At 37.1% G+C, this 53,853-nt stretch overlaps 2 protein-coding genes across 4 annotated transcripts; one reads left to right on the forward strand and one right to left on the reverse strand.

Annotated features, from left to right (window-relative positions):
• Positions 1–2,442: 2,442 nt before the first annotated feature.
• lta (lymphotoxin alpha (TNF superfamily, member 1)) lies at positions 2,443–7,979 on the reverse strand. Of its 2 annotated transcripts, none has more exons than XM_059515079.1 (6): positions 7,626–7,979; positions 5,286–5,410; positions 5,065–5,095; positions 4,939–4,968; positions 4,679–4,726; positions 2,443–3,352 (listed from the first exon to the last, which is right to left on the reverse strand). In XM_059515079.1, the coding sequence occupies exons 2-6, from the start codon at positions 5,400–5,402 to the stop codon at positions 2,997–2,999; spliced, it is 582 nt and encodes a 193-aa protein (XP_059371062.1). In that variant the 5' UTR covers positions 5,403–5,410; positions 7,626–7,979; the 3' UTR covers positions 2,443–2,996. The 2 variants fall into 2 exon arrangements, with proteins under 2 accessions (XP_059371062.1, XP_059371063.1); XM_059515080.1 differs by lacking the exon at positions 7,626–7,979 and adding an exon at positions 6,565–6,672.
• A 5,950-nt stretch (positions 7,980–13,929) lies between these two features.
• On the forward strand, positions 13,930–44,243 carry bag6 (BCL2 associated athanogene 6). 2 transcript variants are annotated; one of them, XM_059514058.1, is made up of 25 exons: positions 13,930–14,137; positions 14,633–14,731; positions 14,946–15,063; positions 15,287–15,531; positions 15,612–15,683; positions 19,598–19,696; positions 19,826–20,007; positions 24,191–24,320; positions 25,715–25,918; positions 26,137–26,356; positions 26,974–27,033; positions 27,138–27,457; positions 27,641–27,725; positions 27,973–28,280; positions 28,546–28,825; positions 28,926–29,095; positions 36,797–36,850; positions 37,617–37,719; positions 37,914–38,038; positions 38,425–38,559; positions 39,441–39,494; positions 39,644–39,808; positions 40,032–40,139; positions 40,273–40,419; positions 43,563–44,243. In XM_059514058.1, the coding sequence occupies exons 2-25, from the start codon at positions 14,648–14,650 to the stop codon at positions 43,656–43,658; spliced, it is 3,564 nt and encodes a 1,187-aa protein (XP_059370041.1). In that variant the 5' UTR covers positions 13,930–14,137; positions 14,633–14,647; the 3' UTR covers positions 43,659–44,243. The 2 variants fall into 2 exon arrangements, with proteins under 2 accessions (XP_059370041.1, XP_059370040.1); XM_059514057.1 differs by having other exon boundaries at positions 13,931–14,137; positions 19,574–19,696.
• Positions 44,244–53,853: the final 9,610 nt, after the last annotated feature.

The following is a 53,853-nucleotide window of genomic DNA, read 5'->3' on the forward strand; positions in this document are numbered from 1 at the left end:
TCCTCTCTGCATCTGGGTTAACACTTCTACCACAAAGAAGAAGAAAAAAAGCACCCTTTCTTTTTTCATACATCAGAGGAAGATGCACAGAGGAGCAGGAGTTTCTAACCAGTGATTCTCTGTGCCACCTCATGCAGTTATCACCTAGCACCTTGTTTGTGTTGCCATGTGAGGCATAAGTTTGAAGGACATGCTTGGGAGGAAATTTTGCCAATGTGTGTTATGAGTCCACCAGCTCATTATTTATGTCTCAGTAACAGTGAGGTTTTGAGTCAAAAGTCCGATCACACACACTTGTTTTCAACCAGTGGTTTTACCTGATAGTAAAATTCCAAAAATATAATTATGGGGCAAGTTGTCACATTTTTTAATGCTACAAATGTATTAATGCCACACTGATTTACAAATCAAAACAAATATGTAATATTTTTACGCTACCTTTTAAAAGAATAGTTCTCCCAAAAGTGAACATTTGCTGAAAATGTACTTGTTTAGGCCATCTAAGATGTAGATGAGTTTGTTTCTTCAGAACAGATGAGCATTACATAACTTACAATAGGTGCCGTCAGAATGAAAGACTGATAAAAACATTACAATAATCCACATGACTTCAGCCCATCAGTTAAAGTTATAGTATCTTGTGAAGTGAAAAACAACGTGTTTGTAAGAAATAAATGCATAATTAAGGTATTTTCACTTTAAATGTCACTTCTGGACAAAATATGATTCCATAATCCATAACAATACTTCCTCCAGTGACCATCCCCTTTTGTCCTCTCTCTTCAAAATCCACTATAATATTTGCTTTGGACAAGATTTCAACTGATGGACTGGAGTCGAGTGGATTGATTGTGAAGTGTTGTGATGGTTTTATCAACTTTGAATTCTCATTCTTCCGGCACCTATCCACTGGTGAGCAAGTGATACTAAATTTTGGCACATTTTATTGTCACAAAATATCAACATGCATTTGATGAGCTGTATCTCTGTTTTTTTTTTTTTAAGGTGAGACTTCAAAAATGATCACAGTCAAAATATTCACTAGAGTGAAATGTGTGAAATGAATATATACACCTGTATATAGCTGTATGCATGAGTCTATGCATGAGTGCAAAAAACCACAAGCTAAAAGGAAATGGTTGATGGTGCACAAACAGACATTCACAAACAAAGGTTAAGTTCAGTTGCTTTGCATATGGTCACCAAATTCTGCTGACAAACAGTTCTTCTAGTTCTTCATGCTAAAGCAAGTTTTTGCTTAAAGGTAAAGGTTGGATTTCAATTTTTTTCTATTTATTTTGAAGTCAGACTGAACACAAAGACGTTAAATAGTCTTACGTCCATAAACATGCAGTTTTTTTGCAAGGGGCTGGTTCATCTCAGGACACAAGCTAAGTGTTGTTTACGAAAGCAAGGATATGAAAAAAAATCGCACTGTGCTTTCAATGATACTGATGACACTGGAGGTCTGTGTCATGAAAGAAGAACAGAAAAAGCTACCCGAACATATTATGTTTGCTTAAAAAAGGCATGATTTGCTTCCTCAAATGATTTTCCGCACCGTTCAGCAACTGATAGAAAGAGAGGAAATAAATGAACCAAGCCTCAAATGGTCAGTAGACTTGATGAATATTAACAAAATCTCTCTCAAATGCTGCAGTTGCTTTATTAATAGCAAAACTATTTGATGGAAGAATTTAAAGGCTTAAAAAAAATGCATTTTTGGTCAATTTGCATGAATTGTTTGTGCAATTTGCTTTTTCACTCACTGTTGTCACATGCTCTGTGTACATTGTGCAACTCATCCCATCCCTACACTGTAATTTGTCAACCACATTATAACATGATTTAAGTGGCGGAGGTGAGATGACTTTTCAGTGTGGGCTAGAGGAATAAACTAAAAAAGAGGATTTATAAATGCGGGGAATTTCAGAATTGTGAGTCATAGGACATAAATTAGCTGTAGTGCCTGTTGCGGTTACAGTTTGTTGGCGAGGGTAGGTTTTTGGAAATAAATTCAACTTTGTACAGTATACCCCCAATAAGGACTCGATATTTCAAAAGTCAACATTGTTTCAGTATACTAAATAAAACTAGCCTGTGTACTATATATTGACCTTTGACATATTGTTCATTATCTCTCTGACCTTAAAATTTTATTGGTTAGTTCTGGAATGGAAGGAAGCTTCCTCCTGCCTTTGGCCTCTTAGATTTTGATGCGTGTTCACGCAATCGAAACACAATGTTTGTATCTGTGGCTAAAGAGGGTTTAAGTTTCTGTGGTTTGCTTTTCAAGGGCCACCAGGAAGACCATGTTTAGCACGTGTTCTTGTGATGACTGGCTCCCTCATGTGGCTGCCTGAAGTAAATATAAACTGGGTCACATGAAAAATGAGTCAGGGGTTGAGTTAGATTCAAAAATACAAGGTGAATTGTGGCAAATGACTTTTATTATCATATAGCTTACAGAGAAGTTTACAAATAAATTATTTAGAAAAAATGAATTCATTTCAAATGATTGTGTCGACAACTGTTCATCATGATTTTTGCATTAAATTAAGAAATTCTTGAACATTAACAGCACAAAAAAAAGAAATTAAATAAAATTCAGATAATATACACAAATAACCCATAACCCGTTTAAAATGGAATGTCTTTAAAAATATTTTAATATAATAAATCTCAAAAAAATTCTCTAAAACGTCATATAATATAGAATTAGATTTATAAATGTTTCAACACATAAAAATATGAAAAGATTCCTTTTAAAAACCATAATGGACTTGAGAACTGACCATACAAACGTCTTTCACCATTTACTTTGGTAAATATAAATATAGACAGACACCAAATCTTTCAGGAGAATCACTTGACTTAAAATGAGGTGACAAACACTGAAATATGAGTGTTGTGATTCTTTAAGGAAGACCGAACTGTTCCTTTAAACACTAAATCAAGGTTTGCACTTTAGATCGCCATCAAAGAATTTGAAAGATTTAGACTTGTTTGTTATTTGTTGTTAAAAACATTATTTCCCAGTAAGTATCGGAATGTTCTCTTGATATGCCATTGATAGGATCTATCTCCAGGCTGATGCTGTCTCTCTCTTGCAGCTCGACCAGACGCATCATTGTAACTGTTCCTGCTCCAGAGTGCTTGACCTTACTCAGGATTCTTTCTTTTTTATAGTCACTTCCGTTCTTGCGCAATGCAACAGTACATTTCTGATTGCTTTGAAAGGTGACCTGGGCGTAGATATTGTATAGACCACTGACTGTAATTTCAACACTGCCGTTCTTTAGGGAAAGGGTGCTGCTTGTACACGGGTGGCATATCCAGATTTCTTTGTCGTCTGAGGAAGAGAATGGAAATATTAACGTGCATTCAGACAATCTCCCAACATTTCCCAAATTTGAACACTTTATTTGGTATGTTTAGCAGGAACACTCCGCCTTAATTCATATAAATAAAGTTAGTGATGATTCAGAACCCTAAGAAAGTTTTCTCACCTGTGTTGACGTGTTTCCTATTAGAAAAGGAAGTTGAAGTGGGGCATGTCATAGGGATCGTCTGGAAATACCATACTACTCTTACCAAATAGTATGCTATTCCAAATTTAGCCTTAGTTTACATTACATTTTGGCGATTTGCTGCTTTTGATATATATATATATATATATATATATATATATATATATATATATATATATATATATAAATAATCAATGCTGGAAGCAGTTTCCAGGTGCCTTTAAAAAATAAAAAGTCAGAAAGAACAGTATTTTTTGTAACATCCTAAGTTTCTTTTTGCCGAATTTTCTATCAGTTTAATGTGAGTAACTATATAAATACTCAAATATTCTCTTTCTATCCTGTTACACAATCAAAATGAAATTCTGCTATTAAAATGTAAACTAAAAGAGTAGCAATGGAGTTCATTCAATTCAAAAATACATTTAAGAAGTGCAGAATTATTCTTGTATAAGCCTGTAATCGCTCTTTTTATTTTCATTCACAATTGTTCCACGTGTGGGGGGTCCGAGCTGCCGTTCATTTCACATATACAGAATATGAAACACACTTCATACAGGATGTGAAGTGAGGTCAGGGAAGGAGAGACTTTTAAAGGAACATTTCCACCTTCTTCCTCACATACGAGCCGTGCACATTAAGACAAGTTATATTTCCACTGAATCATAACGCCTCTGCAATAAACATTCAGTGTCACATCAGAAGTGTCATTGTGGTCACTGAATCTGGTTCATCTCTTGAGCGAGGGCAGGCAACTATGACACTAATGAGACGTAAGTGCTTTGAAAAATGTTACATCTCCTACTTAAATGGAGTAAAGGTGAGCCACCGGATAACCTCATGTTACCTCACAGAAAACGACTAGCCTGCGCTTATTTACACTCAATGTCTATGTTTCAATGTGGTAAACTAACTCAAGAGACTTTTAAGCCACAAAAGATTCTTTAAAAGCAGAGAACCACATGTCAGACTTCCTTAATGCAGCAGAGAAACCAAGCAACACAGTGACAAAACCAAAAGTCCCGCTATGTATTGTTTTCATGATGTACAGGGAAGTGAGAGACAAAGAAGAAAAAGTGTGAAAGGGAAAGTGCAAAAGAGGATGAGGAAATGTGAGAGATGTCCACAGGGAGAAAATTACCGCTCACCTCTGATGAGATGGATATAGTCGTTGCTAGATGGACCAGGGGAAAGACCTGAAAGTGCAACCAACTTATTTTCACTTTTCAAATAAAAGCTATTGTTTTAAAGAGATACAAATTTCCCTGAATAGGCATGTTTCCCAGAGTGGGAGATGAACACTTGTTAAAGAAATGAATTTGGCTTATGGACAGAAATGGTACTTAAAAAAAATGTATTTATTATTTACATTCTGGGGGATAAAAAATAAATAAATAAAAATTCTCACCTATTTGTTGGTAAGTATTGCCATAGATTGCTGTAAAATAGTATTTATTGTTACTGTCATAACAAAGGAACACAATTTTCTATTATATTTTACTTAAGATGGGGGGGGGGGTGTTAAAAAGCAAACCTGTTGAATTTCCAGTCGTGCTTTCTCCAGACTAAAGAAGAAATAAATACATTAAAAATCATATTTATGAAGTGTGCAATGTTGAAAATACTTCTATCCCAACTATTATTATACCTTTATAGTTAGATTTCCCTTGAGAAGTGTAAAAAGTATGGCTTTAAGTCATTGCATTGTTTATTCAACAAAAGCAATATGGTTGGATGCAATCGCAAGTCACATACCCTTTCACTGGATTCTGTCCTTATAAAAATATATACGGTTATCATCAGGAGAGCTGAGCTCATCAGGCAGCACCAGCCAATCAGGAGGCGGAACCTGGGGTGACTTCCGCTGGTCATATCCGTGACTAGCAGCGACCAAGAAAAAGGAAACAAATGCATTGTGAAACCAAAGATATATGCTTACAGTGAAGCATGTGGATGAAACCCCCATAACAGCCTACTGACCTAAATGCATGTACTTGATCTAGATGCACAGCATTAAAAAGTACAATATAACGCATATACAACCACAAACAGTGAATGAAGAAAAAGATAGGTGAGCAAATCTTTTTATATCATGAATGAAACCTGCAGAGATTTCATTGAAATATTTGCATACAAACCTCTATATGTTTTTACTTCCAGGCCCCAGACCTGTCTACTCTCTCTCCACATCGGTTTCTAGTTATGAATGTGTGTATGGCTAAAAAAAGCAGGGGTATATTTGCCTCTCACCTAAGTGAGGTGAATTCCCCGCAAAGAAACCCTGTTCTCACATGCAGGTGGGTAGAATGTAACTAACTGAGTGTTCAGTACTTAGAAGCTGGACATTTTTCTCTAAACTGATAACACCGTATCTTCTAAATGAAGGACATGTGTTTATTTATTGTACCGCATATCTGACATTTTGATTAGGTGAAGAAATCGATTAGTTCTTGTAAAGAGCTTCACTGTGTGTTTGCTGCATGTCAATAAAAAAAGCATGTGTGGATTTCTAAAGAGTTTTCCAAAGAGTTTCCCATTATTATTCCCCTCAGCTTTTTGAGAACCAAACAGCAACACAAAAATAAACCTGCCAGAATGAGCAGATTACCAATTAATTAATCAGTTTAAAGTAAAAAAACCAAAATAGTGTCATACTACAAAATTAATCTAGTCTAAATAGAACACTCCTTGAAGCCTAGTTGGCAAATGTGATAATATATTGCCACATATTTAGGATTGGGTGTTCTAAAGTGAAATTTTCAGAATTGGTTATTCAAAATTGCATATTGATCAACATCTAATCTGAATATTCCATATTTCCCCATGATGGTTCTTGTCCTGAATGTGTACATGTGCAAGAACACTTGTCACAGATCTCTGGCTAAGTGGAAATCACCATCTGAATTATGAATTAAATCATTAAATTAATTGTTCAATTAAAATCTTCTATAAGGAATATAAAGAATGAAAATTTAATATGACCTGATCTTATTAATATTGAGTACTAGATTATGAGAGAGATTGCTTTACTCACCTTAGTGTGTGCTGTAGTGTGAAATCTGTCTGTGGGAATGAATGAGAATCTCGACATGTTCTTTCCCCTTTTCAATCTCTCATTTTCTAGCCCTGGACCTTTTCTCTCTCTCTCTCTCTCTCTCTCTTTCTCTTTCTCTCTCTCTCTCTCTCTCTCTCTCTTTCTGTGTGTGTGTGTGTGTGTGTGTGTGTGTGTGTGTATGTGTTTCTCTCTGTCTTCTGCTGTTTCTTTCGCTGGTGGTGGCTGTGGTTGGAAACATAAGGTAGATGGTCAGAACATCACCTTATGTGACAGAAACAACATCAGAAGTTTCTGAAAGTGATTGGACTTATACTTTCAGTGAGTAAGTATATAGAAGAATACCCTTCTGCCTATTTATTGTAACACAGAATTTCTGCAGCAAACCAAGAAAGTTGAATGATAATGAAGATAAAAGGTCATTGGTATGTGGCTTCGGTATAAGCACATTAGTCAGTCCTAATGCAGCCACTTTCTCTTCAGCTCTAGGTGATATTCAGGTTATGATGTGTTTACGTGATCTGGTTTTTCATCAAGGAGAGGAGGTAGTAGGTGCGTGTTTATACTGATAAGCAGGCACTTGTTTTTTTCACACTGATCCACAGCATTTCTTCTCTTGGATGTGTTAAACCCTTTGGGACATCCCCAATTCAGTCGCTTGTACTTTCCTATGAAGACATGCATAGCACATACTCCTACACAAAAGCCCACACAAAAACAAACACTCTTGTACTGTCCCTGACTCTTGAGTGACTGGTGAAGTGAATAACCATATCAACATAAAAACAAAACATATTCCTAGAATATATATATGGAGGAACACCACTGCCTATTATAATAGTATTTTTAGGATGTTTATGGTGTTAAGGGTCGTTCACACTGAGGACGTTAAGTATAACTATATAGTTTTAATAATCACTCAGCTATAACAACATTGGTGTCAACAGGCTTTTTGTGTTATACTTGTGTGGACTTCACCATTCCTGTAGACTTTAAAGGGTTAGTTCAGCCAAAAATAAAAAATTAAGCCATAAATTACTCACCCTGTAGTCATCCTAGGTGTATATGACTTTCTTCTTTCAGACGATTTCGGTTGGATTTATTACAAAAAATTGTCTTTGATCTTTCGAGCCATTAGATGCAACCAAAGACTATAGAATACCCAAGACATGTCACTCGTATAGTTTTGAATAGGGAAAAATGCAATGCTCAATATGGCCACTCAAATGCAGGAAGCCCCGCCTTCTGAATGAAAGAGCCAATTGCTAATCAGTAAAGTCAGCGCATCACTGCAGCTGCCGTTAGATGTCCCGGTTGTTATAGAAAAAGTCAGCGATCTGAGACGTGTGTTTGGGACTGCGCATGTACACCGGCTGATCTAACCTGAAAAAAATACGTTTTTAATAACGCTATTTGAGCAAAAGTAACAACATTTAGGACAGTTGTTGTCAGATTTGTTTTTTTGTGTGTGATTTTAAATATGAAATTGAATCGCTTCTTGAACAGTTTTTGAGTATTTGATGCTTCCCCATTCAAAGAGATAGGAGTTGCACTTGCAGGCCCGAGAGGCGTTTCAAAGATGGCCGTCAAGTGACATGACTTGTCGTAAAAGGACTTTGATGCAACTAAGCGGGTGCTGCACTCCATCTGTCCATGAGAAGTTTAATATAAAGCGCATCCATCAAAAAAAGTGTCACACAGCTCCGTGGGTGAACAAAGGCCTTCTGTAGTGAATCGATGCATTTTTGTAATATTCAATTTTGTAATATTCCATATTCAAAACATAATAATCACTTTAATCTAGCTTGCACTCACAGTTGTAAACGAAGCAGTTCCGGGGGAATTTTTTGTTCACCCCCAAAGCCGTGTGAGACACTTTTTTTAAATGGATGTGCTTTATATTAAACTTCTCATGAACCGATGCAGTGCAATGCCCGCTGAGTTGCATTAAACGCCTTGAGAGATCAAAGACAATTTTTTAAATAACTCCAACCGAATTCGTCTGAAAGAAGAAAGTCATATAAACCTAGGATGACATCAGGGTGAGTCATTTTTGGTTGAACTAACCCGTTAAGTAATTGTTAAAACTTTATAGATATATGGCACTGTGTACAACGATTGTTAGCCCTTTGATGTATCACTTTGTTCCTTTTTTGTTAGTGAATTTCTGCAAAAGCATCTGCTAAATGCATAAATGTAAATCAGTATTGTTATATTTATCATCTAGCAGTTTACAATAATGAATACTTTAACATATTATGTTAAAATGAACTAATTATGATTTAAGGTGTGTACTAATCAAGAACTAATTTAAACTACAACATTCATGTGTGTAAATTTACCCAAAGTGTTAACTAACAAATATGATCTAACATGCAGTCATTATTCACCCATGAATTAATTATGGTCTATGTCATTGTTAAAGGAACACACCACATTTTTTGAAAATAGGCTCATTTTTAAGCAAGATGCTTAAGGTCTAATCAGATTCAATGATCTATGCTAAGCTAAGCTAAAAGTGCTACCACCAAAACCAGAGATCAGCTGAATGGATTTGAAAATAGTAAAACTCAACTGTTTAACCTTAGTTAAAGTTGGAAAATGAGCCTATTTTCAAAAAAGGTGGAGTGTTCCTTTAAGGTTAGTTCTTGAGTAGTGCATGTATTAGCTTATCATTACTCGATATTAAAGTACATTCAATTTAGGTATTAGTGCATGATTATTCAGTACTAATTAGCGTTACCTATAGTCCTTAGTGTGAATGAGTTTTTAAGTCGTTGTATGTTGTGACAGATGTTGTGATGGTTGAGGCCAGAAAACAAATGAAAAAGAAAGAAAAAGAAAAACGTTTGAGCCTGTAAGTTTATCCAATAAGATTTGTAAACTAAATCATACATGAATGTCTACAAAACAAAGGGTTTTCCTTCCTGCTGCCCATTAGATTAGATTAGATTAGATTAGATTCAATTTTATTGTCATTATGCAGAGTACAGGTACAGAGCCAATGAAATGCAGTTAGCATCTAACCAGAAGTGCAAGAATATAGTGTTTTATATACATATAAGTGCAGAGTAAGTGAAGCTATGATTTACAGAATGTAGAGTGGAGTTGCTATATACAGTACTGAGCAGAGTATATACAGAATATAAATAGGAATGCAATGTAGGGATTGTATGTACATTATGAACAGAGCAATGTAGGATTATATATACATTATAACAAGCAGCAGCATAAGAACAGTGGTAAAAAATACAGTTGGATGAGTGTGCAAAAGTATTGTTAAACAATATATTCTATGCAAAATAACAGTAGTGCAATGATATTTTTATAGAAATAATTTACTGTGCTTTGTACAGTAACAACGTTAGACAGATTACAGTGTAATAGTTTGAACAATGTGCTGTCTGTGCAAAATATGAGTAGAGCAATACATGTATGTAAAGTACTGTGACCAGTGCATTAAGAGAGCAGGTGCAGGTTAGATTGGTGGTGTGGAGTTCAGAAGTATCACAGCCTCGGGGAAGAAGCTCTTCCGGAGCCAATGTGAGAGCGTAGGCTCCTATAACACCTGTCGGATGGAAGGAGGGTGAAAAGTCCATGGTTAGGGTGAGAGGCATCCTTGATGATGTTCCTTGCCCTGCCCAGGCAGCCCATAGAATGTAGATTACATCTGTATGAATGGCCAGGAAGTTCTGGACATATTAGGTGTACACTTGGCCAAAGATACCTTTTCTCAACTGAACTATATAGTTCGGTCAGTCTAAACTCAGTAACCTTCAGGCTTATAGTCCCTGTCCTGGTCTGATCATCTGAACTCATAAGGAAATATACATGTGTGTGCATGTGTGTATACCCTGAGATGGAGAGAGAGAGCACAGAAGGGAGGAGGGAGAGAGACAGAAGAAAAGGAGTGAGAAGAGAGGAGGGATTGCAGAACTCACAGAAACATCTGATAGAAATAATGATATAATCTAACAAGAACCAACACTTAGTGCTACCTCCAGACCCATGTATTAGCTTATCATTAGTCTATATTAAAGTAAATTCAGTTTAGGTATTAGTAATAAGTTTTATGTCAGGGACTATCAAAGCTAAATTACAAGAAAGGCAACCATCTAAATATCACTCATCTCATTATGGCCAAGTGAGACAGTGCTCTTTTGAAATGAGTGATTTGGTAATGATTACCATATTCATTTACCATGGTATTTATCGTTTATTTTAATTGTATATTATTTGTACATACAAGAGCCATAGCACATTTTGTTAGCATTAGTAGCATTTAATTCACTGAACTGAAAGCGTAGCACAATACCAACTAAACATAGTGTAAACATACTGTATTTAGCACATATACAAAAGAGAACGCTAACCAGGATTTCTTTTTTCTAATTAATGAGGGTGGGGACGTTCTTCTTAATGAGAGTGAAACTCAAGCCGATGTTTGCTTGTGATAAGATCAGACGTGGAGATATGAATAGAAGGTCAGTTACGAATTGCAGGTGGAGATTCTTCAGTGGGAAACTCTCATAGTTGCTTCTGGTACTTTTTTCAGGTCAGTCTTTCTAGCATGATTTGTCAGTCTCTCTGTTTTCATTTGCTGGGGAGGGGGGAAAGACTGATGTGCGTTGAGATGCATGCGTTTACAACAGGTGAAGGAGTCAGCAAGAAAGAGAAAAGATGAATAAAGCCAGATTGATATCCAAATTTGGGAGCATCGTATTCTCTTCAGTATTCCATCTGTGGAAGAAACGGTGAGGTGACATTATGTATGAGGTTAGCCACAATGATTATGAAATTCCCTGTGTTTTCCCCACCATTGTTGTGTACCTGGTACAAACAAGATCTAATCCAAGTTAAAACTGTGGATATGAAAGTAAAACAGTCTAGTTTACATTAGTAGATTGCAGTTGCCTACTACATAGGCTGCAATAGAACCACAAAAGTGACTGATTTGTTGCTATCCATATGCATTTTTAAACATAAAAGTTCTTTATTGGCATATGTGGTTATACAGTATGAAGAACCCTTAACATCCATGGGACCTTTCCACTGCACAAAAAAGGTTCCTTAGATTATATAAAATGTTTTACACCCTTAGAGGTTCATAAGGGAACTCATAATGTTTTTTCTATGGCATCACTAAAACCCCCAACTGGGATCTTTATTTTTAAGAGTGTAGACTCACAATGCAATGTAAATTATACAGTGTAAATCAGGAGGCCACATAATTAAGATCCTTTTGGAACAGTCTTTTGATGCCTTAATATTAGTAACCATAACTAATATCATCAGATTTCGGAGCAAAGCATGTGATAAGATAAGACTCCTACCAGGAACTTCTCTAAAAGTGTGAAACTTGCATAGCATGGAATAACAAGTCATGGAAAGCCTATAAATATAAAGGAATTTTACAATGTCCCAAGCATGGAAAAGGATTTCCTTAGACAGGTGTTCTAAAAAAATCCCAAAAGTCATGGAAAATAGTTTATATGTTTGTATGTTAACATACATTAGTTTATTCTTGTCTGCAAGCCTTAATGATGCCTGATTTGTAAGTAAATCATTCTTTTTGATAAATCATTCAAACAAACACAAAAACCATGTGATTGTTTCATAAGCAAACCAATATGAAAATGTTTTTAAAGTATCATATACAATAAGCAAAAATATCTGGAAAGGTCAAAAGGTGTGGGAACATACTGGAATTATTTGCATACTGTTATTGGACTCAAAGGCACATATGTTTGTTTGTAGACTAACTCTTTTAGGGTAAATGCTTCTAACAGTTTATTTATTTCCAGCATCCTTCCTCCACTCAAGCTGACATGGATCCTAGTGTGACTATATAATTAATTCAGAATTTATTTTATTCTATAACATAAAATATTTTTTAAATGGAGTCTGCCCCATGATAACTTAAGATCAATGTGCTACAAGCAGAAGTCACACTGCAGTATGACTGACATTGATCTGGACTGTGGAGATTTCGGCACTCTGTTGGTGACCTGTGGGAGTGAGAAACTGATTCATAACTGTCATCTCACTGTAATTTTTGCTATAAAAAGAAAGCTGCAATGTTTCCATGTACAGCATATCTGCATGTAAGCAGTTTAATTGATTTGCCAAATAAATTTTTAAGAAAATTGAGATTGATTTACTCATTTTAAGTAATATTGTATTTTAATATTTTTTTTTATTTGAACTGCACAGCACTTGTGGACTCATTAACCACAATATGCAAGGTCAGAGTTTTTTTTTTCTGCACATCATACATTGATATACATCAAGCTTGAACGGATCTTCTCATCAGTTGACGCCTCTGCATGTTCCACAGAGCCACTTCCCCTTCTCATGCTCCCAATATGGCCCACCTTCGTTCATCTTTTTCCATTTTCCATTGCCCCCTCACTATTTATGTGTCAATAATTAATATGCTGCGTCACTGTTTTTTTTTTTGCACAGCATAATCAGTCAGTGCTATTTATCACAACTACAGAAATGCATCAATATTTAGTGCAAGTTATCCTGACTTTTAATTGCTAAGTCAGTTTGCAAACAGCTGTTTAATTTAAAGCCCAAAAAATCGACCTGTAATCTAAGCTATCAGGAGTGTTTTGTGTATTATTTTCACAAAATAATTATTAAAGAAAAAAAAATTGTATTTGCTGCCTTTGCTCTATCATCTGTGTTGATTTTAGTGCTGACATTACAATGCCGATTGTCCAAACTATAACCACATATGTGCAGATTTTGTTATATGGGTATAAGCGAACTAAGGACTACTGAGAGCAGAAACATTATGCATTACTGTCTGTTTCCAACCATGAAATAAATACATAACATAAATGGAAACTGTGGTCTTTGACTGTTCCACAGACCACTGCTGAAGGGGAAATCAGGCGTATCAGTAAATGGCACCCACATATTTACTGTATCTACCCTGTTGAAAAAAACAGCATATGCTGGTTAGGTTTGTTTTGAAGCATGGCTTCTGATTTAAGCTGGTACTTAGCTGGTTTAAACTGGTAATGTGCTGTTGCTAAGCTGGTCCTGAGCAGGAGCTATAGGCCTATGCTTAGGACCAGCTCATGAGCAGCTTAAACCAATTCAAACCAGCAGCCATGCTTCAAAACATACCTAACCTGACTTTTGTGTTTCAAAGTCTAGCGTTGGTAGGTCTGTTTGTGTAAACAATGAGTGTACAAATTATATTTTAGATTTTTCCATTAATATGTATTATTATTACTTTTAATATTGAACTAATTAATAGCTCACATGCCAAACTGACAATTTATTTATTTTAAACGTGCAGTTCTTTACACTGGAGTTTATGAGAACGCCGTGACGTCATCGTATACTTCCTTGAGCTTGTCGCGCAACACCGGCTAGCATGATAGCACGATAGTGTTAGCTTCGCTACATTTATGTATTAACTAACGTTAGTCGGTTTTATACAAACAAGCACAAATTACAGCCATACTGTTAGTAAACTCAGAAAGTATAGTGTATATGCAAAACAACGAATTGCAACCAGGAATTACCGCGTCTCGAGGTAGGACAAACATAGGAGAGCTAACGTTCGCACAGCTCGAGCGCACTTTAACTTGTATGTTTATTTCTATTTGTTGTTTAGTTTATCGACGACAATCAGTCAAAATGGGTGAAGACGTCATGTATTTTTTATAAATGGACATATGTTATCGTAAAAACGTTATACAAACGCCTGTTTGATAGACATTTAGCAGCAAGTGACTTAGCAGGTTATTGATAGCGGGTGTTTTAGAATGTTTCAGTAGGCTGTGTTTACAGTTAAACAGCTTTTTATGTCTAAAAGCATACGTTTCTACAATATGCTTCTAGTAAATCAAGAAATTTCTGGAAAGGTGGGGTGTGTGTGTCTGCTGGGTATCAGTTGTGGCCTGTGTGTAATATAACACTTTTCCTTCACCGTGACGTAGTTTGTTGTAGGATTTTACATATTCAGACTTCAGAGGTATACATTAGGTTCTTTTTTTCAACTTTATGCCTGGTTATTATTGTTTTCTAGAATAATATAGACAGCATGGAAGAACATTCATACAATAACATAGAGGTGACTGTGAAAACTCTGGACTCCCAGAGCAGGAGCTACACAGTTCAGGCACAGGTAAGCTGGATTTTTTCCTATTACTCTCGTTGTTACATGTTTTTTTAAATAATAATAATTATTATTATTATTATTTTTTTATAATGATGACATGGCATTCTGCGTTTGACCACAATTTAAGGTGAATTACAAGTCATGTGACAGCGGATAAAGACACAAGTCCACTGTCTGCCAGTTGTCTTTTGAATTGACAGCTTCTCGTTATGCTTCTTAGATGACTGTGAAAGAGTTCAAGGAGCACATATCACCCTCTGTTGGAATTCCTGTTGACAAACAAAGACTCATTTATCAGGGCAGAGTACTTCAGGATGAGAAAACCCTAGCAGAATACAGTGAGTTGATTTGCATAAAAACAGCAGTTTCCAAATCCTTTGAGGGAACTCCATTGTTGACATTTTGTGTATACGATTCCATATAAAGCCAATACTGTCGAATTGCAAAGTGAAAATACACCTTTTTTTTTTTTGGTCAACTCAGCATGTGCTTTTGAATAATATTCCCTTTGCAGTCTTGTGACTCTTCTGTACTTGTCCCTATTCATCCATCTCTGTCTAGACGTGGACGGAAAAGTAATTCACCTGGTAGAGCGGGCCCCACCGCAGACCACCCAACAGGGCTCTGACTTGGGTGGCGTACCAGGGTCCTCTGGGGCGACACAGGGAGGAAATCAAAATCCAAACTCATCCAGTGGCTCTCAAGGAACCCCTGTTGGGCCTACGCATGACCGCAATGCCAACAGCTATGTTATGCTGGGTACTTTTAATGTTCCGGTCAACATTATGGACCCTCAGCAAATTCAGGTAGAATCTTTTCTCATACTCCGTATCACTTGTATTATTTGATTTTCATTTTTTTTGCTTAATGTATTCTGATTCCTCAGATGTCCATTCAGCAGATGATGACAGGCCTGGGAGACAGTGCTAGAAATCCACGTGTCAGTACCAGCACAGGGGTGAGGACCATTGTAAACTAAAGAGAGGCCTTTTGCTGTGGTGGAAATTGCATTCAAAAATTAATAAATTCATACTTTTATTCAACAAGGATGCATTAAGTTGATCAAAAATAAGGGTAAAACATTTATAATGCAAAAAAAAAATTATAGAGAATGTTGTTTTTGTGAATTTTGTGTTCATCATATATTCCTGAAAATATAAATGCATCACAGTTTCTACAAAACGATTAAGCAGCAGAGCTGAAAATAAGAAATGTTTCTTTAACAAAAAAATTATCCTATTAGAATTATTTCTGAAAGATCATGTGACACTGAAGGCTGGAGTACTTCAGCTTTGCTATTTCCTATCCAAGAAATAAAATACATTAAAAAAATATTGAAATATAATTATTTTTAATTGTAATAATATTTATTAATTATTAATATATTTCATATTATGTTAAATATATATATATATATATATATATATACAGTACAGACCAAAAGTTTGGACACACCTTCTCATTCAAAGAGTTTTCTTTATTTTCATGACTATGAAAATTGTAGAGTCACACTGAAGGCTTCAAAACTATGAATTAACACATGTGGAATTATATATGGAATTACATACATAACAAAAAAGTGTGAAACAACTGAAAATGTGTCATATTCTAGGTTCTTCAAAGTAGCCACCTTTTGCTTTGATTACTGCTTTGCACACTCTTGACATTCTCTTGATGAGCTTCAAGAGGTAGTCACCTGAAATGGTCTTCCAACAGTCTTGAAGGATTTCCCCGAGAGATGCTTAGCACTTGTTGGCCCTTTTGCCTTCTGTCTGCGGTCCAGCTCAACCCTAAACCATCTCGATTGGGTTCAGGTCCGGTGACTGTGGAGGCCAGGTCATCTGGTGCAGCACCCCATCACTCTCCTTCTTTGTCAAATAGCCCTTGATGCCTTCAGTGTGACTCTACAATTTTCATAGTCATGAAAATAAAGAAAACTCTTTGAATGAGAAGGTGTGTCCAAACTTTTGGTCTGTACTGTGTATATATATATATATATATATATATATATATATATATATATATATATATATATATATATATATATTGTAATAATAAAAACTCCATAATCATCGGGAAGAAGGAGGCAGGAACCGGCGGACAATCAAAATGAAACTTTAATAATCAAAATAAACACAAAACAGCGCATCAGCCCCTCACGGACGACTGATGCACACAAAATAAAACCAAAACATAAAATAAAGCCCAGGTCTGGTCCTATCTCGTCCTTCACTTTCGTCGCTCCAGTTTTATATCCTTCCAGCTCCTCTGTGGGACTTGAGACCGGTGGTGGGTCGCAGTTGTCGCTGACTTCCCAATCACTCCATCGGCCTCGCTCGTGTTCCCACATCCCTCGGCCCCGCCCCACTCGTCACATATACAGTTGTGTTCAAAATTATTCAACCCCCTAGAGACTGCAGTACTTTACAAATACAAGCTTTTCTGAAGATCCAGGATATAATAAAACTTGCATATATAACAATTCACTGGCATATTAAGTGATATTGTCAATTTAAAATGTAATATATTTGAGTTATAAGATTTTTTAATAATACTGCTATGTCATAATTATTCAACCCCTATTCAACATTGCTGTTTTTAAATCATTTATTTGTGGGGAATAAAACAGTCTCAAAACACAATTAAGCCTTTAGAAACTCTATTAAAAACACAATTAGCTTGAGCTGTTACACATACAGTTTGGCCCATGCATGTATTGAACTTGAGTAGCAAAATGTCAACAGAGATCTCACAAAAGCAAAAGAGAAGAAATGTTGTATTACTTTAAAAAGGCTAAGGCTATATGATGATTTCCAAGACATAGAAAGTTCCTAGAGACACAGCTCTCAGCCTTATTCCTTAGCTTAAAGTGTGTTTTACCAGAAAATCTTTGAGGCTGTGGAAGAAAAAGCACAATATCATAAAATGTTTAATCGGAGCAACTGAGAAAAAACCTGCAATGTACAGCCAAAGACTTGCAAGATGACCCGATGAAAGGAGGAAAACCATTTCAATGCAGTGTGTAAGAAGAACACTGGACAAGTACGGCCTTCATGTTGAGACATCTTGATAAATACCACTCTTGATCAAGAAGAACAAAAAGCCAACTTGAACTTGATAAAATTCATTTGTGTGGACCTGTGGAGCTCTGGAGGAATGTTTTATGGAGTGATGTGACCAAACTGGAACTTTTTGGACCCATAGATCAGCGGTATGTCTGCTGCAAAAAAGGCAAAGCTCATAAGCAGAAGAACACCATCTCCATCATCAAACTTGGAGGTGGATCAGTCCTGTTATGGGGTTTCTTTACTGTAGAAGGAAGTGGAAATCATGACTGTATGAAGGACATCATGGATTCTTTAAAGTGTCAGGCCATTTTGACAAGAATTGTGATGCCTTAGGTGCATAAACTGAAGCTGATGATCAATGGACTTTCCTGCAGGCCAGTCATACCAAAGTACACATCCAAATCTACTACTGCTTGGTTCAGGGATCAGTCATAGAATGTACTTGAGTGACCTGTTCAGTCTCCAGGCTTAATTCTCATTTCAAATATCTGGTTGAATTTGAAGAAAGCAGTGGCACTGTGAAAACCAAAGATTATCAGTGATCTGAAAGCTTTTTCAGGTGTGGAATGGGCCAAAACTGTAGTAGAGAGGTGACAGAAGCTTCTAAACACATACAGACAGCGTTTATTGGTGATTTTAAAGAATAAAAGATTCTGGACAAAGGGGGTTGAATAATTTTGAACATGAATGTTTAGAGTCAATTTGAATTTTATCATGATTCATCAATGTTCCATTCTCAGAATCACTCAAAAGTGTATTAACAAACTTTCTCTAATACTTTACTGATGCCTTTGTTAAATTGATTTCATAAAATGTTATCCTCCACAGCAAATTGTCTTGCAAGTCAAGGGGGTTGAATAATTTTGAACACAACTGTATATATACATACATATATATATATATATAAAAACAGCCAGCCAGCCAGCTTTGGCTAACATAAGCATATATAGGCATGTGTGTTTGTTAGACAACCTTTTGGTTGTTTTAAAATGTGCCCTATAAACAAATAATGTATATATACAGGGGTGCACATAATTTTTTCAGCCTGGTTCTCATAAGATAATCTGGATATTTGGGATTGGTTCTCACACTGCATATGGCGTGAACCATTACATATAACTATAAAAAATGAATTAATAAATGTTATATAATATTATTGCACTTTATTTATTTAGTGTTTTTTTTCAATAAAATAATAGTAAATAAACTAAATAATAGTGTGATATTAAAAATAAAAGGCAGTCCTAGTATTAAATACAAATACATTTACTTTATAGTAAACTTAAAAATAAAATGCTAATATTTACTACTACTTTCTTTGTTTGCCTCTTTAAGAAGAAACACATTATGTATTCCCCAATTTTAAGTCGCTTTGGATAAAAGCGTCTAAAAATAATTAAAAGCGTTTTCATCATATTCAAACTTAAAATCAGCCTTTGCTTTGAAAACGGCATGGCATAGCCTAGATTTATACTTTCAGGTTGAAAATAAAACTTATATAGTACAGTTTGTGATCTAAAATTGTAATTGTGCGTTAACAGCTGTCAACCATGTCGGTACGCAAATGCGCTCAGAACATATTTATATAACACACTTTTTTTTTCATTTTATATATATGTGTGTATATATATATATATATATATATATATATATATATATATATATATATATATATATATATACATACACACAAACAAACACACACACACACACACACACACACACACACACACATCTAATTTACTGAAATACATTAATGCCATATAATTCTTTCTTCCAGACTAATGGCTCTGTGAATGTTCAGATAGATTTGGACCAGTCATTGCAAAGTGAGCCCAGACTGCGGCTGTTATTGGCTGAGAACCTGCTGAGAGACACCAATGCTGTGATCCAGAGACTGGAGGTAAGCTATATTCCTGAGAATGACTTTGCTGGGCTTATTGGATACTGTGGTATCAGGAAGAAATAAATGTGCATGTGCATAGCTTATTGATTGTTTGATTTTTTCACTCATCTCTTCCGCCTTTTGTAGGGCCAGCCTGAGGATGGCTCAGCATCTCAGGAGGACTCTGCACCTCCATCCACCTCCTCCACATCCACTACATCTCCTACTGTACAGCCCATGGACACCTCTCCTCCTCTGTCCAGTACCCCACCATCCTCTTCCTCCTCCACCCAGACTGAGGGTACTCCACCCCCTCCAGCTGGCCTCAGGTAGGACCAGTTCAGTCATAATTTTAATTGAATTATTAGTTTAGTAATATAATAAATCCTGATTTATAAATATATACATTTTTTTCAGTTTTTCCAATGTAGTTTCAGGGAATAATTAATCTAAAAATAAACACAAAATGAGAAATTGAGTATTCAGTTCTGTTTTCTGTTTCTATTGTTTTATAGTTGAACAGTAGTGTTCAAAAAAAGCTGCATAATTATTCTTTAAAAATTCTCTTTTTGTGTTCAATGGAGGGGAGGGGAAGACACCACATGGGTTTTGGAATGGCATGGGTATTTGATGAAATATTAATTTTCGGGTTAACTGTTCCTTCAATGTTTTGTTTGGCTAAGGATTTTTTACTCCTATCGAAACATGCTTTTAATTAAATTAAAGTTAATGAAAGTTATGAGTCAAAAATTTAAGTCATGCAGTTAAAGGACTTAACCACCTTGCATACAGCAATTATAATATCACTCTGTCACTATTTTAGTCATCATTTATTCTTGTTAATAAGTTAGGTTAAACACAGTGGGACATTTTTTTGTGTGTGTGTGTGTGGGGAGGGGGGTGTTTTCTAGCAAGTCAATAATTGACCACTTGAACATTTTATTGTTGATTTACTCATTGTTACTCAAACTTCTTCCTCTTACCCTGTTAAGGCTTTGGTATTGTGAGAAGAGAATTTGGTGGTTTTTAAAATATGGTTTTGGGAGAATTACAGCCTGGTAATTTTACATGTGACAATATTTATCTGGTTTTACCTCTTTGATAATTCAATAAGAAAATCCACATGAAAAAAAGGAAATGTACAATTATATTTTTGGTTAAATCTTTAAAGTTTCTTATACTATGACTGCTTAACAAATTTGCTGAATCCATTTGAATCACTAGTAAATTGCCACATGAAAGATAGATTCTGTTTCTTTCTGAAGAATGACTAACAAATTTCAAAATAATTGTGAGTTTCTGTCTTAAGTTTCATAAACACCTGACAACAATGTTCCTTTGTTCTAATTTTGTCTTTTGGTTTGGCCCATTATGAAATTTGTGGGAAATGTACAGACAGTTTAAAACCCACCACCTACAAAGTGAGGTGAAACAAAGGGAGTTCTTAAACCTAGGAAATTGAGGTTTGCTATTGAAGGAGTAGGTATGAATCATAGACTGTAAAAAATATGGACAAAGCGTCTGTGACGTCACCCATAGACTTCACTCAGCTCGCTCTGCAAATTCGGTTATCTCTGTGTATATTTTAGGCAACGAAATATGTTATAAAACACCATACTAACTATTTTCGTTTTCATTAAAAGAAATCTTAAACATTATAGCCACACAAATGTGGTTCAGGCAACGCATATTGATTATATTCAACTACACATAACGTTTGCCTATTTATGAAAAAACAAAATATAAAACACAAACCTGCCTCTTTTCATTTTAAATATAATATAAAAATATTAAACATTTTATGGTCCAGGCAATATGTGCATTTGTACTAAACAACAGATTTTGCAGTAAACAACATTACAGATCATCTTCGTTGTATTAAAATTTAAAATGACAAAACTCAACCCAGTCTCTTTTTGTTAAATTTCAGTTTTATCAATATTAGCCATTATAAAAGTATAAGTAAAAGGTATAAGAAGCTATACAAATAAAGCAAACAATTCAGTTAAACATACAAAGTCAGCGCTCTAGTCTAACCATACATCGGTAAAGTTAAATAGCTTATAAAGTTATGAAACTTCCCCTCAGCCAAAACGATTGCCCAGGGAAAAAATTATAGATTTACGAGACCAAAAATCGCCCATTAGATATACACAAGATTAATTATATCTCATGTTTAACCACTACAGAGACACCAGAGTCCGCGGCATTGGCGGCAAACTTTAGAAGGTCTAGCCGAGGAAAGACTGCTTCAGGCGGGGTACATGAACGCCGAGCGCCCGGTCATCGCTGGATCAACTGGATAAAATTTTCATAAATCTTTAAATAAGCCACAGATTTGAGCTTTAAACAACTACATTCTCGCCTGAAAACCTCTTAAAACTACATTTCATGATACAGAAACAGTAGTATTGTATGTCAACTGTATTAACAAATTGGCGCTTCTTGTTGTCATTCTCCATGGCGCTGCCTTTTCAGCTGTCAATCAAGCTGTCACTCAAAGTTAACCACACCCTTATTGTCATATATTTTATATCTAAATACGATCTAAACTAACGAGTTAGAAAAAAAATCACCCCCCTCACAGTTGTCAGGCACTCAGAAGCTATCGAAAAATACAATAAAAGTCCATGGGACCAACTTATAAAAACATGAATTTATGCTGTGAAAACTGACATTTTAACATGGGGGCTATGGACATTTGCTCCCTTTTGGGACCTTCCCCTGGCGGATTTTCGATGTATTGCAGTTTTTCGCACTTCCGGGTAGGCTTCATTTTTCAGATCAGAATGTTGCCGCTTGGTATGAATTCAATTTAGTCTACATTAGACATTGTTGACATTTGACATCAGGTCAGGAAATGTAGGTTTGCCACCTTGATTAACCTAAGTTAGGAAACCAACACCTCACTTTCAGATCTTTCAGAAATCATTCTAATTAGGGATGCACCTATAAGATTCATTTGGCAAATACAATACCAATTTTAACAAACCGCTATTGGCCAATACTGATATTGGTCATTTCAGGGGTAAAAATGGAAGAAAAAAAATGTATTGGTTCATTCTGAGCAGAATTGGTATTTGAACATTTCTATGCCTGCGTTCCTCTGTATTATTACAATTCTGAAACTGGTTTGAGTAGAAAAAATACTGTTTAATAATGTCATTTTTAAAACTTTTTCCTTGCCTTTAATAATAATAAAGTACAGCATTTTCTTAACTCAAAAAAAAACAAAAAAAACATGATGAGTCATAGCCAATAGTGGTCGACCGATATTGTTTTTTTTGACAGCCGATGCCGATATCTTGGAAAGCAGGGGGCCGATAGCTGAAATAAAGCCAGTGTGTGTGTATATATGATTAATGATTTAAGTTAAATAATTTCATGTATAGGCCTATATATTCGTTTTTATGTAGACTATATAGTTTTATTCCATTTTCTCTGTTCACAGAAGCGCTGCAGGTGCATGATGTGAATTTGTGTGAATCCGTGTTTTACACAATCCTTTCATTTTCACTTAAATGTAGGCCTAATGCTTAATTGGTGGTTCATGACATATCCTCAGATAAACTAACCTGCTCGAACAATATCCTCGAATAAGTCTTTTTAAGAAACATAAAATTCCATGAAAGTCTCTGTTCAAGTTTCCTCCCTTAGTAAAACAATGATTTTATTGTCCATTTGAGACATTGACTCCAAAGCATGTGATCAGTATGGTTTGATGGAAAAACCAGAGTAGATGATACAGTGCTTGAAATTAAATTGCTGTGTATCCAAAAAAAAGGGGACAGCCCTGCGTGATTGAAACATTTGTTGTAGATTTTAAATGCATTGAGCACTTTAGTTTGCACATTTTTTTGCGCTTTGTAACAATAAAAGAATATTGCTAGCATCTCGCCATGTAATCCTTTATTTGTATACAAAGCAAATGAATTACAAGTATTGAGGGTTTTTTTTTTACTCTTTTTGCAAGAATTTATGACCTGAAATCATGTGGATTAAAAATTTTTTTTTTATTGTTGATAATAAACCAATAGATACAATAACACTCCACACAGATGATGAGTCACATTTTCTTGGTTTCATATGCAGTTAATCAGCGCAGATGCTAACCATCAGTGGGAGTTTAGCTATTATAGGATGTGTCTGCTTAGCCACTGAAAGCGAAGCTCCCACTACTGTATCCTACTCAGTTTTTAAAAGTCAGACAAACCACCATTCTAACCACTAGCGAATTGCTTTTGAAGTGCCAAACTAAAGGTTATGTTTAGTGTAAGTTGTCTTGTTTTGTTGACTAAGCAGAGTCTTTTTTGTTTGATTTATTCACTATATATTAACCATACTATACTTCTCTTGCTCTTACACAGTAATCTATAAACTGAGTAGCAGTTTGTGTAAGCCTCTGTTTTCCTCCACTATAAGTGTATTAAAGTGATGCTCTGATGATCAATGTTTAATGCAAATTGCACGTTGAAAAATTAATTTATGATCATGTTTCTGCCTTTCCATCAGCCATCCAAGCCCAGCTGAGATGGTGGAGATGTTAACAGAGCTGAGGAGAGTCGAGGAGAGACTCCAGCCCTTCATTCAGAGAGCTCACCTCATTCTAGAGGCGGCCACAACTGCAGACTACAACAACAATGTAAGAAGCCCACTCATCATAAATGTTTTCCTCTATGTAGAGCTCAGGCACCGTAATTATTTTGATGTGAATGAAAATCAATTTTGAAAGTGATGCCATGATAAGTCATTCAGCCAGCATAATATAAAAATGTCTTTTCACATTTTCAGTTGGCAATGAAAAAGGAGACGTAAAAACCTAATTAGTGATGCAGTCATATAATAATATTTAGTGATTTGTTGTTTCTAGGGCCGTAAGAAAATATTGATACTTGTATCGCGATATTTGTTTGGGATACTTTATCGATTCTCTAAAACGTAATATCGATATATAAAAAAAAGATTCATGGCAGTTGTTTCGTTTTGAGTTTGTTTCCCGACCGCTAGATGGCAGTGTTCATCTCTGAACAAATCCTGATTGACAGCAAATACAAGCATTAGAGCATGCCACTAATGTTAGCGTTAATGTAGTTTGCTGCTAGTAATGGAAGGTGAAACAATTGTCCCAGTTCATGTTAAGGTGTACAAAGCTGAAGTGTGCCGTCATTTGGGCTTTTGTGATAACGTCCACTGAGGGACTGTGGCGCTGGCACTGCCTCGGTTCCGCCGCTTGCCACGTCCTGTGTGAAGAGGCTTGCGCAAGGCGCAGACAAAGGTGGGAGGGTTGCCCCGCGGTGGTCTTTTTGAGCAGTTGGTGCGGTGCTCGTGTCGCGGTTTCGGCGATTCCACACGGAAGATAAATACAAACTGAAAAACGTGTGAATCCAAGTGGAAAGGTTCAACAACTGTATTTATTTTATTGTTTTACAATTTTGTTTTCCTTAAGTATCCTGTTAGCACTTTATTTTTCATTGAACCTTTAAATCAGGGTCTAAAAATATATATGGTCTTTTTATAAAATACATTTAATATGTATTATACATTTAACTGAAGGATCCTGCAAGCATTAAAATGTTTTCCCCTTTACTCATACTGCACAGAAAGTGGTTCAATAATGTTGAATGTTACAGGGACTGATTATTGCAAATGCAGATCCCACTGTGTTCTGGTTAAATAATTTATATTTATTTATTGCTAAGGTTTGCATATGGTGGTGGGTTCTTAATGACAGCTTTCCTTACAATATATACTATTCCTAAAATAAGAAATATCCCAATATATCACCTTGTGTACAGTATCACAGTGTATCGCAATATATAGTATTGCAATCCCTGTATCGTGATACGTATCGTATTGCCAGATTCTTGTCGATACACAGCCCTAGTTGTTTTACACGGTACTGCATTGACAGATTAGATCCTGTAACTTAGAATTAATACTTCTATTCAGAAATATGACAGTAGGTTGATTGATTGGTGTTTGAACTTAATTTCAGTAAATAGGTTATATATCCTTTTTTTTTTTTTTAAACAACAGACCCAAGAGAGGGATGAGGACCAGCGTATTCTCAACCTTGTGGGAGAGGCCCTTCGTCTCTTGGGAAATGCCCTGGTCGCCCTGAGTGACTTACGATGTAACCTCCTAAGCAACCCTCCTCGACACCTGCACGTTATCCGCCCCATGTCTCACTACACCTCCTCTGTGCTGACTCCAGCGGGCGTGCATCACCTACCAGTGCAGGTAAGGATGTGGTCTGTGAGACTCGTGCAGTGGGAAATCTACTGCATAACCCTGAAAGTGAAAGTTTTGTAGAGCACTTCATAAATGAGTACTGCTGTATTTTTGGTAGAAGTAAATTTTCCATAGTTCCCAGAAATACTGAGACACAGGGTCTATAATGGTAATTTGTTGAATTAGGCCTAATTAAAACATGTCAATTCACTTTTAACATTCTGCAGCTGAATCTTGGAACTACTGTGACTATGTCAGCCAATGGCAGACCAGCAGCTGATGGTCAACCTCAGTCCACTGGCCATTCAGATCAGCAAGGCCAGGGCCCAATGCCTGCCGGTCAGCCTGGTCCAGCCAATCAGCAGAGTGCACAGCCAGGGCCCAGAGTCATCCGGATCAGTCATCAAACCTTGGAGCCTGTAGTGATGATGCAGATGAACATTGATGGTGGGTTTCTTTTGTATTTGTGTGCAATGGCACTTTTCCACTGTGTGGTATGACTCTGCTTGGCAAAGTTTGTGTTTCCACTGCAGATTAATATCACTTTAGAGTGGGTGGGATTATTCACATGTCGTTATAGCTGCGCCGCATCTACTGCCATGACTCCTAAAAAAATGTTTTCATTCCGCATCGCCCCTTCAAGCTTTTGCTGGATCCGGTCCTTTGCTGTCAACGAGAGGAACGTCTGTACTTTCGCAACAGACAACAAAACTTTTTGATTGTTAAAAAAAAGGTGCGCTCGTTCAAAACAGTTTTGTTCGATCCTTTACTGACTGTGTTGATTAAAATCTAGCTGTTCTTTTGTGTTTGTGTCGCAAGTTCATTGACGCAGATAGTGACGATTCTCTCTGGCCAATCCCTGATCAGCAGAGTTAACAAGTCATGTTTTGGTACAGTTCACTTGGAACCTCAACCGAGGTGGTACTAAAAAAAAGTACCATGTACTGTACCCAGTGGAAAACCCCCCAATAGTGAACCGTACCGTGCGGTACCGTACCATGCAGTGGAAAAGCGCTGTAAAAATCAATTTTTTTTCTTACTTGAATTAAATAAATATGTTTCAGATTCTGGCAATGCTGCACAGGCAAGTGGACAACAGAATGCTGCTGGCATTGGACAGCCTGGTTAGTCTTCAAAAAGTTATATTTATATACATGATGATTACATGTTCAGATTTTGTTTGATCTGCATCTGCACCATATGTAATGCACATGTTTGCATGTTGCAGGTGCCCCCCCTACTGTTCAGATTCCAGGTCTACCTCCAGAATTCATGCAAGCCATTGTGCATCAAGTCACTCAGCAAGCCATGGCCATGGCAAACGCTGCCTCTACTGGCCAGCAGGGGCAACAGACCACACCACCTGCAGCAAACGCTGTCTCTGGCTCCACTCAATCCCCCATGCCCCCATACCCACCTCAGGCCAGAGTGGTTTTCACTAGACCCTCTTTTACTCACAGGATGGCCAGCCCCACTTTTACCACAAGGGGTGCCGCTATTAACCTCAGAGGAGCTGTGCCACCAATGATGGGCCAACAACCGGGACAGGTGAATTAAATTTCCATGATATTTCTGGAATAAAGAGGTGTAAATTCTAGACAGGAAATTGCAATGTGCTGCACCATAAGTTGGAGTTTGCTCAATTCAGAAGCAGTCATGCATCATTTTAAATTTTTAAAAGTCCTAGCTCAGATCTGTTGATTTTATATGGATGTGTGTGTTTCCTCTCAGGCTGGACACTTCCCTCCTGCTGCTCTAAATCAGATGATTGGTGGACTAGTTGGCCAGCTTCTGTCAGGGGCTGCAGGGCAGATGGGTACAGTTGCATTAAAACTTAAATTTATAAGTAAACATATACTGCTTTGTTTAAAATCAATAACATATAATGAGTTCTGAGTATTTTATTTGATAACTGACATGTGGATCACATCAAATGAGATCATAGTCCTTTTTTGATGTACCTAATATTCTCTTAAGACTGAAAATGTATTATGTAATACCGATGTAAAATGCCTCTAGTTAGGGCATAGTATAATATATTTTACTGTTCTCTCTATCCACAGCCAGCCAAAACACCACTTCTGCCTCACAGACATTCACCTTCTCCACATCCACTTCCACAAGCACTCCATCCACCACCACCACCACAAGTGGCTCTGGGTCCACACAGTCTAATGGTACCAATACCAGCACTCCTCAACCTGGATCTGCACCATCAGCTCCTCAGGAGAATCCTTTAGGGGGAAACCTGGAGCAGTTGTTGGGGTCTCTACTGGGAGGTTCTGTTGCCGCAGGCAGCCAGGGCCCTTCAATTACAGTATCCATGCCTGGGGTCCCTACCTTAATCCAGGGGGTCACAGACTTCATGCAGGTAAATAGTCTCCTTTGGCTATATAGACTTTTTTACACAGATTTTATTACAATGCTCATCATCATTTTCAAACATTGATACCGAAGACTTATAACTTATATGAAACCATTTATCTTGAGCAACATATCATGAGGCTTTTTCCCCATTTTGGATTCTTGATGGCTCCTGTTCACTTGCCAGAACACTATATTTCTGCCTTTTTCTCACTGGTTTTTGTTATGAATGCTAGTGTGTATAAGACAGTTTTATGCATTCCTGTCATCAGGCTTCCCAAACAGTTTTCTCTCAGCCTCCTGCGGGACAGCCTCCCACCTCGACCCCTACTGCTCCCACTGCTCCACCAAACGCAGACAGTGCTACTGGGGCCGCCACAACTGGTGAAGGTCTGAACCCTGAGCTCTTCACTGGGATAGTGCAGGGTGTCCTGTCCACCATGATGGGCTCGTTGGGAACCCCACAAAACGAAACCGAGAGCATCGCACAGTTCATCCAGAGGCTCTCCCAAACTAGTAACATCTTCACCCCTGGTGCTGGAGACGCTATGGGTGAGCTCTTTGGAGTTAATACATTTCCTTCTATTTAATAATAATAATAAAAAAATGCAATCAGAATGAGAAAAACTAAAGATCATGTGAATGTGTTTAGGTTTTTTTGGTGATCTACTGGCTTTGGTTTGTCAGAACTTCTCCATGGTGGACATGGTGTTGTTGCTCCACGGGCAGCACCAGCCACTTGGTCGTATCCAGCCCCAACTCGCTCAGTTCTTCAGTGAGCATTTCCTGCAAGGTCGTGAGCCCACGGAGGCCAACATCACTGTAAGTTGTCTTTAGCTGTGTCAAGTGCCCCCTGACCCACAATGCTGGTCCTGGAATACCCCCCAAAACTTCCCGTCTTGAATGCCTCCCTTATAAGATACACCTGATTAGACTCAACAGGTCATTAATAGATGTAATGGGTTTCATTACATAAAAGAAACATCTAAAATATTGAGTGACAGCACTCTAAAATATTTACAATGACCTCCTAAAAACATAACTGCGTTGGAGTGCCCTAAATATCCGGAATATACCATGGTTTTGCTTTGACTAAATTGAAATTCAAAACAGGAAGTCACTGTTTTGAAAGTGATTTGACATTTACCTTTGACATTTATTGTATATTTTTACTAGTCACTAACCCTGACAGGATAATACAACTTAAACATAAACATACAGATGTAATTAAATGTGATAAAGCGCAATAAGGGATATTTACTTAATTGAATTTGACATACAGGATGTTATCACTGACAGCAGTCAAGGAAGGTACACAGAACACTAAGCGTTATTTAAAATAATTTGTAAACAATCTTGTATCACATCCCATTTCTTACTTCACACTTATGTTTCTGAGGTGTTTATGCAGTTTAGAGTTCCCTTATTCGGTAATGCGATACATCACAATACTGCAGCTTTTACCTAGCCTGGTAATACCAAACTCTGTCTACGAAGCAAAGCGAAGTTTGGTATTACCAGCTATAATTGACAAGGGTTTACTTTCTCGTGGGGGGGGGCTTTTGTATGAAGTTTAAAATAATTGGTAAGTCAGTCACATAACGTTTGGTTATGACTTGTTATGCGCTGGCTCAGCCGCCTCGAATGGAAATAAATTAACTTGTTGAAGTTAATAACCAAACCTGTGTATGCAAACTAACCCTTTGTAAGCGACGTGTGCCTCATCAATGACAATGGTGATGAGGTTGTCTTTGTATAGGGTTCATGCCAACATAGCTCCCCATTATGGATTGAGAATTAGTGGTCCCACAATTCAATTCGGCAACCCTTGACGTCACTTCATTCAAAGTAAACGAGAGGCGTTGACATCGACGCTGCGCTACTTTCTGTTTCTGAAATGTATTTAGATAGCCATTCAGATTTGTGTATTCGCTATGGTGTTCATCATATCCACAATTTCTTAAATATTTAGACTTAATAGACTACAACTTGCCCTAGATATTGCTTGAAAGCATTAAGATTTTTTATTGTTAGGTCACACTTTACATTAGGGCTTCATTAGTTAACACTAGTTAATTCATTAGTTAACATAAACTGCCAATGAAAAATTCTTCTAAGCATTCATTAATATTGGGTAATTCCAATATTTAATAACAACTTGTTATAATCTAAAGTTGCATCTGTCTTGTCTTGTGTATACAAAATAAAAGTAGACCCTTTAAAGATTCGATCGATGTATTGCTATTATCTGTACGACCAAAACTGTAAGTGCAATTTAAGTTCTTTTCGCCGATATGCCACAACGCCTATATGCATAGACTGAACAAAAAATTTTTTTTTTTCAAAATGTGCAGAAAATAGTACAAACTCTGCTAAAGTGATTGTTTTGAACAAGTATTAACTGAAACATTATTTAAAAAAAAAAACATTAATTTAGCTTAAAGGGTTAGTTCACCCAAAATGAAAATTATGTCATTAATAACTCACCCTCATGTCGTTCCAAACCCGTAAGACCTCCGTTTATCTTCAGAACACCGTTTAAGATATTTTAGATTTAGTCTGAGAGCTTTTAGTCCCTCCATTGAAAATGTGTGTACGGTCTACTGTCCATGTCCAGAAAGGTAAGAAAAACATCATCAAAGTAGTCCATGTGACATCAGAGGGTCAGTTAGAATATTTTGAAGCATCGAAAATAAATTTTGTTCCAAAAATAACAAACTATGACTTTATTCAGTATTGTCTTATCTTCCGTGTCTGTTGTGAGAGAGTTCAAAACAAACCAGTTTGTGATATCCGGTTCGCGAACGAATCATTCGATGTAACCGGATCTTCTCGAACCAGTTCACCAAATCGAACTGAATGGTTTGAAACTGTTCGCGTCTCCAATACGCATTAATCCACAAATGACTTAAGCTGTTAACTTGTTTAATGTGACTGACACTCCCTCTGAGTTAAAACAAACCAATATCCCGGAGTAATTCATTTACTCAAACGGCACACTGACTGAACTGCTGTGAAGAGAGAACTGAAGATGAACACCGAGCCGAGCCAGATAACGAATGAACGATTGAGTCGTTCACGAGTCAAGAACCAGTTGCATCGGTTTTCGGATCACCAGTAGTTCTTTCGGACAGTTCGATTCAATAAACCGGTTGAAGAAAACGGTTCACCGGTTCTTTTGCGCTCGACGTAATCAGAGATGTATAAAGTACTAGAGACCCAGACTTGAGTTAAAGTACAAGTGCTCTATCAAAAAAATGACTTGAGTAGAAGTTGAAGTGCTCTTTAAGCACCACACTTAAGTAGAAGTACTAAAGTATTCAACATTTTTTGTACTTAAGTCTATTTGAAAATGTACTACTCAAGTACTGAAAGTAAAAGTACAAGTATTGTGTTATGTAGTTATTAAAGAAAGTAGTCAAAAGTTTGAACATATTGTTTTTACTATTTCAAATGATTACTGTCCATGTCCAGAAAGGTAAGAAAAACATTATCAAAGTAGTCCATGTGACATCAGAGGGTCAGTTAGAATATTTTGAAGCATCGAAAATACATTTTGGTCCAAAAATAACAAACTATGACTTTATTCAGTATCGTCTTCTCTTCCGTGTCTGTTGTAAGACAGTTCAAAACAAAGCAGTTTGTGATATCCGGTTCGCGAACGAATCATTCGATGTAACCGGCTCTTTTTGAAACAGTTCACCAAATCGAACTGAATCGTTTTAAACAGTTCGCGTCTCCAATACGCATTAATCCACAAATGACTTAAGCTGTTAACTTGTTTAATGTGGCTGACACTACCTCTGAGTTAAAACAAACCAATATCCGGGAGTAATTTATTTACCCAGATAACGCACAACAGACTGACTCGTTTACGAGTCAAGAACACTGATCTATATATATAACTTATATTATAGATCAGTGGTCAAGAACCGTTTCTGTCAGACATGTCCGATTTGAGAACCGAGGAGATGATGATACTGCGCATGTGTGATTCAGCGTGAAAGCAAACCGACACACAGAGCGTCTGAACCGAACTGATTCTTTTGGTGATTGATTCTGAACTGATTCTGTGCTAATGTTATGAGCCCAGGTAAACCGAAGGCTTGCAGTCAACGCCAATGACGCCATTACGTCGAGCGCAAAAGATCCGGTGAACCGTTTTCTTCAACTGGTTTATTGAATCGAACTGTCAGAAAGAACTACTGGTGATCCGAAAACCGATGCAACCGGTTCTTGTTTGTGAACATTTGAGTCATTATCTGGCTCGGCTCGGTGTTCATCTCTCTCTTCACAGCAGTTCAGTCAGCACGCGCAGTCTTCTTAATCGCTTGATTCGCTCAATGATGTGCCAGCTTCATCAAACCTGCCACCTACAGTTCTGGCAGTGGTAATGTGGGTTTGTAATGGAATGATTCGTAACATTTTTATAATTGTAACGAGTAACGATGCAGCACATAAAAAAATATCAGAGTAAAAGTATTAAACTCATCTAAAATATGTACTGAAGTAAAAGTGGAAGTAGGAGAAAAAAATAATACTCTAGTAAAGTACAGATACCGCCTTTTAGTACTTAAGTACAGTAGTGAAGTAGTTCTACTTCGTTACTATACATCTCTGGACGTAATGGCGTCGTTGGTGATGATTGCAAGCCTTCGGTTTACCTGGGCTCATAACATTAGCACAGAATCAATTCAGAATCAATCACCAAAAGAATCAGTTCGGTTCAGACGCTCTGTGTGTCGGTCTGCTTCACACTGAATCACACATGCGCAGTATCATCATCTCCTCGGTTCTCGAATCGGACACGTCTGACAGAAACGGTTCTTGACTCGAGAATGAGTCAGTCTTTTGTTCGTTATCTGGCTCGGCTCGGTGTTCATCTTCAATTCTCTCTTCACAGCAGTTCAGTCAGTGTACTGTTTGAGTAAATGAATTACTCCGGGATATTGGTTTATTATACACCCGGAAGAGAAGACAATGCTGAATAAAGTCGTAGTTTTTGCTATTTTTGGACCAAAATGTATTTTCGATGCTTCAACAAATTCTAACTGACCCTCTGATGTCACATGGACTACTTTGAAGATGTTTTTATTTCCTTTCTGGACATGGACAGTATACCGTACACACATTTTCATTCGAGGGACTGAGAGCTTTCGGACTAAATCTAAAATATCTTAAACTGTGTTCCGAAGATAAACGGAGATCTTACTGGTTTGGAACGACATGAGGGTGAGTTATTAATGACATAATTATGATTTTTAGGTGAACTAAACCTTTAAGTATTTGTATCTATGGGGCTGTGTGGGTCTTTTACCCCGTGCTGGGGCGCCTCTTCCCCCGTGTGTGGGGTAAAAGGCCACTCTTGCTACCTCATACATTTATAGGATTTTTAAACAAAACAAATACCTTGAATTAATTATCTTTACACTAAATCAGTTTCTCCGTTAATAGTCAATACAAATATATTTTTGTATTATATTTTTGTATTTATTATTTTGTAATATATTTTAGGCGCAGAGAATAGAGCAGTTTTTCTTAAGGTGTGTCTTTAGCCCCGTTGTACCCTCCCTGCAGTGTGTGTCCTGCTCCTGTATGTGGCATATAATTTTCCACATCAGTGAGCATCTATCAATATGCAGGGTATTTAAATAGGCAAATCTCACGGTAGCGGGGGTTTTTACCCTAACCGTGAGATTTGCGTCCCACGGGAACCCAATCCCAAAGTCTAGCGCATTAACCTATGGAGAAGCAGTGATAATTAGGCTATCAGTCTCAATGCCGGGAAAGTGCAAATTCAATGGGATTTACAATAAAAAGAGATGTACAAAATAATTTTGACACGTCTCCATAATTTCACATTTAACAGCTTTTTATTAAAAAGAAAAGCTGAGACAAATTCATTCTTAATTTAAAAACTCTTTAAAAACCAGTGTAATGCATTTTTTATCAATATTTCAGAAACTGCATTTGAGTATTACCAGTATTGAATTTAATGGATTTCATTATGCGGGGGACATGGGGGACATGTCACCCCACTTTATATCACAGACATTTGTCCCCTGCACTTTCTCTTCTATTCACCAGGCCTGCATTTATTTGATCCAAACTACAATAAAACAGTTAAATTTTGAAACATTTTTACTAGCCTATTTAAAATAACTTTTCTATTTGAATACAGTTCCAAAAATATATTCATAAGAACAGCATTTATCTGAAATGGAAATCTTTTGTACAGTTATGTCTTTATCATCACTTTTGTTCAATTTAAAGAATCCTTTCTATATAAAAGTATTCACTTCAAAATTTATTTTCCAAAAAACTGACAAAAAAAATAGACTTTTGAATGATATAAGCTTTTGAATGGTATAGGGTATAATGTTGCGAAAGCTTTTTGTTTCACATAAATGCTGATTTTTGGATCCTTTTTTCATCAAAGAATACTGAAAAACGTACTCATCTGTTTTAAATATTGATCATCAGCAAATTAGCATATTAGACTGATTTCTGAAGGATGTGACACTGAAGACTGGAGGAATGATGCTGAAAATTCAGCTTTGATCAAAGGAATAAATTACTTTTTACAATAAATTCAAATAGAAAACAGTTAATTTAAATAGTAAAAATATTTCACAATTGCTTTTGCTGTACTTTGGATCAAATAAATGCAGGCTTGGTGAGCAGAAGAGACTTATTTAAAAACATTAAAAATCTTATATTAAAAAACTATAGACTGGTAGGCTATATTGATTACAGAAATGTTATATTGTAATGTTTTATATTATTTTGTAATGTTATGTGTGTGTGTGTGTGTTTATATATATATATATATATATATATGTGTGTGTATATGTGTGTGTGTGTGTGTGTGTGTGTGTGTGTGTGTGTAATTTCTGTCCCCCTCACTTCTGAAAAGATGGCTATGCCCCCGCACGTCTCTATTGAGTGAATGTGCAAATGTTTAATGTTAACAGGTTTTACTATGTTATTAAAACATTTAACAGCTTTTTGTTAAAAAAGAAAAGCTGAGACAAATTCATTCTTAATTTAAAAACTCTTTAAAAACCAGTGTAATGCATTTTTTTATCAATATTTCAGAAACTGCATTTGAATAGTACCAGTATTGAATTTAATGGATTTCAAGTCCTTTAAACACGACTGTCTAAAACGGTTTAATTTTATAAAACCTACACATTCAAAGCATCATTATTACTCTGACATTTCTTTATATAAATACTAAGTGTAAGTGAAATGGTAAGTACAGTAAGGACTTTCATGATGTTATGTGCTGGGGGTGTGAATTTCAAAGGTGCTTGATTTAATAAAATAGTGCTTTAAAAAGTCCTTGAATCTGGTGTTCATGAAAGAGTGGGAACCCTGGCCCTGAAGGCTTTTGTATGAAGTTTAAAATAATTGGTAAGTCAGTCACATAACGTTTGGTTATGACTTGTTATGCGCTGGCTCAGCCGCCTCGAATGGAAATAAATTAACTTGTTGAAGTTAATAACCAAACCTGTGTATGCAAACTAACCCTTTGTAAGCGACGTGTGCCTCGTCAATGACAATGGTGATGAGGTTGTCTTTGTATAGGGTTCATGCCAACATAGCTCCCCATTATGGATTGAGAATTAGTGGTCCCACAATTCAATTCGGCAACCCTTGACGTCACTTCATTCAAAGTAAACGAGAGGCGTTGACATCGATGCTGCGCTACTTTCTGTTTCTAAAATGTATTTAGATAGCCATTCAGATTTGTGTATTCACTATGGTGTTCATCATATCCACAATTTCTTAAATATTTAGACTTAATAGACAACTTGTCTTAATACAACTTGCCCTAGATATTGCTTGAAAGCGTTTAGATTTTTTATTGTTAGGTCACACTTTACATTAGGACTTCATTAGTTAACACTAGTTAATTTATTAGTTAACATAAACTGCCAATGAAATATTCTTCTAAGCATTCATTAATATTGGGTAATTCCAATATTTAATAACAACATGTTATAATCTAAAGTTGCATCTGTCTTATTTATGAGTTAACATGAACTAAGAGCGGTGTTTAACAATGATTAAAAACCTCTGTTACACATTTAGCTATTGCTCATTGTTAACATTGATGCATTAACTAAGGTTAACTAATGAAATCTTATTGTAAAGTGATTATTGATAAAGTAATTATTTTGCACTTTAATCTGTGTAAAATGTGTAACTTCATACTTTTTTTGTGTATTGGTTTATTGTACTTAAATGTTCAGTTATTTTTGTTATAAGAAAAAAGTTAATAAACCTATTAACTAAATTTTAATATTGTGATAATACAGTATACTGTGATAAAAGCATTAGCAATTAATCGCAACATAAAAAATTTGATACCGGCATATGTCTGATGCAGTTGTTTGATTCTGTATATATGTCCTCTCCTGTGAACATTTTGTTTTTGTTTTTTCCCTGGTCTGATTCTTTCATTTTCCCTATTTTTTGTTTCTCTTACCACGTCTTATTTTTCTTTCTGTTTTATAGGCAGCTGCTGAAGACTTAATTGCTGAACTTGAGGAGTACATCACAGAAAGTTTTGTAAGAATTCCTGGATTCTTTCTTGACTCTTTGAAAACTATGAAAAGCTCTGTGACACGAGCATTTACAACACAAAATAAATACCACTTATCTCTCAGTTTGTAACGAGTACTGTAAATGTAAAGTGGACATCTATACACTATATACAAGCTACATTTGTTTTTTTTTTTTTTTAAAGAAATTAATTCCACAAGGTTGCATTAAATTGATCAAAAATAATGTTTTTGTCATTTATAATGTCACAAAATATATTTATTTCCACAAAATATTGTTTTCAACATTTGGTAATCGAAAATGGTTCTTGATCACTAAATCAGCATATCAGAAGGATTTCTAAAGGATCGTGTGACAGTTCAAGACTGCAGTAATGGCTGCTGAAAATCCAGCTTTGACATCACAGGAATAAAGTACATTTTGATTATATAAAAAAAGAAAAAGCAGTTCTATTAACTGCTTTCAGGGTTATGTGAATAACTTGAATAACACATTTGTATGGGGCAATATATAAAACATTTTAAGAAAATACAAGCTGAATTTTAAACTAAAGGAAATTTAAATTAAAGGAATGTGTTGTGCCTAGACTTCCATTTTGAGTGAATTACTGCAAACGCAATATATGATTTTATATTAATTAATTTTATATGATATGAAGTCAAAGTATGCCAAAGATGATGTTGCTTAGCTTGAAGAAAATGAAAACGAAGTTTTCCACTCAATGGAACTGATGCCATTTTTGTGGTGTATGCTTCTTCTCCATCCCATCTAGTCAACCGTCGCAATCCGAGATAGGGTGGATATCACCCAGACGAACCGGGCTTTTCTCAGACAGCAACTTGTAGGCATTGCCACCCACATTCTGCATTGCACCGGTATGTCTGGACAAGAAGTGTCATGAGATCAGTTTTAGGTTTTAGATCTACTTAGACTGATAAAAACATGCAGTCACCAAATATTAGCTTGCAGTTTCATTATTTTATCATTTCCAAGGCCTCTGTAGGAATTGTGAAACTTAATGAAACATATGAAATACATTAAAATGTGTGTGTGTTTTTTTTTCCTTCAGATCAAACATTTGGACCTCGGCTCCTACAACTGTGTAACCGTGCTCTCTTTGAGTGTCTTGCCCTTAACCTCTACTGTCTAAATGGAGAACAAAGTGCCCTCACTGCCGTCATCAACCACCGCATTGTTAGTACCCAAAACAACTGACATCTGACTCCTACAACCCCTATCGTCTTGGTTATTCTCTTATTGTTCTTCCTACACCTGCTCAATGAAAATAAAATTGCAGAGGAGACATTTCCATGTTGGTGGCGGCTAGCGTTGTAAAGGAAACTTAGCAATTAATGAAAAAGGTGTTTGGGGTTAGAGACATATCAAAACAGGATTTCAGTCATGGAAAACCTTAAAATGTTAAGGGATATTAAAATAGTTATTAAAATCTAATTTAAAATTAAATATACATTTTAATTTTTTTTTACTTTTAATCAAATTTTTTGTGAGGAAAGTATATGTATGTCTAAGTTCACTCAATAAATCCCCAACGTGAATTTTATATTTCACCTCTCTATTAGAGGACAATGTCAGCTGAGGTCAACCCTAGCCTGGTGAACTGGTTAACCAGTATGATGACAATGAGGCTGCAAGTAATACTGGAGCACATCCCCATCACTGAGGAACAGATCACTCAATACGTCATCCACACACAGGTTTGATTCTACACACGTTCCACAGAATATTTTTTTGTTCAGATTCCACCAGTTATGAAGGTTGTTTAGAGTGTAGTGCTGGATGTAGGCATAGTCAAGATGGTCTTTAGTTAACATACTGTGAACATTGTTTAGTTTGAATGTGGCCTGCTCATTTAGTCATTAAAGGGACAGTTGATCCCAAAATTTTAATTACCCCAAGATTTACTCTCCCTCAAGCTATCCTATGTGTGTGTGACTTTCTTCTTTCAGACGAATACAATTGTTATTAAAAAATGTCCTGGCTGTTCCAAGCTTTATTAGATTTTGAAGTCCAATAGAGTCCATCCAGCCATCATAAAAAGTAGTGAACACAGGTCCGGGGGGTTAATAAAGGGGGCCTTCTGAAGTGGACCAATGTGTTAGTGTAAGAAAAATCTGGATTTTTAAAACTTTACATCTGCATCTGAAAAACACCACTGAAAGTGACGTAGCAGGAGGGATCACAGGAAACAATGGATCGCAATTGCAGTTCAGATGAAAATAACTTTCTGTATTCGGTGTAATCCAATGTGTTTACACAGTTTAATGTCCAAAAAACATATTGGGCCCTATTTTAACGATTTAAGCACAAGGTCTAAAGAGAAAGGAAACCATGAAATTGTGTCATATGACCCCTTTAATTATTATTAGAAGAATAATCCTGGACTGCCCCTAGTCTCTTGGCCACATAGCAGGCTCATAATTGTTTGGCTGTGGACCATTATATGATTTAAAAATCAGGTGCTGGCATACTTAGATTTTTTAAAATTTTGTTTAAATGTCTCATTTCACTCAAGAAACATTACACCATGGATCTCACATCTTGCATTGACTTAAAATGCCTATGAATGTTTTCTCAGAGTGAAGAATCAGTAGAGAGGCCCTTACATGATCCTGAGCCTCAGAATGTGGAGGTAAATAAAAATAAAAGGGTTTGATGGTGATTTACAATGAAATGCAATTGCTTTACAGACCAGACATACATACTTGGCTTTGGAAGTTTAACAGTCAGTTCTCATGTACTGTATGGTCTCATATATAACGTCTCCCATACATGGTTCAGATGGGGGACAGTCTCTCTCCAACACCTGCTACTACAGCAGAAGAAGCTCTGGCCTCCTCCCAGGAGGCTGGAGCAGTGGGAGGTCCAGCTAGGGAAGGAGAGGGAGCTGTTGGAGGAGAGGAAACAGGAAGAGGTGCTGAAGCCTGGGCAGCTGCATTGCCTCCTGTGAGTTGATTTTCTTTCGTTCAATGCAAAAACAATGTGTCCACCAAAACATGCTATTTCTACAAATTTAGTACCTTAAATACATACATTTTTGGAAAATGTGACCTACTCGAGGCACCTGGTGTCATCCTTGTTTCACTTTTTGCCATTCAGATCATGGATTATTGAAAGTGAGACTGAATTTTTTTCTGAGAGTGGGTTTAATGTGCTGTGTTGTTTACAGGAGTGGGTTCCTATTATCAGACAAGATCAGATCAGTCAGAGGAAGATGAAGGCCCAGCCTCCTCTGTCTGATGCATATCTGCTTGGAATGCCAGCAAAGCGCAGGAAGGTTAGTTTTGTGCAGCTACATGTAAACATTGAGATAATGTGCACATTTGCTAATGTCTTAGTATTTGTACAGACTGGTTTGCCTCTCCTGAAGCATAACAATAAACAATTTTTTTTTATTATGTGTCTCCTAGATGGTAAAGAGTGATGGCCCAAAACTCTCACTCACTGAGGCAGTGAGTCAAGCCGCCAAGTCAGCAGGTGTAACACCCATCTCAGCTCCTAATGCACTACAAGAGGATTTAGAAAAACCAGAACTTCAAGAAGCATACAGTGAACAGGTACCTTGTGTGAAAATATATTTTCATATCTTGAAATAGACACAATAATATGCAAACATACAGGTGCTGGTCATATAATTAGAATATCATCAAAAAATTGATTTCACTAATTCCATTCAAAAACCTTGTATTTTATATTCATTCATTACAAACAGACTGATATATTTCAAATGTTTATCAAACAGTATCTCAGAAAATTTGAATATTGTGAAAAGGTTCAAAATTTAAGAAACCTGGTGCCACAGTTTAATCAGCTAATTAACTCAAAACACCTGCAAAGCCTTTAAATGGTCTCTCAGTCTAGTTCTGTAGGCTACACAATCATGGGGAAGACTCCTGACTTGACAGTTGTCCAAAAGATGACCATTGACACCTTGCACAAGAAGGGCAAGACACAAAAGGTCATTGCAAAAGAGGCTGGCTGTTCACGTAGCTCTGTGTCCGAGCACATTAATAGAGAGGCAAAGGGAAGGAAAAGATGTGGTAGAAAAAAAGTGTACAAGCAATAGGGATAACCGCACCCTGGAGAGTATTGTGAAACAAAACCCATTCAAAAATGTGGGGGAGATTCACAAAGAGGGGACTGCTGGGGTCAGTGCTTCAAGAACCACTACACACAGACATATGCAAGACATGGGTTTCAGCTGTCGCATTCCTTGTGTCAAGCCACTCTTGAACAACAGACAGCGTCAGATGCGTCTCGCTTTAAAAAGGACTGGACTGCTGCTGAGTGGTCCAAAGTTATGTTCTCTGATGAAAGTCAATTTTGCATTTCCTTTAGAAATCAGGGTCCCAGAGTCTTTTTTTAGGAAGAGAGGAGAGGTACACAATCCATGTTGCTTGAGGTCTAGTGTAAAGTTTCCACAGTCAGTGATGGTTTGCGGTGCCATGTCATCTGTTGGTGTTGGTCGACTGTATTTTCTGAGGTCCAAGGTCAATGCAGCCATATACCAGGAAGTTTTAGAGCACTTCATGCTTCCTGCTGCTGACCAACTTTATGTAGATGCAGATTTCATTTTCCAACAGGACTTGGCACCTGCACACAGTGCCAAAGCTTCCAGTACCTGGTTTAAGGAACATGGTATCCCTGTTCTTAATTGGTAAGAAAACTCGCCTGACCTTGACTCCGTAGAAAATCTATGGGGTACTTTGAAGAGGAAGATGTGATATGCCAGACCCAACAATGCAGAAGAGCTGAAGGCCTTTATCACAGCAACCTGGGCTCTCATAACACCTGAGCAGTGCCACAGACTGATCGACTCCATGCCACGCCGCATCGCTGCAGTAATTCAGGCAAAAGGAGCCCCAACTAAGTATTGAGTGCTGTACATGCTCATACTTTTCATTTTCTTACTTTTTAGAAGGCCAAGGTTTCAAAAAATTATTTCTTTGTATTGGTCTTAAGTTATATTCAAATTTTCTGAGATAATGAATTTGGGATTTTCCTTAGTTGTCAGTTATAATCATCAAAATTAAAAGAATAAACATTTAAAATATATCAGTCGGTGTGTAATGAATGAATATAATATACAAGTTTAACTTCCATCCATCCATCCATCTTCTTCCGCTTATCCGGGGCCGGATCGCGGGGGCAGCAGTCTAAGCAGAGAACCCCAGACTTCCCTCTCCCTAGACACTTCCTCCAGCTCTTCTGGGGGGACACCGAGGCGTTCCCAGGCCAGCCGGGAGACATAGTCTCTCCAGCGTGTCCTAGGTCTTCCCCGGGGTCTCCTCCCAGTGGGACGCGCCCGGAACACCTTCCCGGGAAGGCGTCCAGGAGGCATCCGGAACAGATGCCCGAGCCACCTCAGCTGACCCCTCTCGATGTGGAGGAGCAGCGGCTCTACTCTGAGCTCCTCCCGGGTGACTGAGCTTCTTACCCTATCGCTAAGGGATCGCCCAGCCACCCTGCGGAGAAAGCTCATTTCGGCCGCCTGTATCCGGGATCTTGTCCTTTCGGTCATGATCCAAAGCTCATGACCATAGGTGAGAGTAGGAACGTAGATTGACCGGTAAATCGAGAGCTTCGCCTTGCGGCTCAGCTCTTTCTTCACCACGACAGACCGGTACATCGACCGCATTACTGCAGAAGCTGCACCGATCCGCCTGGCAATCTCCCGTTCCATCCTTCCTCTCACTCGTGAACAAGACCCCAAGATACTTAAACTCCTCCACTTGAGGCAGGAACTCTCCACCAACCTGAAGTGGGCAAGCCACCCTTTTCCGACTGAGGACCATGGCCTCGGATTTGGAGGTGCTGATTCTCATCCCAGCCGCTTCACACTCGGCTGCAAACTGTCCCAGTGCATGCTGAAGGTCCTGGCTTGATGAGGCCAACACGACAACATCATCCGCAAAGAGCAGAGACGAAATCGTGTCGTCACCAAACCTGACCCCCTCCGGCCCCTGGCTGCGCCTAGAAATTCTGTCCATAAAAATCATGAACAGAACCAGCGACAAAGGGCAGCCCTGCCGGAGTCCAACACGCACCGGGAACAAGTCTGACTTTCCTTCGGGCTGAGCCCGGCCGGACCCCGTGGGGAGAGGCCCGGCCACCAGGCGCTCGCATACGAGCCCCAACCCCGGGCCTGGCTCCAGGGTGGGACCCCGGCTGCGCCATACCGGGCGACGTCACGGTCCTTAGATTGTCTTCTCATGAGGGGGTTCTCAAGTTTAACTTTTTGAATGGAATTAGTGAAATAAACTTTTTGATGATATTCTAATTATATGACCAGCACCTGTATGTGCTCAAGTTCCTATAACTGGATTTTTGTTTATTATGCACATCAGGAGTTTGAAACATTGATTTGAATCGAGGCAGAAAACTGAATGTAGTATGTCAAGTCTCTATTAAGTTTAATTTAAATTTTTACTTTGACAATTTTAGTACAAGTTTTAATAAAAAAAAATGCGTTAATGTCAAATTAAAATGAGCAACTAGCTGAAATGAAGTGTTTAAGTTAAAATTTTTGGTAACTATAAAAACCTTAATATATCAGTTTCTCAAAGTAAACTAAATCAGTAAACTTTCAATACACGAAACGTGGGGCATTTCCAAAAACATACAAGCCACCATTATTTTATATATTGCATTTATAAAATAGCATAATATATACATATACATTTGTTTGTTTTTTTATCAGCTGAAAAACGACATCACGAAACGAGTACAGGAGGACCCAGAGTACAATTCCAGACGGTTTCCTAACACGCATCAAGTATTTTCTCCAGACTCATAACTTTTGTACCTGCCAGCTTACATGTGTCAGACTTGTTCCTTTTGTGGGGTATGTGTTTTATTTGCACAGTTTTGTGTTGTCCGATTACTTCACACCCCACACTTCTGTCGATACCTTTTCATTTTGACTGATTATTTGCTTGCTGATCCTAATCGGCAGATGTGCTGTTGTACATGTTGATCATGTGTGGTTGGAGGTGCTGAGTGTGAGCTACACACTAACCATCTGACAAATGTCTTGTCCTGGTCAATACAGATGTGTGTTAAAAGCCTGTCTTTAAGCCACCTACCAGCATGCTTTATCAGAACTATTGTTTTTTTTATGATTCAGTCTGATGAATAACAGTGTTGCAACTGTATTTTGAGGAAAGACATGATGAGAACAGGAGAGAACTGATTATGTAGAAAGCTACATTACTGCAATGATGCTGTTGTTTAAAGCTTTATTGATTATATAATGTTTTGTCTTGCCTTTCACAACTACCATTACTCTGCTATGGCTTTATTATACATTGCAAAAAATAATAGGAGATTGTCATTTTGAACCATGAATGTAAAATGCCTGAGAATAAATTTTTTTGCACCAGTTTAGTGCATATATGCATTTTATTTTTTTGTGCATCAAATCAGTTCATTTTATATTTAATTCTAGAGATTAAGTCATTGAAATTGTAACTTTCTAGTCATAGAATAAAATTTACCAAAACAAAGCTATTTTTTAAAATGTTTTATGAAAGTGTGAATTTCCACCCCTTTGGGATGTTGAGATAGTTTACCCAAAAATGAGAATTATGTCATTAATGACTCACCCTCATGTCGTTCCAAACAGTTTCTTTTGGATGCGTCCGATTCGAGAACCAAGGAGCTGACGATACTGCGCATGCGTGATTCAGCGTGAAGCAGACTGACTGATGATGATGATGATGATGATGCATTTTATTTATAATGCGCTTTTCTCCAACCCAAAGCGCTACACAGTATAGTAAACATAATATCAGATAATTAAACAATACATTAAAAACAGAAAAATCAGACAAAAAAAAAAAAAAATCTAAATAAGATACACTTCAAAGACAATAAGCATTTTTAAAAAGATGGGTCTTTAGAGACCTTTTAAAGCAGTCCAGAGTTGTAGAATTTATCGCAAATGGAAGTTTATTCCACAACCGCGGAGCGGTAACCGTAAAGGAGCGACCACCCATCGACTTTAATTTGAATGTGGGCTGCTGTAGAGCATAAGAGTCAGATGAGCGGAGAGAACGATTTGGAATGTAAGGAACAACTAGATCACAAAGGTATTCCGGTGCTATCCCATGAATGGCTTTATATGTTAAAATCAAGATTTTAAAATCGATACGTGCCGTAACTGGAAGCCAATGGAGTTCATAAAGAACAGGGGAAATATGCTGCTGAACAGTTCTGTGTGTTAGTACACGTGCGGCCGAGTTTTGGATATACTGTAATTTCTTAATATGTTTATCAGGGAGACCAGAGTATAGTGCATTGCAGTAATCTAGTCTCGACGTGATAAATGCATGGATGAGCTTTTCTGCATCTGGCAGGGATATAAAAGGTCAAATTCTTGCAATATTTTTTAGATGAAAAAAAGCTGATTTTGAAACCAATTTGATATGGGCATCAAAAGACAAATGTGAATCAAAAATAACACCTAAATTTCGCACCTGTGATGCTGGGGCCAATAAATCAGAATCAGTGATCAGATTTTGACAGTTAAACTTGTGCAAGGCTGCCGGCATACCAACAAGTAGAAATTCTGTTTTTGATTCATTAAGTTTAAGATAATTGGCATGCATCCATAACTTAATTTCTTCCATACATGCGCTCAGAGCTATGATTGCAAGATTAGGAACAGGGAGAGTGTTAACATAGATCTGCGTGTCATCAGCATAACAATGAAACCTCAGACCGTATTTTCTGATAATGTCACCAAGTGGGAGCATATAAATGCTGAACAAAGTCGGCCCAAGCACTGACCCCTGCGGGACACCCTGCTGAACTAATGTGGCCTCAGATTTATGTTTCCCCATGCAAACATACTGAAAACGGTCTGCTAAATAGGACTCAAACCATTTGAACACAACACCAGAGATGCCTAACAACACACGCAACCTGTTAAGAAGGATAATATGACATATAGTGTCAAAAGCTGCACTAATGTCTAGCAGGACTAGAATGCTGCAAGCACCAGTGTCAGCAGAAACAAGTAGGTCGTTGGTGACCCTTACAAGTGCAGTCTCAGTGCTGTGTCCAGATCTGAAACCAGACTGAAATGGTTCCAATATTGGACAGATATTGCCGTAACTGAACAACAACAACTCGTTCAAGAACCTTTGCCACAAAGGGCAGGTTCGCAATAAGCCTGTAGTTAGCTAAATTTTGAACATCACAGCCCATTTTTTTTAGAACAGGTGTGATAGCGGCCACCTTAAGGGCCGGAGGAACCTGGCCAGTGGCTAAGGAGTTGTTAATAATTACAGTGATGGAAGGGCAGACATGTGATAAACACTTTTTTAGAACCTCAGTAGGCAAGGGGTCAAGAAGGCACGTGGTTGAACTCATAGTCATGATCAATTTAAAAACATTGTCTACATTGACAGTAGTAAAGTTCGAAAGGGCAGTAGAAGGTAGTTTTTTTGAGTAAGACTCACTAGTCAGCAAAGGGCAACCATTGCCAATGACGTCATTACGACGAGCGCAAAAGAACCGGTGAACCATTTTCTTCAACCGATTTATTGAATCAAACTGTCCGAAAGAACCGTACTTCCCATCACTACTGGTGATCCGAAAACCGATGCAACCCGTTCTTGACTCGAGAACTAGTCAGTCTTTTGTTTGTTATCTGGCTTGGCTCGGTGTTCATCTTCTGTTCTTTCTTCACAGCAGTTCAGTCAGTGTACTGTTTGAGTACATTAATTACTCCGGGATATTGGTTTTTAACTCAGAGGGAGTGTCAGCCACATTAAAAAAAGTTAACAGCTTAAGTAATTTGTTGATTAATGCGTATTGGAGACCCGAACCATTTCAAATGATTCAGTTTGATTTGGTGAACTGGTTTAAGAAGATTCGGTTACATCGAGTGATTCGTTCGCGAACTGGATATCACTAAACTGCAGAGTTTTGAACTCTCACAACAGACACGGAAGAGAAGAGAAGTGATGAATAAAGTCATAGTTTTTGCTATTTTAGACCAAAATGTATTTTCGATGCTTCAAATTTTTTTAACTGACCCTCTGATGTCACATGGACTACTTTGATTATGTTTTATTACCTTTCTGGACATGGACAGTATACCGTACACACATTTTCAATGGAGGGACAGAAAGCTCTCGGACTAAATCTAAAATATCTTAAACTGTGTTCCAAAGATAAACTGAAGTCTTGTGGGTTTGGAACGACATGAGGGTGTCATTAATGACATAATTTTGATTTTACGGTGAACATACCCTTTAAAGAATAGTTAAAAAAAAAAAAAAAGCTGAAAATGTGCTCACCCTTGGGTCATAATGTAGATGAGTTGGTTTCTTCACCAGAAGTTCAGAACAGATTTGAGGGAACTTGACGTTACATCACTTTTTTCCTACTATGGAAGGTAGTACATGTGTGGAGGTATTTAAATTTGTTTAGATTTTTTTGATTCAGCCATCTGAGAAGAAACAGACTACTTTTTTGTATACAACAATATCATTTATTAACTTCATTTATTAAAAACATGAAAAAAGATGACTCCGTTGATGACTTGCTTTTAATTGTTGTTCAGTCCTCCTGCTCCTCCTGCTGGTTAAAAAAAAAAAAATTGGATGGTTGTAGAAAGAAATGGTTATTTGTGAATAATGGCAGGATGTCATGTTTGGCAGAAATTTCTGCTCAGCCTTTAGGATGGAATAGATAAATTTTCAATCGACTACCAGAGAAAGAATTAAGATTTATTTATTTATTAAACCAGGAAAGAAAACTCACCGAGATTAAAATCTCTTTTACGGGAGTGTCCTGGCCAAGATAGGCAGCTGAGTTTACAACACACAAACATAAACAAACATCATTACATATAAAAACATGCATCTGATTAGAAACATTTACACACCATTAATTTACTCTGATGATTGTTTACTAAATATTTAAAAAAGAAGATTACAATCTGAGGCCACGGCATATTTAAAAGAGGTTTTTCCCATGCTTCTTGGTTCTAGCAAAAGGCACACTCGTAGTGAATAATGACCGGGCAGCTTCTGTTTAATGAGACAGCAAAGATAACAGGGCACACCACAAGTAGCCAAGTATCATTTAACATAAATGATACACAACACCAATAAAGAATACCTTTTCTTTTACTTCTGTCCCATGGTAGATGTCAAATAGTATGATTTATGCATTCAATACTCACTGGAGAGTAGGCTAGAGGACTGTGGCAATAACATGCGTGTTGGCAACGTATGTGTCTTTGCCCTGTCAAATTAAGCAGAGTAATTGCCATTCAAATATAAAATAAAGAAACTCTTTAAAAAGTCTCAAGTAAACTACAGCCGATATTAAATAATGTGAAGATTTAAATATGTGCTCAAACCTCTTCCTAGATGAGTTTAATGCAGGCATGTCCAATCTGCAAGAGAAACAATCAAAATAGCTAGCAAACACACACTAACACGTCTAAGCTCTTTAAACAAAGAAAACAAATAGCATAACATTATATGCAGACTACTTTACTACTTACATCTACCTGACTGTCATTAAGTGCATTTATAGACCTATCTACTAACATATTAAAATTAATTGACATAGACTCTTAGCTAATCATTTATCTATAAATGTTGCACGATTGCTGAATAATAACTTTAGCAATTATTTAACGTACCTCTTATTAGTTCAATTCAATTCAAGTTTATTTGTATAACGCTTTTTACAATACAAATCGTTACAAAGCAACTTTACAGAAAATTACGTTTCTACAATATTTAGTAGTAGCTTATAAGTGATGACTGTCAGTTTGTGCGTGTATGACAGGATAAAAAAACATAGAAACAAATAGAGACATCATTAGCATAGCTGCTGATCCAACAAAGTAAAATTAATTAGTTTAACCCAAGCTGAAGAATAAGAATGCGCATTTGATCGGATACAACTGCAGTCACAATTTAAGAGATACATTATTCGAATGCTTGGCGAAAGAGATATGTTTTTAATCTAGATTTAAACATGTCTGCACCCCGAACATTATCAGGAAGGTTATTCCAGAGTTTGGGAGCCAAGTGTGAAAAAGCTCTACCTCCTTTAGTGGACTTTACTATCCTAGGAACTACCAAAAGTCCAGCGTTTTGTGACCTTAGGGAGCGTGATGGATTGTAACGTGGTATAAGGCTAGTTAGGTACGCAGGAGCTAAACCATTTTGGGCCTTATAGGTAAGTAATGATAATTTGTAACTGGTATGGAACTTAATAGGTAGCCAGTGCAGAGACTGTAAAATTGGGGTAATATGATCATATTTTCTTGACCTCGTAAGGACTCTAGCTGCTGCATTTTGGACGACCTGTAGCTTGTTTATTGACGAAGCAGGACAACCACCTAGAAGTGCGTTACAATAGTCCAGTCTAGAGGTCATGAATGCATGAACTAGCTTTTCTGCATCAGAAACAGGTAACATGTTTCGTAGCTTGGCAATGTTTCTAAGATGGAAGAATGCAGTTTTTGTAACATGGGAAATATGATTTTCAAAAGACAAGTTGCTGTCTAATATAACACCCAGATTTTTGACTGTAGAGGAAGTAACAGTACATCCGTCTAGTTGTAAATTGTAATCTACAAGATTCTCTGCACTGTTTTTGGTCCAATAATTAATATCTCTGTCTTATCCGAATTTAATATGAGAAAATTATTGGTAATCAGATCTTTTACATTTTTAACACACTCTGTTTGTTAGCTTAGATAATTTAGAAGTTTCATCTGGTCTCGTTGAGATCTATATAGCTGAGTATCATCAGCATAACAGTGGAAACTAATCCCGTATTTTCTAATAATTTTACCAAGGGGCAGCAGGTATATTGAAAAAAGAAGGGGACCTAGGACGGATCCTTGTGGCACTCCATATTTTACTGGTGATTAATGAGATGACTCCCCATTTAAATAAACAAAATGGTTGCGATCGGACAGGTAGGATCTTAACCATCTTAGAGCCTGCCCTTGAATACCTGTATAGTTTTGTAATCGATCTATGAGGACGTCATGATCTATGGTGTCAAACGCAGCACTAAGATCAAGTAAAACTAGCAATGAGATGCAGACTTGATCTGATGCAAGAAGCAGGTCATTTGTAATTTTAACAAGTGCAGTTTCTGTGCTATGGTGGGATCTGAAACCTGACTGAAATTCTTTATAGAGATAATTTTTTTTGCAGGAAGGAGCTCGATTGTGTCATTCCTGTTCTGATGGCTCACACTGTACTGGACGCATCAGGAACAAAAGGGCAGTGAAACTGATCTACAGCCCAGACAGTTTCATAGTGAGTGGGAATACATAAATCATACTATTTGACATGTACCATAAGTCATAAGTAAAATAAAAGGTATTCTTTATTGGTGTTATTTGTGTTTTTTAGGATAATAATTTCATGAAGAATGCCCTTGTGTTCCCTGAATGAACACAAGCCACCGGCCCAGATAATTATCTGTTATGTTTAAGATTTTACATGGTGTAGGTTTTATGGAGGGTGATTTTATCCCAATATCATAAGACGAAGATAATGCAAATGTGAAATGGACTGTCATAACACTTTTATATGCATCCCTATAGGTACAGAAGCCACTCTTAAAACCCTTGTGATGTCTTAGGTCATTTCTGACCGGAGAATTTTACATTTTGAATTTAGATAGTATGGCCTCATGCCAGCGGTTAACAGCTCGATGTCCTTATAGCAGATCTACTCTTTAACTGTGATGTGCGTGACTACTTTTACACCATCTGTTATTCACAAATACAGGTGCTGGTCATATAATTAGAATATCATCAAAAAGTTGATTTATTTCACCAATTACATTAAAAAAAGTGAAACTTGTATATTATACTCATTCATTACACACAGACTGATATTTTTCAAATGTTTATTTCTTTTCATTTTGATGATTATGACTGACAACTAAGGAAAATCCAAAATTCAGTATCAGTGATTCTTTTCAAATTCAGTGAAAATTAGAATAGGTTCAATATTGAAGACACCTGGTGCCACACTATAATCAGCTAATGAACTCAAAACACCTGCAAAGGCATTTAAATGGTCTTTTAGTCTAGTTCTGTAGGCTACACAATCATGGGGAAGACTATGGGATTTAAATCCTGCCATGATTCAAAACTGAAAATAAAGTTATGAAAGGTTGAAACTAAGTGTTCGAAAACTTAAAATCTTACAAAAAAAAGTTTTGCTAGATCGAAAAATAAGATTTGCAAGCTTGCAAAATGTAAAAAAATAAAAATATCTCTGCAAACATTGTTGTTTTTGAGATTTCCTTCTTCAGAACTGCAACATTTTTTTACGATGTTGCGCAATGAATTTTTCTGAGTTTCAAATTTGTCAGTGTTCTCCCACTGTATTAGTTTGTTTACCAGGTTTGAAACCTTGTAAATGGTGATCTGAAAACTGGTGTGCGACTGTGTGAAAAAAAGTTTTGAAACTCTGAAAACAGAGCTTTGCAGGGGCGAAACTTATTACATTACATTACATTTGCACTCCTATTGCAGACAATTTTTTCAGAGCCGAGTTTACAACACCCACTTTGCGGAGATACGCCCACACAGTTGCGAGCTTGCGACTCATGTGATTTGTGGCAGTGTTGTCACGCAGCTCTGCTCTGAAACTCAGACAGAGCGAAAATGAAGCTTCACAACCTCTCAATACAGTCCAATCACAAGTCTTATTTACTGGAAAGGTGGGATTGACCGACTGCTCCGCCAATGACAAAAGCGCACAGGATACGCAAACAGAGGATGCACAGATTTCTGGCCAGTGGCCACAAGGCGGTCCCGTCTAGGATGGCGTGCGGTCCGGTTCTAAAATGAGGTTACCGACTTGTCGCTGGAATTCACCATACAATTGCCAGTAGCCACTGAGTTTACCACTGATAGACCGGCGGTGCATCAGTATACACTCTCACCTCACTTTCCTTAGCTGGCGACTCACTTTCCTCAGCTGGCGACTCACTTTCCTCACGCAGTGGACCACCGACTCTCTCTTCATGCAGAGACCGAATATTACAATTAAAGTGACTTGCATAGTGCATCCAAAAGAATATTTAGATATTATATTTAAATAAAGGTGTACAGTGTATTTTTTACTTTCATTAAAATATTTCAGTAAAATTATAAATAATTGCCTATTACAAATTTATGAATGCATGGTTAACTTTTTTCATATATAAGTACAGTCGTGGCCAAAACTTTTGAGAATTACATAAATATTGGAAATTGGAAAAGTTGCTGCTTAAGTTTTTATAATAGCAATTTGCATATACTCCAGAATGTTATGAAGAGTGATCAGATGAATTGCATAGTCCTTCTTTGCCATGAAAATTAACTTAATCCCAAAAAGAACCTTTCTACTGCATTTCATTGCTGTCATTAAAGGACCTGCTGAGATCATTTCAGTAATTGTCTTGTTAACTCAGGTGAGAATGTTGACGAGCACAAGGCTGGAGATCATTATGTCAGGCTGATTGGGTTAGAATGGCAGACTTGACATGTTAAAGGGGTGGTTCGGGATTTTTGACATCGGACCTCATTTTTAAGTCAACCTGGTTGTTATTCATTAGTGGAGACATTTTAAAAAAAAAAATTATCCAGTCTTTATATTTGGATAGATAGCCGATGCTAGGCTAGCGCGAGTCAATGGGTATATGTTAAAAATTAAAAACCGTTTTACCCGCTCCACAGTGCACCAAACGCAAATCAATTATAACACTAGACTATCGATGCAAATGTCCGTTGATAGAATAATGTTAGAAATCAAACTTACCTTTCATCACATTGCATTAGTTATAATTTGTTCCCTGTAATCATTCTCTTGGTCGGCGTTACGTCACAAATCATGTGACCTGCATAGCAACAAGCCGCCGCCGTGTTTGAAGGGTAAAATAAAACGAAGGCAATCAAGGCAAAGCCCGAGGAAAATCAAAAAGGTATCTATTCACAGACGTTTTGTTGTGGATTATGTCAGTTTTGGATACTAACGGACTACTTTGTATTAATGATTAATGATATCTGTGTATGCGAATGTATGTCGGTGGTGAGAAGTGAAGTGAATGTAATCAAACACTCATGTAAAGTGCTTTGTGACTAACGTTAGCTAACGTTACATGTATGTGAAAGGCGCTAGCAGCTATACAAATACAGATCTTCTTTCTTCTATTACAGAATGTCTTATCAATATATAGAAAGTCTACTTGCGCCTGCATTGACCAGGTACCACAGAAAGCTGTTGCTTGTAGGTTTAACGTTACAATCTTGTCCCTATCGACATCCAGCTGAGTCCTGGGAGAACAACCCAAAGGCATGGCCCAGGCTCGAGTATCCAGACATATACAATTACCTCATCAAATCCCCTGGTATGAACACCATGTGTACATACCATGTGTCCTACACTTGCAGTCATGTTTAAATACCCATCAAGCATCGATTACATTAACTATGTTCATAAAAAACAAAATGTTTATTCAAAAGCACTGTGTTACACAATGGCTGTAATGAGCTCAGTCTGTCAGTGGCACAGCTTGTACAGTGTCAGTGAGGGACACAGTTTTTTCAAAAAAGCAAAAATAGACTAACTGCAGAAACGTAACTTATTCCCCACACAACTAGTGCATTTCATTGTTGCTTATCAGTGTAGAGCTGCCGACCATTATGCATAGCAATGTCATAACATAGCAACAGAAAATTGAGTGGCCATCTCTGCAGTGGTATTATTTTGTTATTCTTTACGCTGTTGTTTGTGCAACTAACAACACAACAGTTTTTAGGCATGATTCTCAGCAGTTTTCTCGACAGCTCTGCGCTCGTTTGTCTTCCGCTTCGTGTTGCTTAATGGCGAGCGCTTGTTTGTTTTACCCTTCGCCGCGGTTGCTATGCGCGCGCAGTGCATTATGGGAGTAAAAGTCCCGGATGTCCGACCTCGAGAATAAGCCTTGTCGACAGCAGCAGC

The sequence above is a fragment of the Carassius carassius genome, chromosome 28, assembly GCF_963082965.1.
Source record: "Carassius carassius chromosome 28, fCarCar2.1, whole genome shotgun sequence".
Classification (NCBI taxonomy): domain Eukaryota; kingdom Metazoa; phylum Chordata; class Actinopteri; order Cypriniformes; family Cyprinidae; genus Carassius; species Carassius carassius.

Bases quoted from the DNA above. Each gene is read 5' to 3' on its own strand.
- lta (XM_059515079.1), bottom strand. From the start codon at position 5,402: ATGACCAGCGGAAGTCACCCCAGGTTCCGCCTCCTGATTGGCTGGTGC. The intron at 5,096-5,285 runs GTATGTGACTTG...TTTCTTCTTTAG, and splicing joins GGACAGAATCCAGTGAAAGG to TCTGGAGAAAGCACGACTGG. The intron at 4,727-4,938 runs GTGAGAATTTTT...TTGCACTTTCAG, and splicing joins CAATACTTACCAACAAATAG to GTCTTTCCCCTGGTCCATCT.
- bag6 (XM_059514057.1), top strand. From the start codon at position 14,648: ATGGAAGAACATTCATACAATAACATAGAGGTGACTGTGAAAACTCTG. The intron at 15,684-19,573 runs GTGAGGACCATT...TCTTTCTTCCAG, and splicing joins GTGTCAGTACCAGCACAGGG to ACTAATGGCTCTGTGAATGT. The intron at 40,140-40,272 runs GTTAGTTTTGTG...TGTGTCTCCTAG, and splicing joins TGCCAGCAAAGCGCAGGAAG to ATGGTAAAGAGTGATGGCCC.